We start from the raw sequence: 50,837 nt of genomic DNA, 5'->3' as shown, positions 1-50,837 counted from the left end.
AGCATTGCTGTCTTTTCCTGGGAGTCTTACGAGCCTACCAGGGTATTAAGATCATCCGGAGGCCTTTCTCTCAATCCCACCATCATCACAGGGGTGCTTGGTGGGACTCAGGGGAGGGCCTTCTCTGTGGCTGCTCCCAAAGACTCTGGAACTCCCTCCCACTGGAAGCCAGCCTGTCCCCATCTTTGCTGTCCTTCCACAAGTAGGCAAAGACCTTTCTCTTCAGGCCGGCTTTCCTTTAAATGACGGTTGACCAAGGGGAATTTTTAAAGGGATGATTTTATTCTGTTGTTTCACTTGGATTTTAAATCTTGCTCTTATTATGAGTTTTAGTGTGATATTTGTTTAATGTTTAATGAGAGAGGGAGAGATTTCCACATTTCCATGCTACAGATTTCCTGCCTGCAAAACAAAGCCAAATGCCACAGAACAGCTTTGCAAATTCCCACACAGCTCTCCTCAATTTTACAGAAGGTATTTAAAGCCTGAACATCTTTGAACACCATCTTGTCTCTAATCACTGACCAGACACAGTGGTAGAGGGGAAAGGTGGGAACTCTCCAGGTCAGATTCATCATTCCTAATTTAGCATTACATTCAGGCCAGTGTGGCTTTGCGATGATTGAAGAAAACAAACCACGGTTAAACAAAGTTCGATTTCATGCAACACTAAACCATGGTTTAGAGTGATGTAAATAAACCGTAGGCTTGTGTGTCACCTGAACGTCTTCCTCCAGCACTTACATAAGGACACCAAGACCTTCGATTTTCACTTTTAAACTATAACCAAAGTGACCAGAAACAAACTCTGGAATAGTGAAATAAAAGTTTCTTAACATGCCAGGATCATAAGCCACAGTTCTGTCCTTTCTTGTTACCACGAAACAGAGCTATGTTGAAGAAAAGAACAAACTCTGTTCAGTTTAAAACAGGAAGATGCTCAGATTTTTTTTCTCACAGCTATACATGTCCGAAATATACCACACACCACTTCCCACTAAACTATGGTTTACGGTTATGTGTCCGACGGGATATAGCCTACGTGATCAAGGCGGTTTGAACTCTTCAAGAAATATTTACCCTTCCAGATAACATTTTCAATAGTATCGGTCCTTGTGCTTTCGCTTCCAGCACTGCCGTTAATTTATCTTGCTCCCCTCTTGTGTGACCCGAGACAGCAGCTTGGTTGCTACTTTTCATCTCTTATGAACAATACGACCCAGCAGATGCCCTTTATGGCGTGAATGGCCACCATTGTCTGGCTTGCTTCTGCCGTCGCCACCATCAACAGGCTCCGTGACAGCCTTGAGCACATTCTCTTATAATAGCCAAAGGGGCAGAAATGCTCTTTATCTTCTTAAGAGATACCGAAGATGGTTTTCATATTTCCTCAAGAGGAACAGGCATCATGGATCAGGGCCATCAAGCTCTTCTAGCAACATGATCTTCCACGCTTGCTAAGGACTGTTACTCCGAAATCAAACCAGGTTTCCTATGGTGTGTTCCTCTGATTATCTGCCGATGCCCTTCTCCTGTGAAGACACGTGCGGCGTGTTGTGACCTGGTGTGAACTGAGATTCGTCTGGCGCCGACGCTGATGACATTTCGGCGCCAGGTCAAAACCTTCCTGTTCCAGAAGGCTTTTAATTGAAACAATATTAGCTGCGGGTCCAATGGCAATATATATATATATATTTAATTGCATTTTAATTGTTATGAATTTTTATTGTATTTTAAATGCTGTAAGCCGCCCAGAGACCTTTGGATAGTGTGGGTGGCATATAAATTAAATTAAAATGAATGAATGAATGAATGAATGGATGGATGGATGGATGGATGGATGGATGGATGGATGGATGGATGGATGGATGGATATAGATAGATGGATAGATGGATAGATGGATAGATGGATAGATGGATAGATGGATAGATAGATAGATAGATAGATAGATAGATAGATAGATAGATAGATAGATAGATAGATAGATAGATAGATAGATAGATAGCACTAGACTGTAACTTGGGAGACTCCGGGGCTGACCCCTTGCTCCCTGGAAGGCTAATCTGCTTCACAGGACCATTCTGAGGATGAAGGGCGAAGGAGGGAACCACACATCTTTTGGCTTCAGTTCCCTGGCGGAAAGGACAGGACACGAAAACAACACATCACATTTTTCAAAACCCCGTTTCATGCCTTTACCCGTTTAGACTTATGGAGAAATGTAATTCAATGTACACGTCTTCTTTCAACGACGCTGGGGTTAGGGGCGCCAGACCCCCATGTAGTTCAAAATCTGTATATAACTCTTATGCCCCCCCCCCCAAATGCCCTGCAAAACATAGTTGATTCACATGAACACAGAGAACAAATGAGCTTTATTATAATTGCACAACATGCCCCAGCAGCCACCTTGATGCCAGGCGAGCGGGCCATCTGGGCCACCAACCTCAGACTGCGGGCCACCACACGGCTAACGACAGGGCCCTATCAGGTCAGCCTGTGACCCACTTTTCTCAAGGCCACTTCCTGGAGACAAATAGCAACGTGGTCTTTATTGAATATTTATTGATTGACATGTTTATTTATTGGAATATTTATTTATTGAGGGGGAGGAAAAATAGTGTATAAACCAAACCATGCTGTGATGGGACGCACGGCAATGAAATATAAGATGCCGCCGGGGCAGAGATGTGAGTGAGGTTTTAGGAAGGAGTCACGAGAAGGACCAGGACATCAGAAGGGCAAACAAATGGCATTTCATTCAACCAGGAGGCGATCCACTACTGCCTTTGGCAGAAGGTCACGAGACCAGCTGTTTGACACGGCTTCTATGACAGTGGCTCTCCCAGGCTTTACTTTTGCCCAACTGCCCCAGATTTCTCAATGGCCCCAAGTGTGAGCCACCACCTTCTAAGTTCTGGTGTGTCCTTCAGCTCAGGATTCCTAGCTTGCGAACTCTGCTTCTCCATCCCCTTTTAGTTTTAACTCCCGACCTTGGACTTTTTAAGAGGCAAAATGTGGCGGTACGGTGGTGCATCGAGAAGGAAGCCCTCTCCAAGCTCTCCTCTAAGAGGTGGCCACAGTGACACTCGGGTAACAGCATTCCATTTTCTAGGAGTGTGAACCTACGATTGCCCGCCATCCACTGTGCATCGTGTCACCACAAACGGCCCCCGTGTTGCTTCCCCTGCTTTATTTAGCCTACCTTGTGACTCCACTGCATTGTGGACACACAGGGCTTGAATGTTCATTCAAGGTTTATTTGAGGAGAACCACTTCCTGATGCCCTTTCATGAAATCAGGCTGCCAATCTGGAATGGCTTGACAGGTCTTGGCAGGGAACAAGAGTTGGATCTTGATTAGAGATGGTCACGAACTGGCAGTTTTGGCAGTTTGTGCCGGTCCATCCTTTGGACGAACAGGTGTTTGGTGCTTCCCAGCCCTGCCTCCTCCAGCAGACACCCCGGATTCCCTGCCCTGCCTCCTCCAGCAAACAGCCCAGCTTCCCTGCCCTGCTTCCTCCAGCAGACACCCTGGCTTCCCTGCCCTGCCTCCTCTGACCACTGCCTCCAAGTGGGTACCTGCTGGAGGGGGTGGGGCTGGGTAGTGCTGAAAACCTTTTCATCCAAAGGACAAATTGCCACCAACCATCGATTCCGTAGTTCGTGCCCATCTGTAATCTTGATCCTTTTTCACTCTCCATGTCCTGCAAATGCAATTAATTTCCTTGCAGTCAGGTGCGGAAAGGGTCGCTAAAACATCCCTTAGGCCACCAGGACAAAGCAGAGCAATGGAGTAGCTGAATACAGCTTTACTCGCATCACCATCTGGCCTCCATCTTCCTGCACATATATCAAAAACTCCAGGCTTTATTGTTTCCCCACAGTTCAGGGGCTGATTGACACAGAAGAAGCACCTCCTTGAGATCTGTCGTGGGCTTGCTTCCCCTGAAATAGCTGCAAAATCAGAACCGTACAGTTTCACAAACACCCACTTGTTTTAGACATACACATGTACGTACATGCCTACATGCCCACAAACACCCACAAGAATACAGACAAACACATAACACTCTCCGCATTGTATGTCTCATGGCTGGAATCCAGTACAGTTACATTTTATGAGAGCTTAGAAAAGTTACTTTTCTGGTCTCTAAATGCTAGAATCCCCAAGCCACCATAGCCAGGATCCCTCCTGGGTGGTGGATGCTGGAATCTGTAGCCCATCAAAGTAACTTTTCTAAGCTCTTATAATATGTGACTATACTAGATTCTAGCCATAAGACATACCTTAGACTAGATTTTGTAGTCTAAAAATTAACTTTTCTAAACTCTGCCCTTCACTATACAAACATTCGTATCTTTATGTTTCAAATTACCTTGTGAACCAAGAATATACAGAAGGTTTCTTTTTCAAAAAGCAAAAAAGTATTTATTTAAGGAAACCAAATTTATAAAATTACACACGGCATGCACCCATTTTGGAAATAATCAATACCCTTTTTTAAATCATTGAACAAATTTGCACCTAAGAAGAAATACCATTTTCATTAAACAAGCCAGAGAGACGAGGGCTGGAGTTAGTATTAAGATACCAGCATTCTTGCAGTTAAGATATCCGATCCATTTATTTAAATGCTCATCCTGATCTCTTTTCCTCGGCAAGCCAGACCCATCAGTGACGTCCAGCACGGCTTATTTCCGTGCAAGCATCCTTTCAAGGAAAAAGCTCTGATAGGTTAGGAGGTGAAAATTCCCATCAGCCTCAGCCAGAATGGGGCAAAGTTGAGAATCTGGAGAGTTGGAATCCACAACCGCTGGGGGCACTGAAGACAACGACTCTAAAAGCTAAACATCTGGAACAGCATTCTTTAAGAAGAATGAACAAGTAGCCTGTGGGGTAAACCTACATTTCCCAAAGTGATTTTCACCTCCTTCACTATGAACATAACCCTATCCCTATTTCAGAAGGCGGTCTCTTTGGATGGAGTGCAGCTTACTCCCAGGTAAACCTTCTCTCTTGCAATTCTCTGCTCACTTATCTGGGGAAAAGCCTGACTGAACACGGTATCTCTGGGCAGACCTGTGGAGCAAAGATCTTCTCCTTGGTGAGTTGCAGCACTATCTTTTCAGAAGCGCTTCGTTTTTAGAATAAAATGTGAAATATACAACGTACAATATGTACTACTATAGATTTGAGGCCTTCCGTAACAGACCGTTTGGGCTGTTTTCCTTCACTCCGATGTCTTTGGCTGAACATCTGATTTCGATTCAGGTTTCTCTTTAAAACCCAGTTTTCTCAGTGGCTCCCTGGCCATCAATTCCCTAAAGGAATAAACAGAAGATTTAGAAAGAATAGACCTTCAACGTGATATATTTAGCAAAGTCATTTTCTAATATCTTTTCCTTGCATTTTTCTGTACAGGAACCTAAGCACAGCCAGTCCCAGCTGAGTCTTGAAGTCTTCCATTTGGGACTTGTTTTCTTTTATTAAAGTCTTTTAATAAGACACAATATACAAACTATAAAATAGCTATAAACCAACATGCCCTACATAGTAAGCATATCAAATGGTATTGCTAGTTAACATAAATACATCTTTCCATATAATGCAAGTTGCCTTGGCTCCTTTTCCGCCCAGAGTGGTAGAATATACCAGATGGGCGGGATATAAATCGAACAAATAAATAAAATAAATAAATAAATACAAATATTTTAACTAAATAGATAATCAATCAATCAGCATAAGTGGCTGGGGAGTGGCTAAGGGAATCCATGTTTCAAGAGTACAGTGGTGCCTCGCATAACGAGCGCACCGTACAACGACGAATTCGCATAGCGATCCCTTTTTTGGGATCGCTAATGCGAAGGCATACCGGCAGCCCCAATGGGCAAAACTGGCATTGCGAAGATCGGTAAGCGTTTCGCTTACCGATCTTCGCATTGCGATGTCGGCTGATCGGCGGCTCCAAAATGGCCACCGCACGACCCAAAATGGCCCCGCGCAGCATTTTCGCGTCCTGCCCTCGCTTACCGAGGGCGCGAAAATGGCTGCCGGATGGGGGAAACTTCGCTAAACGGTGAGTACAGAAGCCATTGGAATGCATTAAACTAAGTTAAATGCGTTCCAATGGCATTTTGCGTCCCGTTTAGCGATGTTTCCCCATAGCGACGGTTAATCCGGAACAGATTAAACTCGCTATGCGGGGCACCACTGTATAGAAATTAGCATTAGCTTGGATGGAAAAAATGGACATGGTGGTGCTGCAGGTTAAACTGCAGAAGCCTCTGTGCTGCAAGGTTGGAAGACCAGCCGTCGTAAGATTGAATCCACACGATGGAGTGAGCCCCGTCGATTGTCTCAGCTCCTGCCAACCTAGCAGTTCAAAAGCATGTAAAATGCAAGTAGATAAATAGACACCACCTCTGTGGGAAGGTCACGGCATTCCATGTCTAGTCGTGCTGGCCACGTGACCACGGAAACCATCTATGTACAAAACGCTGGCTGTACAGCTTGGAGACAGGGATGAACACCGCGCCCTAGAGTCGGACACGACCGGACTAAATGTCAAGGGGAACCTTTACCTTTACCTGGATGGAAAAACTCACTGCCCACTCACAACTGAGATTCTAGGACAGATTTGCTTTATATAACCTGGCTTCCTTTCATTCAGTACTATAATAAACCTTTTGGGGTTCATGATAATCACAATAATCGTACTTCTAGAACTGCAGAGCTGGAAGGGATTCTATGGATCATTGAGTCCAGCCCCTCCCTGCCGAGGAGGCACATTGGGGATTCAAACTCCCAACCACTCAGCTATGCAGCATTTTCCTCCAAGGTCAGCCACATCCGGACATCTGTAAGGTGTGTGTAAGTCAGGCGGAACTCCCAGAATGGGAAACTCTAGGTTCTGGAGTCCAAGAAATCCTTCCAGAAAGAGTTCCCAAGTGAGACACACTGATTTTCCAGTGTCAGCCCTGATGGAGACAAACAGGCATGAAGCAATGCCAACTCTGTTTATCGGAAGGCAAACAACTTATATTGGGCGCAGAAAAGAATAATGAACCTATATGATTTTACTGAGAAAAGACAAAAATGGAGGAGCCAATCTAGCTCCAAGGGCTCAGAGCTCAGCACAATCCGCACCAGCATCAGAAAACCCAGAGCGAGCATCTTTCAGCTTAAACAAGGTTTCTCAAAATAGATGCTACTCGCCTGTCCATTCTGCATTCTAAGTATTCCTTGGATTCTTCTCTGCAGACACTACTCTCAAAATTATTCACCCTCAGGCAGTTCATGAATTTTTCTTTAAAAGCTGTACATTCACCTGGAACAGAAAGAAGGCATTTTTCTGAGCAGGGAGAAGAATCCGGCGTGCAAGGAACGACGAGACAGAGTAAACATTGCAATTGATAAGATTTTAATTGCACTGGCAGTTGAACCTCAAGTTCACTATTTGTGAGCCATATTGGGTCCCTAACCGGGGAGAGAGAAATGAAATAAACAGTAACTCAATCATAAATACAGTGGTGCCCTGCATAACGAGCACTTCGTTTAACGACAAATCCGCATAGCGATGTGGGTTTTGTGATTGTTTTTGCAATCACATTGCGATGTTTTTAATGGTAAAACACCGCTTTGCGATGATCGGTAAGCTGTTTCGCTTACCGATTTTCGCATAGTGATGTTTTTAAAACAGCTGATCGGCAGTTCCAAAATGGCCACCGGGTAAAAAAAATGGCTGCCCGCTGTGTTTTCGCGCCCATTCCTTGCTTACCGGGCAGCGAAAATGGCAGCCATATGGAGGATTTTCGCATAATTGTGAGTTTTTTGCCCATAGGAACACATTAAACGTGTTTTAATGCATTCCTATTGGCTTTTTTGTTTCGCATAGCGACGAATCCACATAGTGATGATTTTTCCGGAACGGATTATCGTCGCTATGCGGGGCACCACTGTATCTGGAACAAGATTGCATCAGACAGAAGGGGGAGCTGAGAACAAGGGGTGGTGATGGTTAGTGAACACGGTAAGCATGCATGCAACACAGAGCAATCAGTAGCCAACCTTGAAGCCTACACAGAAAAACTTTTAAAGGTAGGGCAATGTGACAATGGAGCTGCTTAGCAAACAGCCACTTGATTGTGACAAAATCTTAGAAGACCAGACTCATTTTGGACCGTGATGCTCCCCCACCCGGCAGTAAATCATGGGGATGACCTCACTCTGCCTTCCTCATCAGCATCATCAATTCAATGCAGTGACACCATTTTTATCTATGCATTATTTTTTCTTCCTACCCCCTCCAAAGGTCTCAAGACAATGAACACAGCCCTCTGACTCCATAAGTACAGCTTAACCACCATGGTGGGCGGGAGTCCCGCATCATTTAATGTGAAGCAGAAAAGAGATTGCTTCATATCCCCTTCTACCCCAAACTCGGACCGGCTCCCCAATGGGTGATGGGTGGCATGACCAGTGTTACAACCCGTGTAAGAATACACACAGCAGAAACCTGCTGGAGCCGGGAATGCTTACGTAATTTTATTCCACCCCATGCGTATCCAACACGATAATCCGTTCCAGGAAATTCACTGTTAAGCGAAAACGTCATAAAGCGAAATTTAAAAACCCAGTGAAACCCATTGAAAACCATTCAATGCGTTCCAATGGGCTAAAAACTCACCGTCCAGCAAGGATCCTCCATACGGCGGCCATTTTCAGTGCCTGTATAGTGAGGAATCTGTCCCAAAGCACAGCGGGGAGCCATTTTAAGCACTCAGTGGCCATTTTTAAACCCCGACGATTAGCGGTTTTTGATCGTCATAAAGCGAAAATCAGTTACCGAAGCAGGGAACCGATCATCGCTAAGCAAAATTCCCCCATTTAGACCATCATTTTGCGATTGCAATTGTGATCGCAAAAACATTGTCGTAAAGCGGATTTGTCGTAATGCGGGGCAATCGTTAAGCGGGGCACCACTGTACTAGCAAAGGACTGGCTAAAGATTCCCTGAACCTCATGGATGATTAAACCCCGCTCTCCCCAATTCCAGTCAGGGGAACATCTGACCCTCCACATGTGGGGGGCCTTTGGCTCCTACTGTAGAAGCCACACTACCATGCCGATGGCAACGAATTAGGGGAAGTCCAGACCAAACATTATGAGGTTCCCCAAAGCCTGCTCTGTCTACAATAACACACGAGGTCCTTTTTTGGTCATTCTGTAGTGTCTTATTAAAGTCCCTATTGCATGGTATAGTATGCTGAGCTACTCATAAAGGCTTAATTATATGTTTAGCTACAGTTTGAGGAACAGCTTGCACAGAATGGGTTTTTAATTTTTTAATATCGGCTAGATTACTTATGCATTCACTTGATACGACGGGCTTATTTTGAACTGTTTTTCTGTCATGGGAGTGACATATTGCAAAGGATTCACATCGTTCTTTGCTGTGACTTCTGTTGTCTGAAAAATGTTAATTTATATCAACGGGAATGCCACACAAAGAAAACAAGAGGCAATGAGAAGATCCTCACAGAGAACTTCGGGGTAAATAAAACGAGAACTAGTCTCCTCCTGAAACAAGTGATGGGCCCCTCCAGATGTTCTGGGAGTACAACTCCCTAGCCAGCACAGTCAAAGGTCATGGGTGCTGGGATTTGTAGTCCAAAAACATCTGCAGGGCCACATGTTGACCACCTTCGCTTTCCCACCATCTAATCCCCTCTAATCTTTTCCCTTCCTGCTCTGCATGGCCAGTGGTCGCATCCTGCTTCTTTTGACTTCATAACTTTCTACAAAGCTGCAATGAGCAAATTACAGGGTTGTTGTTTCTTTGGAGAAACTTAGAAATTTATTCTATTTATTTATGGATTTCCCATCCCAGGATTCTCCAGGCAGCAGAGATATTGGGCTGTTAAAGGGACTGGAAAGAGACCAGAAGGGTAACCATAGGCAGGAATTGGGAAGGACTGGTCCATGAGCTGCCACAATCCCCCAGCAAATATGGTGCTGACTGGGGGATTATGGGAGTTGTAGTCCCCCGAAAAAGGTAACACTTCCAGGCGCTGTTGAATTGAACATAGTGAATCTATGGCCCTCCAGAATGTGTTTCCCTTCAGCTCGCCTTGAGGGGAAAAGCGGGCTAGCTGCAGAGGCAGGATGGGACCCACCATCAACAACACACAACCGGAATTTCTGCTAAAAACTCGACCATCCCACCCTCTTTGGGCGAGGGGGTGGTGGTACCGCTCTACCCTTTCTACCTCTATGGTGCTGGCAGGACCGGGAGCCCCTCACGCCAGACCGGAAGTAGCCGGCTCGCCCTCTCCATGGTAGCGTGTGACGGTACGCGCATGCGCACTCAGCAAGGTGAAGGGCACGAGCGTCGGAACCCACCCCCCTCCATGCCCGGCCGGTCCTGCTCCTCGGCCGCCCTCCCGCTCCTCACCCAGGTGGTCCAAGGGGAAGGCGCCCTTGTCCGGCGGCCGCGGCTTCAGGGGCTTCGCGCCCATGCCCACAGCTGCGCACATGACGGCGGGGACGACTCAAACCTGGCCCGGCCCGCCGCCTCCTTCCGCTCCGAAGCCTCCTTTCCGGGATCAGGTGTTCGGGGCTCCTCTATCCGCCCTGGATGGAGGAGCTCCGACCCACCTAGGCCAGAGAAGACGAGCGCCGAGCCAATCGAGCAGGGCGGGGATTGACGGCTGGCTCCCCCCCCCCCCCTTCGTCAGGGCTTTAAAAGCAGCCTGGGTGGGCGGGGCTGTAGAATTGGATGATGATGATGATGATGATGATGATTGTTATTATTAATGTAGAATTAGCATTTTCCTACATGCATTATTGTTGTTCAAAAATACCAGGCAGGGTCAATCCAAATTATAAAAACATTGTCTGGTCTCATATAACAGATACTGTACAAGTTTTAACCCAAACACTGAGTATCTATTGATTTATTATCATTATTATCCTCATCATTAAAGTTACTTCTGGACCTTGGAAATTCTTAATTAGTATGAGCAATTATTAATATGAATAAAACTAAGAATAAAATACAGTAGTGTTTTTTTTTTTCTTGTTATGTGGACCTTTGTGGGCAAGGTGACGTCTCTGCTTTTTAAGATGCTGTCAAGGTTTGTCATCGCTTTCCTCCCAAGAAGCAGGCGTCTTTTAATTTCGTGGCTGCTGTCACCCTCTGCAGTGATCCTGGAGCCCAAGAAAGTAAAATCTGTCACTGCCTCCATATCTCCCCTTTCGATTTGCCAGGAGGTGATGTTAAGAGGCTATGGCTAATTAATTGATTATTAATACTTTGTGGTTGTTAATAAAAGCTGAGGATGGAGTAGCAGAGCAGGGCTGTATTGAGTCTTTCCCTTTAGGAAATGCCATGGCAGGGGGTTGCTTGAAAGCCAAGGGACTGCCAGAAACTTTAGACGACCATCAGTTCTAGCACTGGAATGCAAAGACATTTTGCCATCAGGGCTACTCCTTTTCCGTCAAGAAACTTTGGTTTTGAAACCTTTACACGTTTTTCATTCATACTTTTTGTGAGACTCTGTTCACAAAGTTCTTGAATGCAAAACGTTCCATTCGTTGGCGGCGAACTTAGATTTTCCAGCAGGCCGGCGTGCTCTTCAGTCTTTTGCCAATTCGAAATTTAGATTTGGCTGACAGAAGAGACAGGATCTTCTTGGGGGTCTGCATTTCACACACTGGAATTTGTTACCGAGGGGTTGATCTCTGATTGCAGGATACAGTCCTATCTAGTAAGGCTTTCCTGTTTGTATAGATATAGACATAAAATGGTCAACACCAGCAATAATATAAATATAACCAGAGTAAGGGACATAATAACATAGAAAAAGCCAATATGAGTTCTTGTTTAGTTCTTCAGATTTTTCTGTTCTAAGATCCCTTTTTGTGGTTGTATTTAATTATTGCTGGGTTTTGTCATTTTCTCATTTCCTGTATTACTGCACTGTTGGAGATATGTGGGGAGTAGATACATAGAGTTCTTCTCTTCAAGCTGCTCTCTAGGACTGAGATAGCCTGCCTAATCTACTTTATTAAGTTTCTAATGACAAAATAAAAAAATCTATGTGACGATTCTCACTCATCCAGGTGAGGTTATCCAGAAGTTGAGTCATGGCAACTGGACTTCTTTCTTGTTAGGTTGAAACGCTTCGCTCCTCATCCAAGTAGCTTCTTCAGTCTGAGGAGAGCTGGTAGGAGACCCCTGGATATATCCTTTCCATTGGTTTCACTTCCCCTTGGTCTTCATAGGCTCCTTAGAAGGACAAAGACAGATTGTACCTAAGGCATCCACCCCTGAGCAATTGCCCCTCTTGTGCTGGGCCATTCTCCTGTTTAGTGGTTGTTTGGCTTCTCCAATGTAGACCTCCGAACGCTCCTCTTTGCATTGGACCGCATATACTATATCTCTCCTGTTGTGTTTTAGTGTCTGGTCTATTAGGTGGATGAATCTCTGCCTTAGTGTGTTTGTGGGTTTGAAGTACATGAGTATGTGGTGTTTACCAAAAATCCTTTTGAGCTTTTCAGACACACACACGATGTACAGAATGACCAGGTTCTTCCATCGGTTCTGGGTCTCAGTCTGTTCCATTGTCCTCCTGGGTCAGGACATATCGCTCCTGTTGTGTTTTTGTATCTGGTCTTTTGGGTGGATGAGTCTCTGCCTTTGTGTGTTTGTGGGTTTGAAGTGCACAAGTATGTGGTGTTTACCAAAAATCCTTTGGAGCTTTTCAGACACACCGGCCATGTAAGGAACGGCCAGGTTCTTTCGTTTCAGTGGGTCGGGACACTGCCTTGTTAAAGGCCCATTTTGGATCTCCACAGGCCTTAAGGCCTGTCCTCAGATGTCCGTCTTCCTTCTTCTTGGCTTCTATGTGTTGGATGCAAGTGTAGATGGAGAGAGAGCAATCGGATAGCATGCACTCAGGCAATCTCCATCTTGGAAAAAGGCCCTTCTTCAAGGAAGAAGGCATACAAGAGAGAGAGGAGGGGCAGGGATTGATCAATGCACAATAACGTCCCAGTAGTGGGGTAGTTCTGAATGATTGGCAGACTCACCCACTGCATACCAGGACACAATTTATCTGCATATAGACTCACCCACTGCATACCAGGACACCATTTATCTGCATATTCCAACACCCTTTCTCAGATCACTGTGTTCCTGAATCAACCAGATTCAATTTCCCCCACAGATGTTGGGATCTATCCCTAGCCAACAGCTTAATTAGGATACCTGCAGTTGTGTCCTTAGTGGGACATGACCACAGATGGGGAGGAGATATCGGGGTCTCCTGCCAACCCTCCTCAGACTGAAGAAGCTGCTTGGATGAGGAGCGAAACGCTTCGACCTGACAAGAAAAAGGTCCAGTGGCTATGACTCAACTTCCAGATAATGAGACTCAACTGCCGGGAAACGCTGTTGATCTTGCCCTGAAGCCCTGAAGGAAAGGGTGGGATAAGAACAGTGATTAACAGTTGCATAAAAGGGGGAAATTTTTGGCAGCTTGTTCTATGGAAATATGAAAAACCAAATTGCTTCAGTGGAAGAATGTTGTCTCCTCACCTGGGGTGTGACTAAGCTATGGTAATGTTCAATTTTGTTGTGCAAGATCCTTTGGTATACAGTTACCATCACAGGCATTGAATTTGCATGGGAGCAAATAGCTTTTTCAGAGGAGGACAAATTTGGTATTTTTTTAAAAAAAAGAGAGGGGGGAAGAAGGAAAACAACAACATAATCTTCGCTTCTTTAGTCAACACTAGCTCTGTGTGCAACATCAGATGGAGCAATTACATTTTTAGTGATGCTTCACAAAGTGATACAACGTTTCAGTCATGACCTACTCTCAAAGAAAAATATACAACACCTGCAAACAAATCAAAAGAAGGCAAACATAACATGGATTGAACACATTTCTCGTGAGTCAAAACAAATTTTGCATTAATGCACTGATGAAGGGATAACACTGACCCAAACCCTGTTGCTTGGTGTAGTAAATCAGACTAGAGCAGGCCCATTCGAATTAATGGTACTTACAAAGGAGTAAGTTCCATTACAAATATGGTGGCCCTAAAGGTAAAGGTAAAGGTAAAGGTTCCCCTTGACAATTTTTGCCCAGTCGTGTTTGACTCTAGGGGGCAGTGCTCATCCCCGTTTCCAAGCCATAGAGCCAGCGTTTTTGTCCGAAGACAATCTTCCGTGGTCACATGGCCAGTGCGACTTACCGTAGTGCAATTTACGATGCTAAGCAACAGGATTTTGGCCACGGAAAGCTGAAGAGTAAAATTTACAGACCCAGTCTAAACCTAAATACTGAAATGAATCTTAAGTTCAGTCTAAAAGTTAAATTCCTACTTAAACACTACGGTGAAACCCAAGCAGAGTTGACAGGTGAGCAATGTCTCATTCCATGAAATTTCAGAGCAGAAATCTGAGACCTGAGATGGGCTAATCTGACTCACAACTGATAAAAATATGAGGACACAAAGATTTCCCCCCACTACTTCTCAGAGAAGTACGATGTGCCCAACATGCATGCGAAAGCACCTTTGAGTTGAGTCAGAGAGCATGAGTCCCAACTGGGGGTGGGTGAAGCCCTCTCTTGATGTTCACATGAGCTGCGTGTTCTCTCCAGTATCCTGGGCCCAGATTGTGCAGGGCTTTAAGAGATAGTCATTACGGAAACATTGCCTGTTCAAGTAAGCTAGTTGTCATTCGTGCTTCTGGTTGTTTTCCCACTCTATAATTTGGAACTGTTCACTAAGCAGAATAAAGTGGCTTTCTCAGCCAGCGGACACTGAAAGAGCGGAAAATGGTAAGATATTCCATTTCTTATTACAGTCTTTGTGCTTCTAGACACGGAAGAAGCGCCTGAAAGGTTTTCCCAAAGAATGGGTGGATGTGGGTCCTGCACATTTTGTCTTGTGTGCGTTCAGAGTGCTGACTGCACTCTGAAAAACCTCAGCTTTCAAGCCAAAAAAAAAATCAGATCAACCCTTCCTCCTCACTCAAAACATGAGCACACGAGTGGACCTTTTCGTACCTTCGCTTCCACTCCATAGAAACACAAGAGGAGATCTCTGATCTTTGATTCCCTAAGGAGAAAAACCTCTCTGCTTGTGAGCTACACCCATAAAATACCATGAGCTTCCTGTGCCTCAAATATAGATCAACAGGACTGGACTTGTAAAGATGTTATTGTAAATAAGGTTGTGTTGCTGATCTGCTGTTTGTAGATGTTGACACTCTCAAAGCTTGTCTTTCATGTCAGCTCTTTCACACCAGCAGTTATGTATTGTATAAGGAGAGCAGTGTCTAGTTAGATTATACTGCAGTGTTTATGTAGAGGAGAAGTTAAGGTATAAAGAGTGTGCATCAGTGCACCCATGTTTTGAGAGCAAGTGATGGGTAGCCTGGATATCTTTGCTTTGGGGAATGTAGCTTCAAGTATAACAAAATAGAACATTTTTCTTTTTCTTTGAGAATAATCTTACAGCGTTGATGTGCCTACCTGTAGACCGTACTGCACCAGAGTTTTAGAAACCCATTTAAAACCCTAAAATACAAAATACAGAATACAAACTAGCATCAATGAAAAGCTGAGTGAAACTTCCAAATCGTTAAGACCCATTCAAAAATACAAAACAAACTAGGTATCTGTATAAAATTGTATATGTCATTATTATAAAAATAGTTAATTGGGGGGGGGAGAAGAGGCTTTTTTTTTAAAGAGATGTGATGAATCCATGTCAACAAATTGAATAACTCTGAAAATATAAAATATAAACATCCCCAACGAACTTTGATGCAAAAGGTAATTAGGAATCAGGAGAGTGGGATAAACTTATCAGGATATGACATTTTATTTCCCATCTCTTTATTTCTTTTTCTTTTTTTAATTAACTTGGGATAGGGTATGAGATACAAAAGGTAAGAGGGAAAAGGGATTGAGATTCCAGGGAAGAGGAGATACAAAAATATATCAACATCCATTCTATTAACTTTATCATCCAAAATTGCATTTCCGCTTTTCTACTCTTTTCTGCCTTCTAGCCTTAATTTCCCATCTCTTTCAACCAAATATTAACCTTTCTAATGTTCAGAAATGCCTACAAGGCAAATTGGATCATCGAGAAGGATCCAGTCACCAATAAAAAGAACAAATATGAAGGGATTGTGTTTTTTTTTTTTGTTTGTTTTAAAAAGGACATTACACCTTAGCAAGGTGCATCTGCAAGTTTCCAAAATCAAAACTCAGTCATCCCATACTGCTGCTGTGTGATGGGAAACAATGCTTAATATGTTTTCTTTAAACAACCAGAATCTCTTTGGCATTAAAGAGAAGCCATTCGGAGTGCGCACATAACCCACTCCCAATTTTTAACAGGTAGAGTGAGCTTAAATTGAAAGCCGAAATCCCTCAGTGAATGCACAGGCTGGTCAAAGTTACTCTTAGGTTGATTCGCAAGTCTCACATTTAACTTGTCTTGAAAGCCCTGAGATTATACAGACTAATCTGCCTTTAGTCAAGACCCAAACATCTGACAGCGACATCTGATTAATCCCATAGATGTAAAAAAAAAAATACCTTCTTGCTTGTCATGGCTGGAGCAAACAAGTGTCAAAAAGACAAGCAAGCATGATGTTCTTGCACAATCGGTTCACGTTTTCTATGAGACACAAGTCATTCCTGTCCAGAGTATAAATCTTCATTTGTCTCCTTCTGATGGGCAGGAACGAAAACTATAACATATATTTATTTATTTGTTTGTTTGTTTTAAACTTGTACCCCTCCCATTTCACGGATAAGCCACTGCTCCAGGTGGCTTCCAGAAAATAACAAAAAGATATTGTACAACCCTAAGGAAATGGAACATATAAAAACAAGAACCCATTTGGTGAAAGACGCGCCAGCATAAACTCAGTACAAAATTAATATTACAAAGGGGTGAGGGATGGAGAAGCCTGGGTAAAAAGCCAGGGTTTCGCTGGTTCAATGGAAGCTCAGGAGGGCGGGGCCAATCTACACCTCCAGGGTGGGGTTGGCCACTACTGAGAAGGCCCTGCTTCTAGTTAATAATGTCCAGGTCTCTCTTGGAGTGGCCACCCACAGCATCAAGGACTGGGAGGGTGCAGGTGGGATGGGAGAATGACCTGAGAGAGTAGTGAGATCCTAACCTGCAAAGGGCTTTATAAGTTAACATCAATGCCTTGAAGTTGGCCCGGAAGCAGACTGTCCACACCAGCTATCGCAGGTGGGCCAGGACGGGTGAAATATGGCCAAATTTAGATGTACCAGTGACCAACCTGGCTGCCATTTACAGCAGCTTCTGAACCACCGTCAAGGGTAGCCCCACAGAGAGAGCATTGCAGTAGTCAATCCTTGAGATCACCAAGGCGTGAACCAGTGCTATGAGAGTCTTCCTGTCGAGAAGGGGGTGGACATGTTCAATCTGCCTCCGATGGAAAAAGGCAGAGTTGGCCATTCCCTGGGTTGACCTGTTTCTCCATCGAGAGGGCCAGGTCCGAAAGCATGCCCGGTTTACAGAGTGTGCCCCCATCAAGATCAGGCAACAACCCCCACTAACCGATCAGGATGTCCTCATAGCAGCAGGATCTCCACCTGGTCAGGATTCAACTTCAGCGTACTTGCCTTTGTCCAGTCCGTAACTGCGGCCGGACAATGCTCTAGGATCTGTACAGCTTCTTCTACTGAAGAGGGAAAGGAGATGGAGAGGGGCATGTCATTAGCGTACAGTGGTGCCTCGCTTGACGACATTAATTCGTTCCAGCGAAATCGCTGTAAAGCGAAAACATCATCAAACGAAATTAAAAAACCCATTGAAGCGCATTAAAAACCGGTTAATGCGTTCCAATGGGCGAAATACCTAATCACCCAGCGAAGATCCTCCATTCGGCGGCCATTTTCGCGTGCCTGTCTTGCGAAAAATGCCTCCTAAAAACAGCGGGGAGCCATTTCGAGCAGCCGGTGGCCATTTGAAAACCCGACAATCAGCTGTTTTGATCATCGTAATGCGAAGAATTGGTGCCTGAAGCAGGGAACCGATCGTCACAAAGTGGAAAAAAAACCACTAAAACATCATTTTGCGATCGCAATTGCGATCACAAAAACATCATTGTGAAGTGGATTCGTCGTTATACAGGGTAATGGTTAAGCGGGGCATGACTGTACTGATGGCAATGTACTCCAAATCTCTGAAGGACCACCCACAGCAGCCTCATATATGTAGATGTTGAACAGCAAAGGGGAGATGATCGAACCCTGTGGAACATCCATTGTAATATCCATGGGGAATACTGGCTGGTTCCTGACAATACAAGCTGGACCATCTACCACCGGCCATCAAGGAAGAAATGAAGCCAGCAAAATACCTCCTTCCCTGTGAGAGGAAGAGAAATGTTCTGTTGATCTTGATGGCCGGGGTGGTTTTTGAGCAGAACAGGCAAATTGTGCAAAACTAGAATAACAGTTGCTTTGCCGCATGGACTTTTAAGAGTCAAAACCATTGGATGGATTGTTTATGTCCTTCTGAGCCACCACCAGTCCTTCTGTGTTTGCTTTCTCTCTCTCTCTGGGTACATGCATGCTCCCTTGGCTTGTTTCTTTCAATATTTTTTAAATATTTTCAGATTATTGATCATTTCTTGATTTAATTGATTTAAAATACTTTTATCCCATCCTTCTCCTTAAAAAGGACCCAATGAGTGAATCAATTAAAAGAATTTAAAACAATAAAAAAAACAGTGAAACAAATCATGATATTAAAAAACACTATTTAAAAACACTTAAAAACCTACATGCACAATGTCCAAGAAATTGTCACTAAACACAACATTGCCTGCTGGTGGAAGCAGATCCACGGATTCTTCTTACCACGATGCTGGACATGAGCTCAGCAAAATGGTCCCGAGCCCCTTCAAAGATACCCACTCTTTATCTCAAAGAACCAGTGTTTGGACCCAAATAAGTTTCACCCTCCAATTCATGGGTCCCCAACCCCCGGTCCATGGCCTGGTGCTGATCCGTGGGCTTCCCGGAACTGGGCTGCAGAGACAGATCTTCCACCCCCCTCTGCACACACGCATGGCGAGCATGTTGCGCTCACAGAGGGATGTGCAACACGCCCTTCCGCAAACAGATCCCGCACCCCCAACTGCTCCATGGTCCAAAAATGTTGGGGACCGCTGCTCCAATCTACATTATACAATTTGAACAGTTTCATACGAGCTTAAGTTCCATGCAATGCATTGCTGGGACCAGTAGTTCAGTGAGGTCTTGAGTATTCTTTGCTGTAGTTCATGGGAATGAACCTGGTGCTTTCCAGCAGAAAATACTACAGGCAGGATCCACGTTGTTCTTTATGCTCATGCATATAGTCCAACCACCTGTGCACTGCACTTTTCCAGAGCTAGTACAAAGGGAAACTTCATTGTGTGGAGCAGAAACAAATATGGCTAGCTGGAAATTGTGTGGGAGTTCTGTCTTAAAGGGATGTCAGTGTATGTACCTCACCAAGCTACAAATCCTATTATTCCATAGTATTGAGCCATAGTTATGAAAGTCAAGAGAAACAATTACTATTCTGCAGGCTGATACACTGGCTAAAACCCTGTTGCGTAGCTAGGCTAGTACAGCAGGAATAACATAGCTGGTAGGAGGCCAAGAGCCACTAATTAAAGAGTCCTCACTTTGGTTTCTGGTTATGTGAAACTTTATCTCATTGTATGTGAGTCATGCACAATCTAAAATCAAAACAGGGAGTCTTTAATTAGTGGCAACCATCTGCCGCTGCCAGTGATGTCATTGTGTCTACACCAGTGCAGCTACGCAACAAGATACTGGCCACTGACTCTGTCCCAGTTCATTTTGAACTGAAGCAAGAGTGAGCCCATTGCAATGTTTCAATGACCCAGTGCAGTCTTCTTCAGCAAGGGGCTGCTCAAGGTCTCCCATGGCCTGAAATGAATCAACAATAGCAAATTATTCCCACTATGGAGTCATGTTGCGTGGAATCCAAGGCAAGCCAAGCTGAGGGAGAAAACGCCTCATCTATCGCTCTCCATCTTGCCGAGCGTGGAATAGTTGTTACAGTTCCCAGCTCAGCTACTGGATTAAGGGGTTCAGCCACGTGGCACTCCTTCCCAGCAATGGGCCATATTTCAAGAAAAAAAAGCCAACACACCTGTACTAATCAGAACATTTTTTAAAAAACTCCTCTGCATGTGTATTTAACCAGCAAGGCACGTAGGCCACCCGTGAAGTGCATGAAGACGAGACAGAAGTATTTTCTGGACAGGAATTTCTTGTCATTAGCTGCAGCCCTGCGTAACCTTGTAATGGAAAAATCTGTCCTCTACATCTCCCAACCTTTGTTCAAGACCATTTGGGCTCCTGAAGGAAAACATTTGCCCTGTCACTCACGGGCAAAAAGCCAGAACAATGGGTAAGACTAGAAGGGAGCACGCATACCTTTCAGGGTTTAGAAGCAGATATCAAGCAGATCTATCAAGGAAAGCTCTTAGATTGACTCATGATTGATTGGTTTTAAAAGAGCAGGCAAAGACCTAGTTCATTCAGCACCATGAGGCACCTGGTCCATGCGAAAGATACTGCGGAGGGGCCTCAAATGGGTATGAATCATTTAGTTCGATCCCCGCCATCTCCACTTGGAAGGACTGATGACAGAGGGTCAAACGACACATTACATAGAGTCAAACTACACATTACAGGTAGGATGTCGTGAGAAGAGAGAATGTCTAAAGGGCCACAAACATCCCGTTATCAGAGCAAAGTTTTTTCACATCTCCCACAGTTTACAGATGAGCTTGTGTGGTTTTGTGATTGGATATCAATGCCAAAGAGAGGAGACAAGGTCCCCTCCCATTTTCTGGCACCTTGCATAAGCTAATGATGTAAGAAGAGGGTTTGCAGGGCACTGCCAAGCAACGCTTGATAAACATGTACCCCTCTTCATTTTATTAGCTCAGGTTCGAATGGGGAGGCTTCTGATGGAGTCCTTTCTTTCCGATACATTATCGTAGACCCATTCTGACAGCCCTGCAAGAGTGGTCCTTCCCCAGTCCTCCTCAGCTGTAGGGATGCTATTTTTGAATTTTATTTAATTTATTTATTGTACTAGATATTTCAGTTTGTATCCTAGGAGTTCTACCTGAAAGGCAGACACCTCAATGTGGCTCACCTGGGGAAAGGGCCTAAACTGGACACCTAGCTGAACTCAAGACTTCCTGTTCCTGCCCTGGTGCCTGCTGGGAGCCTTCTGCAAGAACAGGAAGCTAGGCAGGGACTGGCTTAGCTACACCTCAGTGCTTCCCGATTTAGGCCTTTCATCCAGGTGAGCTTCATTTGGCAGTCTGTAAGGTGCCTTTGTGTCAAGTGCAATCCCTCAGGGTATAATAAGACATTATAAGAAAAATATCATCATAATGCAGGTTCGTCGTAATGCGGGGCAATCATTAAGCGAGGCACGACTGTAATGTCTTGTAGTGACTTTCAAAAGTTACTTTTAAAGGGAATTTTGAGGGATTGGCAGACGCATCTCAACAGAGGTTTCTCAAATGTTTTATCCTTCTCTTGTCAGTTCTCTCCAGCAAGAGTTTGGTGTCTCCTTTTGGATTTTTAAACATTTTCAAAGTGCAGTATCAGAGTCGGCCAGTAGGATATTTAGGGCTGGAGTCCGTGGGCCCCTGGAGAAGAAGCAAATAGCATTTCCCTACATTTTGTGACACGCTGGTGTGGACAGCAAGATGAGTTAATAATGCAAAACTTGAGAAAGTTCTCCTGTGAACGGAGCCACACCATGAGTGATTCAACTGGTCCTTATGTGCCATCACATTGCTTCAAACATCTGGTGACCCTCTAGGATCATCTCCTGAAGCTCCTATACTTAATTGCCTTGCTCAGGTCTTGCAAACCCAAGGCTGTGGCTTCGTTTATTGAGCCAATCCATCTCATGTGTGGACTTCCTCTTTTCCTACTGGTTCCCACCTACCGAACTTCCTTTTTTCCCTACCGGCTTCCACTTGTCCTCTTTTCTGATGAATGTTTCCTTCCCCTGACACATCTAAAGTACGACCGGTTCAAATTTCATCTTTTTTTTTTTTTTTTTTTTTTTTTTTTGCTTCTGGAGAGTGTTCAGTTTGATTCCCTCTAGCACCTGTTTAATTCTGTGCAACCAAAACTTTTTTAAAAAATTGAAATCCAGGTCTGCTGTTAGGTAGGCACGGACTTCAATGCACCTTCTGGAGAAAAAAAAGAAAATATGAAATTCACAGCCACAGAGATGAATCTCATCTGGTTCATCAAATCTGTGGAACCCTGTGTGCTTTGTAAGGCTCTCTTGCATGTATCCTTCACAGCAGTGATCCCCAACCTTGGGCCTCCAGATGTTCTTGGACTTCAACTCCCAGAAATCCTGGCCAGCAGAGGTGGTAGTGAAGGCTTCTGGGATTTGTAGTCCAAGAACATCTGGAGGCCCAAGGTTGGGGACCACTGCTTCACAGCACATTTTGGGTGAGTGGATTTTTGTAGATTTCATGTCCATCAGAGGGAGCTCTGTCTCTTTCCGGACATGCAGGGGTCAGGCGAATGCCCATCAATTCGGTCCGTCTACTGTCTTTGGAGAATTGCAAACATAGGGCATGGAAAGACCATCTTCCATATTTAAACATGCCTTGACGAAAGCTTCCAAGTCAACTGCTGCCGGAAAAATTAATTACAAATTTAAATAAAAACAGATACGAACGGGAATAACAAAGCTGCAGGGCATGATTGACATTCAGAAGGCACAGCTCCAATGGAGATGTGAGACAGAAAATGTCAAGACATGATTGTTAGCCATTGGACATGTTGGGCGACCCGGAAGATTCCTGGAGATGAATCCGCTCCATTTTGTTGTTTCGTATTTTCACAACTGGAGAAGGAGTGGAGGAATAGAGGAGGATGTACAATTACTGCCCAAACAAGAGAGCATGCCACAAAGTCTTGATGGATTCCTTTTCAATGGACCTGCCAGCCAGGCTTCCTACTTCATTCCATTTACTCCACTCCAGGTTTTCTCTTTCCCTTTCAACATGGTGTTACTTTGATCCTTTTTCGTATTTGTATACTCACTGTTGTGAGCTTTAATATTAATGTTAATTTATTTATGTTTAAATTCATGTTAATTTATTTAAAATATTTTTACCCCACCTTTTTCCTTAAAAGGACCCAAGGCAGCTTACAACATTAAAAGACATTATCTTTTAATGTTGTAGCTGCCTTGGGTCCTTTTAAGAGAAAAGGTGGGGTAAAAATATTTTAAATACATAAAATAAAATAAAACATCTAAAATTCATGTTGTATCCTCATTGGGCTATTATGAGATTTTTCCCCTTCCTCTGGGAACTTCATATGGGTAGGGGGGGTTGTACTTATTTATTACATTTTATGTTCTACATTTCCTCCAATGAGTTCAGAATAGCACGTTCTCTCTGTCTCCTTTATCCTTGCATCAAACCTTCAAGGATTGCTCAGGCTATAAGAGTGTGACAGATCCAAGATCATGCAATATATTCCATGGCCAAGCAGAGATTTGAACTCGTGTCCCCATGAATCCCAGCCCAGCGTTCTAACCACTACAGCACGCTGCTTCCCACAAGCTTGTGGGTAAACTCCCTGTGGTAAGGGGGATGGTGACATTTTGGCTTCATCAAGAGGCAGCTTGGAAATGAAGATGGCATAGCACTAGACATGGGGACGAATATAAAAACGAATCCGGATATTTGTTAAATATCCCTGATTTGTCAGATATTCGTTGCTTCGTATTCTTGGGGTCCAGAGACTCCAACGAATATGAAGCAATGAATATAACCCGTTTATATCTGTCCCTTTGTTCCCTATCGGCTTATGCCCCCGCGGATCAGCTGTTCTTCGGGGGAGTAAGCAAAGAGGAGTTTTCCCTTTGGGTGGCTTGCTCAAGCCTGCTCGAAGGGAAGCCCACCCCACCCCGAGGCTGGGGGATGGTTTGGTTCCCCTTTCCTCCCTTCCTTATGCCTATGCAGCATAAGAAGAGGAGGGAAGGGATCAAAGAAGGATCAAAGGGATCCCCCAGCCGCTGCAGGATCGCTTTGATCCCTGCTTTTCCTCCTCTTGCTAAGAAGAGGGAAAGCAAAAAAAGGGGGGGACCCGATGAATGACAAATTGATTTGTCCTTCGGGTCACTAGGGGGGCAATTTTGGCATTTCGTCCCCATCTCTACTTAGCACACATCAAAGCAGAGTTGGCCAAAGGGCATGCTGGAGTTTTTCACAACCCCGCATGCTGCTTTTAGTAGGTGTGGCTAGGAGGGATCTTTCTTGGCTGGGTCGACCGTCAATCTCTCCAGCACTAACCAATGGTTCCCTCCTGCCTCTCGGTTTGAACAGAGCTACGCCTCTCTGCTAAGAGTTTTCCTCCCTTTTGAGCCTGTCGCTCAAAGCAGTCATTATTTTATCTTGCTGTTATCTGTTCACCATCACCAGTGATGGCTCTGCCGTGACATACCGCTGTGGGCTCAGAAATGTACTACACTACCATCATCCACCAGTCTAGTTCATAGGGCCCGCTGCACCATTAGGGAAACTGAGGTGGCCATTTCAGTCTACAGAACTGCAAGGTTATTTGAAATCATTCTTTTATTTGTTAAAACTGTGCTTCAACAGCCAGAGACAGGGGCTTGTAGGCTTTTTCTGCCTCAGATGCCCAACAAACTCCTGGCTTCAGATCTCATACATCCGCTGTGCCACCTCAGGTAACACAATATGTTGGGCTGGCCTTGTTGTTAGATGACATTTGGCCTCAAATCAAATCCAAAGGATATCAAGCACTGCTCGAGGTGAGAGAAGGTGGCCGTGTTGATCCATTAGATAAAACACCCAAGCGCAGAATGCTTTTTACCAGGGTCAACAGATGTAAGGTTTTGAGTCCTTCAGACCCCTTCATCTGGCTCAATGGTGTGTTGTTGCTGTTGTTTGTTTTGGTTTCTTTTAACCATCTAGCCTTGCTGAAGAGTAGGGCATGTCTCGTTGACCTCTGGATTTTAATTTTTTATTTTTTTGGAATTTAAATCCCTCCGTTTCTGGTGTGCCCTGTGTCCATACACAACCGGTCCTGAAACCTGAAACCTCTTTCTCCTTTCCAATCAGGAACTGCTTAGACCACATTCTCCAAAAGTGTTTAAAGAGGGTGGGGACGCCGGCTCTTTGCACAGTTTTGGGATAACCTCGGAACAGAGATATAAAGCTAAGGACCTGCTAACAGAACGTGCCAAGCTTTTTTTTTTTAACCCTTCTTGTTTTTGCTAGAGAAGCCCTTTTTGATCTTCCATAATGGCAGGGTTCGCTTTATTCCTCTCTCATCCTGTATGTATTTGCTTTCTGTGTCTATTGATGGCTTTTATTTCTTTCTACCTGGCAACTGCCACCAGAAAATCAGCTTTTAAATTGCCGCCTGGGCCGACGCCTCTTCCTCTCATTGGCAACTTGCACTTGCTGGATATTAAAAGGCAAGACAAATCCATCATGAAGGTAAGAGAGAAAAAGTGCTATGTGCAAATTTTGTTCCAGGTCCATTTATGCAATTCAGTGAGGTGGTGGTGGTGATGATGCCCGGGGTCAGTTCTCAGTCTTGTTGGTCCATGGGGTAAGACCAAAAGCTCAAGCCTAAACATGAGGCGTCAGGTTCCCAAAAATGTGCAGGTGAGATGATATATCTGCAGATTTTTAAATTTCAGGGAGCGAATTAGCAGCCATTGGCAATTGTTTTAAACTGACAACCAAAGATTATGGGGGTGACTCCTGATGCTAATGGTATTGTTATTATTCAAAAATACCAAACACAGTCAATCAAAATTGTAAAAAAAAATTGACTGGTATTATATAAACAGATACAAGTTTTAACCAAAAACCTAAGTATCTGTTAAATATCAACACAGTGTGTATCCTAATATTGCTATTTCTTGTAGCTCTGATGGTGTGATTTCTGAGATCTCCAACTATTATTATTATTATTATTATTATTATTATTATTATTATTATTATTATTATTATTATTATTATTATTATTATTATTATTATTATTATTATTATTATTATTATTATTATTATTATTGTTGTTGTTGTTGTTGTTGTTGTTGTTGTTGTTGTTGTTGTTGTTGTTGTTGTTGTTGTTGTTGTTGTTGTTGTTATTATTACTATTGTTATTGTTATTGTTATTGTTATTGTTATTGTTTGTTATTGTTATTGTTGTTATTGTCGTTGTCGTTGTCGTTGTCGTTGTCGTTGTCGTTGTCGTCGTTATTGTGAAATGGACATAAATCTTTAAAACATTGATTTTATATTTTATAAAATTCTGCCGCTTTGTTCCCAATGCCCGGATGACTATGGAAATCACTCAAATGTGTTTCAGCCACAAGCAAGTAATATCTCCTGCCAGGTCTCTACATTTCATTAATTTTCCAAGTCTTGATCTTCAACTCTGGCATTCCCTGGAATTCCAATGTCGATTATCCAGACATCTCTTTGTTCTGTTACATCTGGTCTATAATGCTCAAAATGTCTGTCTGTTTGAACCTGTAAGTCCCGCAACTCCTTAACTTGAGTGTTTGCTGGCACCTTCTCTACCTGATGGTCCCACCAAAGTGGGGTGCTTGTCCTTGCGCAACAAAGATCAAGCTTTCGGTTTCTTTCTTGATCATCCCCAATTTTAGCCACATCCTCATTAAATGCTTTCCATCAATATTTCTCAAATCCCTAAATTGGGTACCGATCAATGGCTTCAGTCTTAGCAACCAATGGATTCTGTTTTGTCTTATCAACTATTGTCAGGGTAATGTCTTGTTTTTCCAACTGTTTAACTTATCTTCAAGTGGTTGTTTCTCATATTCCTCCCTTATTTTCTGTTGCTTTCAAGATTTTTCTATCTTCACCGTTTTAAGTAAATTTCCTCTGCTTTTGTTCCCACTGTGTTTCCCTGAAAATCAGACAGGGTCTTATACTAGTTTTTGCTCCAAAAATGCATTAGGGTTTATATTCAGGGGATGTTTTATTTCTTTCATGTACAACAATCAACGTTTATTCAAATACAGTCATGTCATCATCTTCTGTTTACTGCACAAGGGTGGAGGGTGGGGTTTCACTTAACTATGGCTTATTTTTGGGGTAGCTTATATTATGAGCATCCTGAAAAATCCTACTAGGGTTTATTTTCACATTAAGTCTTATTTTTGGGAAAACAAGGTATAATTATTTTCTTCCTCTACTACCTGTTATATTTGTAAGAGTGCACGACCTCCAATTTTCCACATTAAATAAAATCTGTCCACATTATCATGATCATGATCATGGTGGTTGTTATATGCAAAGCTTTTAGAAACATAAGCTTTTTGGACAACAATGCTCAGAATCCCCAAGTCGGATACAGATCAACGCTGGCTAAGTGAATTCTGGGACTTTTAAATCCCAAAGATGAACTTTCCCCAGCTTTATTAATTTAAAATAAACAAAGGCACAAATAATAAAGCTTGAAAGTAAAACAAATAAACCTAAATAAACCTTGGACTTCTGGAGCACACTTCCTTTTAACCTTAATGGGTAGAATAACGTTCCCGTTTTCCTTAGAAATTGGCAGGACTGTTCTTTCTTTATATGCATATTCCCCGACGTTTTAAATTGAGTTTTGCCTTGACTAGAATGGCTCTAGAGAAAATATGGTCCGGATTGCAACCAGGAGCTTTAAATGAGGTCCCTCTGGGCAAACACCCAGTCATCTCATCCCACATCAGAACAAAGACGGGACATGGCCGCTGAAGCCGTTTTTGAGCGAAGCATTCTGCCGTTACATATTAATTTCACAGCTTTCAACTTCCGACAGCTGGTGGGACTGGAATGTTGCAAATATATATGCAGATATGGCATATTCTACAGGGATTTAATATCCAATGAGCCACACAGAGACATGTTCCTTTTTTCAAACGGTTACTGTCACATGCCATGCCTTTCACGCTAATCGGCCTGAGGGAAATCGGCGCTTGACTAAAGTTTTGTGCAAACCGGTTTATTGAACGTTTACGATCAATGTTAAAAACTCAGTTATCATTTTCAGCGTCCTGTTTTGTTCTTCATAGTCCAAAAACTGTGTGGGGGGTTGTATGTGTAAAATCCTGTGGCATAAATATTGTCTTCCATGCCTCTGAAGGAAGTTGGCTGTACCCAGGACAGCTCATGCCAACCCATAAGGTGCCCATCTTAAAGGGGCTACAGGTTTCTTGCTGTTTATGCCACAACAGGCTGGCGTAGCTACGTCCTTGGAAGTTAGCTGTGCAGGGTGTGTTTGTGTGTTGGTATATGTGACATAGTGCACACACCTTCCATTTTCTGGAGAGCAGCAGAAAAACAACGCCCAGCAAATAACACATAAAATAGAATAAGATAAGAATAAGAATCCGTGGAGATAATATTCAATGCAATGCATGAGCTTCAGTCACTTGGATGGAGCAAATTTCCGTGTTTTCTTTGGGAAGGATGAGAGACCCGTCAGTTGCAGGAAACGGGACTTCTTAGCTCAGGCTATGAAAACCGATTTAAGAAACACCTCAATTGGTAGATGAGGTCCACCTTCGATTCGATTAGGCATCCTTCAGTCTCGAGAGACTATGGTAACGTGCTCTGTATAGAGGACTTGGAGAGTGTCCTCTCCAGAGCACGAAGCCTGGGTAAAATAATACAGAGGATAGGCTGTTACCCAAGCAGCAGATCCCCCCTCTCCACATTGCTGAAATGGTCCAATGGAAAGGCAAGAGCCAATACAACTGGTTCCAGCGACGTCGCAGGAGTTGCCAGAATGACACGAACTGCCTCCGGGACTCCAGCTTCGGATTTTGCCTCGAGATTAACTCCTGAAGCCTTTTCCACAAGTGGATATAGCCACAAGGCAGTGGAGGTTTGAAATCGGAGTTTTCCTTCTCCTTGATCCACCATCTTAAGCTTAAAGGCACAGGTGCATATGGAATGCTTTAACACTGAGAAACAGAATAGGAGGATAAGCGATGAGGGTGCTAGACCCAGTCAGACAGGACTGGCAAAGGAGAACTATGTAGCCTACATAATTAAATTGTAAACCACGCAGTGCTTTAAGCACTGCGGGTTGGTCTAGAAGGAGCCAACTTTGCTTTGTTACTTTCTGATCAGTACGATCGACAGATAAATGACATAGATGAGCAGGTAGCTGAAGGTTTGCAGGGGTCTATCAGCCTCGTGGTGTTTTGCCAAGGGGCGAAAAAACAGGTCTGGAAATGGGGAATGGCTTGAAAATTGCATATCTGGATGATCAAAGTTGCTCTTGGGATGACTTCAAGATCCTCCATTCTGTATGGCCGAAGGGAATTCTGAGAGCTATAATCAGAACAATGAACACATCCAAGGTGTCTGAGATCTGTTGAAAGAAAATGTATTGATTATGGTGTGATCTTATAATCAAATGTGGGTTTTGAGTGTTTGTACTTTTTGCTACGTTAGGTGTTGATTGTTTCTACTTTCTTCTCATTCTGGAGAAGATTCTGGAGTTGGAAAGCTAGCCACTAGTCTATCCAAATTGCTCAGTTCCTGTCTTAAATCAACGGGAGCTCAATACGTCAACATAGAGGTGTCATTAATTCAGAGAATCTACTCTGGTGTAGATGAACACTGGATTAAGGCCCAATTCCAGCTGTTACAATGGGTGTTATGTCAACAGACTGCCGATCATGAAAATTCCTTGTTTAACTGACATGCTTACTGTTGCAGTGGGAAGCTCAGAAGACCTTCCTTCACCATAAAAAAAATCAAGGCTAACAGTGTTTGTTAAGAAAACAGTTAAATCTAGCTATGCAGCTCTGGACCTGTTACTCCCCACCTGTCTCAGAGGGAGGAGAGAAGCAGGTGTTTAAAAAAAAACACACACAAGGTAGCGTTGATCAAAAATGTGCAGTTGAGAAAAATAAAACACTATTCTCTCCACTCATCCACCGCATTTCTTTAAAAAGTTAGGAAGTATATGGTCGGTATCCTATTGAACCTCCAAGAAACACAGAGTCCTGTGAGTGTCATAATGTGCGATCATACCACCTGGGCAAAGTTGTATGGTTCTGGAAGTAGTAGGTAGGAAAACGTTGCTAACATAAAACCAGTTGCTTGTGCTCATGGCATGATTCTAAATTATTATCTACTGGGGTGGGTTTTTGTGCATCTGGAGCTCTGGAGAATACTGGCTTGTGTGTGAAAGAAATAAAGACACAGAGAGGGAATCTGGTTGCTTGGAAGAAGAGAATAAGCGTGTGATCAGATGTAGCTTACATTTTGGGCCACTTACGGCAGGGTCTGTTTTCCACCAGCCAAACGACGCACAGAAGATCGTGAGCTAACCCACCCCTGCTCTGTGCCCAATCCGTACCTTTTTGGTCCAGCGGGAGGGCTACTTTGTTTTTTTTGAAGGGGGCCTGAAGTGTTTGGGATCCGGGTTGCTTCGTGTGCAAGAAAGGGTTGTTTTAAGTGTGGTGGTGTTCGGGGAAGCGACTCTTTCCGGTGTGATCCAGCGCAACCTTCTATCGCCGTCTGATCGCAGCCAAAGTAAGAAACAAGCAAACGAGCAAAGAAAAAGAGAAGGATTAGAAGAGAAGGATTGCGCTCTACGTGGGGCTGCCTTTTGTCAGCTTCGCGCTGTAATGTGCAGAGTTATCTGATTGAAGAAACACACACACACTCGTCTTCTGTACAAAAAGACACGTGTATTAACAAATGTACAAACTGGCAGAACTTCGGCGTAGCAGGCAAAATATAGACAAAGTGGCATAGAGGATAGTAGCATAGGAAAGAAGGAGAAGATACATTAATGTCCACACTGTTTCCTTATATACAGTTACACTGTTCCTTCTATCCAATCACTGGAAGTGTTGCATCATCTTCCTCCACATAGGTGTCACCTCTTCTCCAGGCATTGCATCATCTTTTCCTTTGTCACAGTGACTCAGCAGTCACACAGCTGTTCATTATGGCAGCTCATTAATGTTACATTCTATACCTGTTCAAGCCTATAAAATTACAATATCTTGACACCTTTGAGACTGACATGGAAACTTCAGATGGTACAAAATGCGCTGGCCAGACTTCTTACAGGGGTGAAAAGGCACCAACATATTTCCCCCATGTTGACTGCCTTGCATTGGCTGCCCATTCATTTCTTTGTTGATTTCAAAGCTCTTACAATGACATATAAAGCCCTGAATGGATTAGGACCTCGATATCTGGCAGAGTGCCTCCTCCCAACCAGTTCTGACAGAGTCACTCGTTCCAGCCTGTCCGGGTGGCTGAGAGGCCTAATGCCGAGGGAGGTCCAGAAGGAGAGAACGAGGAACAGGGCCTTCTCGGCAGTGGCCCCTTGCCTTTGGAACAACTTGGCAGTGGAGATCCGCCTGGCTCCCTCTCCGGGTGTTTTCAGGAATAAACTTAAAACCTGGCTATTTGGGCAGGCTTTCCCTCCTGCCGTATCTTATTCTCTTATACTTTCTGTAATACAGTGGTGCCTCACATAGCGAGGTTAATCCGTTCCAGATTAACCCTCGCTATGGGAAACATCCCTCAACGGAACGAAAAAACCCATTGAAACGCATTAAACTTGGTTTAATGTGTTCCAATGGGCCCTAAACTTACCGTTGAGCGAAGCTTCTCCATAGGGGTGGCCATTTTCGCGCCCTCGGTAAGCGAGGGCACAGCGGGAAAAGTTGCGGCGGCCATTTTGGAACCGCCGATCAGCTGTTCTCCCCCGCTTCGTTGTGCAAAAATCGCTAAGCGAACCACTTAGCGATCATGGCACAGCGAAAAAACGTCATAGGGGCCATCGCTGAGCGAACGCTCCAGCAATGGCCCGGACCCCCTCGCTATGCGAATTCATCGCTCAACGGAGCAACCGCTAAGCGAGGCACCACTGTATATGTTTTTGGTTTTATTGTTTTTAAATTTGTAATCCTCCCAGAGTAGATCTTTGGTCTAGATGGGTGGGATAGAAATCCAATCAATCAATCAGTCAGTCAGTCAGTCAAGTCAGTCAGTCAATCAAATCACCTGACTGGCTGCTGGTCTTGGGAAGAGAAAAGGCACCCGGGTGGATAAAAAGATGTATAAAGTTGCCAGTTGAGACTGGACAATGAAAGAGCTCTTAGCTTTGGGGCAGAGAAAGAGTTTTTCTGTGGTTGTGTATAGGGGGGGGAGTCATGTTACCTGGGTATGAATGTGGATGAATGACGGAAGAGAAAGACTCTCTCTAGCTGTGTGGGAAGGAAAGAATGCCAAGAAAGGGGTCCCAGGGTGAGATCACAGAACGAGAAAGGAAGGGTGCTAATTGCATCTGAAAGAATCACGTCGTCGGAGCGATTTCCCTTAAAGCCACCTTTCTGCCCATGGAGGAATCATTCCAGCCGAGCACCAAAACACTGTAGCTCTCCTGGAGCTGGAGCAAAATAAAAAATATTTTAAAAATCCAACTTGGGCACGATTCAGGGCCAGGCTGGTTCGCGATCTCACCAGGAAACGGCTCCCGCGAGACCGGACCACAAGCAATCCAAAATGAGAGCTATCCCCCCCACTTGGCCAGACCCTAAGGAGTTTCTAACCTGTGGGACCCTCTTCTACTTGAGAATCATAAAATAGCGTGCACGAGCCTCCGTTTACCTGTTCAGGGCTGCTACCCTTACAGAACCTTAGGAACTGGGAGTGGAGAGCAAGAGGCAGGATTTAGTTATTCATCTACCTGGATTCCACCCACCCCCCACTCCCCTTCATCGCAACAGGTTAGAAACATTGTGCAATGAAAATCCTGCAAAAGAAAAAGAGGGGGGGGAGAAAAATCCTGCTTTTTATAACCACTCCAGAACAACTAAGGAACAGCAGAGGGCAGACCTATCCTGGGTTTTATTTATTTACTTCAATAACAGGTTTGGTGCTGGAATGGCAAAACATATATTACTGCTCAAGAAGTTCACCTGAGACCTTCCGCTAGGTTAATGAGCCATTAAACATGACTTGCCTTTGTTTGGAGATCCCTCCCAGCTAAGGAGACTGCTGGTCAACAGGGTCTCCCAGGGTCTCCCTTCGTGCAAAGTCCTTCAGAGTTTGCATCAAGCTGTATTGCTTCTATTATTTTTTTCCCCTTAACACTTGATCATCCCTTTGCCCAAAAGGCTGAAATTGGGTTTCTTAACTGGGAAAGCTACTGGACAGTTTCTGTCATAGGGAGAAGGGGGGGGAGGCTAAGTCAAGGTCATGGATCCAAAGAACGCCAGCCTCTGCACAGGCGTCATTCATTCATTCATTCATTCATTCATTCATTCATTCATTCATTCATTCATTCATTCATTCATTCATTCATTCATTATCCCGCCTTTCTCCTTAAGAAGGACACAAGGTGGCTTACATCATTAAAAGACAATATGGAAAGCTGAAAACAGTAAGTGTAGAAATGCTTAAAAGGATCGGGAAAATACCACACTAACAGATAGTAAACAAAAATAAGACCTAACCCGAAAATAGGCCCTAGTATAATTTTTCAGGCTGCTCATAATATAAGCCCTAACCCAAAAATAAGCCCCAGTTAAGTGAAACCCTGCCCTCCACCCTTGTGCAGCCACCAAAACATGACATGACTGTATTGGAATACATGTACTGTAGATTGTTGTACATGAAAGAAATAAAACACCCCCTGAAAATAAGCATCAAAAACAAAGCAATAAGGCATAACAATCAATTTAAAAATCCCACTCATTAAGGGAAGCCTGCCTCAAGAGAAAGGTCTTTGTCTCCTGTGGGAGGGAGTTCCAGAGTCTGGGAGTCACCACAGAGAAGGCCCTTCTTCTAGTGGCTGGCCCTCTCAGAGGGCAACTATCTTGGCTATTCACTGTTGCCAAAATTTTGTGTACAGACTTCTGGCATTTCTGGAAACATCTCTTAGCCAAAAACCAATGAATGTGCGTTATTTGTTATGCCTCGTCCAGAACTTTAAACTATCACTGTATAGGATGGGCATTCCCAGAATCCCCCAAACAATACCCTGGGGATGACGGGAGTTGGCGTCCAAGGAGAAAAAGGAGCATTGCCCAAGCTCTTGTTTTGTGTGGCAGTTGTCGTGTTTTGAGAAACATGGACTCCTATCTGCTTTGCAGCTCGCCAAGAAATATGGACCGGTGTTCACCCTCCATTTCGGGTTCCAGAAAGTCGTGGTGCTGACTGGCTACGAAGCCGTGAAGGAGGCCCTTGTGACTTTCACCGACGAATTCGTGGACCGACCCCCGATCCCGATATTTGAAGAGATTCAGCATGGAAATGGTAAGCGGAATGAGCAGAGTTGGCTCAACGTCTGCTTCTAACCCTTCTAACCATGTCAAAGGACCTCTACAAATTGTCTCCCGCCATTTCAAGTGTTTCAAGACCGGCTCAAACCAAGTTGTTTACACTGGGCCCTAAGAATTTGTACTAACACCACTGCTAGTGATCCTCGGGGGTGAATCCCAGTCCGAGTGTCATCAAGACGGTACAACCTAAGCACTCGCAGGAGGTGTCACAGGCTTTGGAGAACCCTAAGTTTGATTTTGTTTCTGTGGGGTGTTCAGTGGGTGTAGAAGACTGATGGTCTTTTGGATGCGTGAAGAGGAATGGAGTGGGCTAGAAAAGGATGTGGCTGGCTGGCACATTGGGTAGGAGCCTTCCACACGACAACATTTTGTTGCCATGTCATCGGACAGGTACCATATTTTTTGCTCCATAAGATGCACCTTTCCATAAGACGCACCAATTTTTTAGGAGAAGAAAACAGGAAAATATAATCTGTTTTCTTCGCTCCATAAGACGCACAGACTTTCCACCCCCCTGTTTTGTGGGAAAAAAGTGCGTCTTATGGTGCGAAAAATACAGTACCTAGATATATATAAAAAAGAAGTATTACATGCCCATCTCTTCCTCACCTGTGCTTCTTGTACATTGACATGGGATGTGTGGATGTCATCGAGATATATCAATAAATAAGTGTTTGTTCTTCCTTGGCCCGAGTGAGGCTGAGATGTGTATCTGTTGGAAACAGGCCTTTTCTTTTCGACCGGGGAGCTTTGGAGGACGACCCGGAGATTCACCATATACAGCATGCGCACCCTTGGCGTGGGGAGGAAGCTGATGGAGGACTGGATTGTGGAAGAACTCCATTTCCTTGCCGAGAACATTAAATCTTTCCAAGGTGAGGAAAGCTGGGAAGCCTTGAAGGTTAAGGAGATCCCTCCACCTTAAAAGCCCCTTCCTCGACCCCAAAAACTTAAAACTCTGAGCGTTTGTGAGTGCTAAAGTACTGTACACATAAGTAGCTCCACACACATGAACAGTAAGGCAATAAATCATGCCCCGTCTTCTCTGCAGGCCATGGGGTCTTTCAAATGATCTAAATACATTGGCAAAGAAATACCTTCTGTTAAAATTGATTTTGGCTGATAATAATGCTAAATAATGTGCTGTTGAGTCAATTCTAACTTATGATTTTCCAGGAAGTGAGTGTTCGGAAGTAGTTTCCCCTTGCCTTCTTCTAAGGCCACCCAGAAATGGGACCACCTTTTGAGAAGAATGTGTCACAGAGAATCTCATTCAAGCACCATCGTTTTCCTGGCAAACCATCCAGCTTCAGTTCGAACGGTGTATTGAGGACCTTTATCAGTAACTACTTTTATAGGAAAGCTGTGCTGTGAGATGAATTACCCATAAATCTCGTTTCGTACAATTATTGGGCCTTCCGTGCATCTTTGAAGTTGGCAGCAAATAGGGTTATTGGCACTGCCCAATTTTGATCCTAAACCCTCCAGTTGCTGATACTTGGTTTTGTAAGAAATAATATTTGGCTGAGGTATTGGATAAGGGTTCTCTTACCTTGATCTCTGCTTAATTTCTGAAGGTGAGCCCTTCCACCTGAGAACTTTCAATGCTGCTCCGACCAATATTACATTTGTGCTGCTGTTTGGGGCAAGATTTGACTACAAGGATCCGACCTTCCTGACACTGCTGAGACTCATAGATGAGGTTATGTGTCTCCTCGGATCTCCGTACTTGCACGTAAGCCGTCTTTGCTCGCATGTCTATTACTTCTTACACTGATGTAAGGGAACCATTTGTCCTCCTCTACAGAACCCTGGGCAGGACAGCCCTCTCTTTCAAGGGCAGCCAAAGGACATTCCTCTATTTTGAAGATGTGCCCGGCATATTGAGCTGCCCAACTGGATGATGAAGTTGCTCGAGAAGTTCTTTATGTTGGTTTTGAAGTTGCCAACACCAAACACCTGCATTGAAGGCAGAGTAGGCGCACTGATGTACCTCCTCAGAGATGTATTTCCAGACATGTACAGTGGTGCCTCGCTTAACGGGTGCCCCGTTTAACGACGGATCCGCATAGCGATGAAGATTTTGCGATCGCAAAAGCGATCGCATTGCAGTGATTTAAATAGGGAAAAATTGCTTTGCGATGATCGGTACACTGTTTCGCTTACCAATTATCGCATAGCAATGATTTTCCAACAGCTGATTGGCGGTTCCAAAATGGCCACCGGGTAAAAAAATGGCTGCCCACTGTGTTTTCGCACCAATTCCTCACTTACCGGGCAGCGAAAATGGCCGCCGTATGGAGGATTTTCCCTTAAAGGTGAGTTTTTTGCCCATAGGAACGCATTAAATGGGTTTTAATGCATTCCTATGGGTTTTTTATTTTCGCATAGCGACAAAATCGCTTTGCAGCGATTTTTGCTGCACGGATTATCGTCGCTATGCGGGGCACCACTGTATTTTATTTCTGGTTAACTCAAAGTCAGGGACATATAACCATTCCAATGTTGATGAAATTTGTCTCATCTAATCCGTCACCACTGGATGTGCTTATGAGAGTTTAACACCAACGACATCTGGAGGGGCTCAAATTGCACTTGATCTAAAAAACAATATTTCAAATCAATATATGCAAATATGATGCAAATTTCCATCTTCTTTCATTGTCCTCTTCTGCAGCTTTTGTGAGTGTTGCATTTCAAGGCCACTAAGTTTTTTACTCCTCCTCTTTTTTTTATTGTTCCTAGCTGTTCAACTTTTACCCGTTCCTTGGTTTTTTTCTCAACGCTCACAAAATATTACTCCAAAAAGTCGAAGAGGTCCGTGTCATTATTCGGGAGAACATGAAGAAAAGCAGAGAGGCTACGAACGGCCATGGCCTCAGAAGCTACACAGAGGCCCTGATTGCGAAACAGCAAGAGGTATTGTGTGGATTACCTCAGGTTGTGAGTTTTAAAATATCAGAGAAAACACACTGGGCCAGCCCACAAAAATATCCCATCTGGTATTTTGTTACCCGTGGCAGCTAGATAGCAATGGTTATTTCTATTGTTATTGTTTTTATTTACACTTCTCCCTTCAAGAACGCTGAGGTTCTGAGTGCGAGACACCTGTATAGTTCAAAATCCATTTATAACTCTTATTCCCCCCCCAAAAAATGTAACTACCAAGCATAAACAGTTGATTAAAACACACACACCTCCCCAAATTGTGTCAGCCTCCTGGCACACCCCATCAACCTCCCTGGTTGCCACACGGAGCCGCCAAGATAGGCGAGCGGGTCATCTGGGCCACCAGCCTCAGACTGTGGGCCACCACACTGCTAACGGCAGGGCCCTAGGTCAGCCCACGCACGACCCACCTTTCTCAAGACCACTTCCTGGAGAAAAAATAGTGTTTATCGAATTTTCATGTATGTATTTATTGAAATCTTTATTTCTTTATTGAAAACAAGACATGTCTAACCCAAACCAGGCAGTTCAGAACCATGGAAGTTCAAGGGACAAGTGTCTTATGTATAAGGCAGCTAAACTTTTCAAAGCATGGTATGGCAATAAAACAGTAAGACGATCCCGACTCATAGGCTTACCATCCGAAAGACGATATAAAAGGAAGGTGGTCGAAGGAGAGAAGAGGAAAGTGTTGGAAGGAAGACCCACTGGTTTCCTCCAACATCCGATACATGAACATTTCAGTTTGATTACGTAGTTGATAGCCACATCTTTGTCTAATCCAAAATCAGGGCACTTTTGAACATAATATTAAGCCAGGATTTAACCATAATGGTACACCTGAATGTTAGATGATATTTGACCAAAACACATTCTCGGAGCAATCAAGTGGGTATGGGGTGCATGGTAGAATTTAGAGAATAGTATTGTTGTTGTTTAGTCGTTAAGTCGTGTCCGACTCTTCGTGAACCCATGGACCAGAGCACGCCAGGCCCTCCTGTCTTCCACTGCCTCCCAGAGTTGGGTCAGATTCATGTTGGTCGCTTCGATGACCCCGTCCAACCACCTCGTCCTCTGTCGTCCCCTTCTCCTCTTGCCCTCACACTTTCTCAAAATCAGGGTCTTTTCCAGGGAGTCTTCTCTTTTCATGAGACGGCCAAAGTATTGGAGCCTCAGTTTCAGGAGTGTTCTTAACTCTTAGCTATTATCACGGGCTACATCCTCCCCTTAGGATATGAACAAGAAAGAGACCCTTTTTCATGACGACAACTTGATCGCATCCATACTGGACCTCGTCATGGCTGGAACAGAGACCACAGCAACAACCTTGCAATGGGCGATTCTGCTGGTGATGAAGTACCCAGTGATTCAAAGTAAGTGGCCTCTGTTGACTTTGATGTAGTCTATCTCCTGTAGAGCAAAAGTAGGCAGAAGGGGGAACACAGGGGTGGCGAATTGTCTGGATGATCAGCAAAAGTTTCTCATTGCTCTAGTTTCAAAAAAGCAACTGTTAGAAACAACCTTTTCCAACCTTGTGCATCGTAAACAACGTGTTTTATTTGGCTGACACTTTCTTAGACAGCTGCCCGTCCCACGCTTCTGATGTTGGATACACCAAATAAAACTCCTTTTTTAGAGGGGCTTCAGAGCCTGTTGTTTTTGCCAGGTCACATCCAGGGGATGGAAGGAAACAGGCCGACGGAAAGGAACTCCATGCATCTAGCTCTCTGTCCTTTCTTCTAGAGAAGGTTCAAGAGGAAATCAGGCAAGTGGTCAAACCCGGCAGCTGGCCCACGTATGAAGACCGGAAGAGCATGCACTTTACCAATGCGGTGATCCATGAGGTGCAGAGGTTTATCACATTGCTGCCACATGTTCCTCGCTGTACATCAGTTGACATGCAGTTCAGAGGCTACTTTCTCCCAAAGGTACCCATCTCCAGATATATATACTGCACACCTGCATTCTTGCTTTAGATTTTATTTTCCTAAAATAAACACATATTTAGACGCCGGTTGAGATGTTCTTCTAGAGCTACAGCAAATTACAGAAGGACCCTTGTATACACAGTAGATTGATTCAAAGCCCTCCTGTGGATAATAGTGAATAATATATGTAGCATGATAAAAGAAGAAAATCAAGAAACAAGAATTTTCACCATGTATTACCAGAATTGGCCACTTGAGGGAGCAAAAGATCATGTATTCCAACAACAAGAATACATAGCATGGTGTCTGGTTTCCTCTAGTGGCCAGTTATGGTAAATACATCCTGAAAATATGTATTTCTAGTGTTTTTTCCTTTTAATATTTTTTAATATTTTCAGATTGCTGATAAATGAAACCACAGATACTCTGATACCATGTATATGGGGGGTCCTACTGTATTTCTAAAAACAACTTTTTAATGTCGGGTTTGATCTGGGACAATATAAGCAACAACCCTGTCATTTTTGAGTCAGGGTCAAAATGAACGACCACAGGAAGGTCTATCATTCGAAGCTGGTCATATATTTTCCTGCTAGGAATGTAAGTCCTTCAGAGTTTTGTGCCCAAGCAATTTTGCCAATGAAACCTGTGCTTATCTCCTGATGAACCAAATAGAAGACAAAGTGAGCAAATCTGCACCTTGCAGAGCTACAGAAAGTTTGTGCCACGATAAACAGACATCTCTTGTTCTTTAAGCCAGTTCCATTTCTAATTCTATACTGTAGCACACACAGTCATACTGTGTTTTTTTGGCTGTCATACTAACCTACAACTGAGGACTTAAAAGACTGAGAAGCCTGTTTTGCTGTCTGTAGACCTTGTTGGTTCCCTTTGACATTTGCTGGGGACAGGAATCTGCTAGAGTCTTCTTGTCAGTAATCCCTGTCTTACGATTAGTCTGCATATATGTGTGGAGGTGATGGCATTCCAGTGGAACTATTTAAAATCTTAAAAGATGACGCTGTTAAGGTGCTACATTCAATATGCCAGCAAGTTTGTAAAACTCAACGGTGGCCAGAGGACTGGAAAAGATCAGTCTACATCCCAATCCCAAAGAAGGGCAGTGCCAAAGAATGCTCCAACTACCGTACAATTGCACTCATTTCACACACTAGCAAGGTTATGCTCAAAATCCTACAAGGTAGGCTTCAACAGTATGTGGACCGAGAACTCCCAGAAGTACAAGCTGGATATCGAAGGGGCAGAGGAACTAGAGACCAAATTGCTAACATGCGCTGGATTATGGAGAAAGCCAGAGAGTACCAGAAAAATATCTACTTCTGCTTCATTGACTATGCAAAAGCCTTTGACTGTGTGGACCACACCAAACTATGGCAAGTCCTTAAAGAAATGGGAGTGCCTGACCACCTTATCTGTCTCCTAAGAAATCTATGCTGTACGTGGGACAGGAAGCAACAGTTAGAACTGGATATGGAACAACTGATTGGTTCAGAATTGGGAAAGGAGTACGACAAGGCTGTATATTGTCTCTCTGCTTATTTAACTTATATGCAGAATACATCATGCAAAAGGCCAGACTGGAGGAATCCCAAACTGGAATTAAGATTGCCAGAAGAAATATCAACAACCTCAGATATGCAGATGATACCACTCTGATGGCAGAAAGTGAAGAGGAATTAAGGAACCTTGTAATGAGGGTGAAAGAGGAGAGCACAAAAATGGTCTGAAGCTCAACATCAAAAAAACTAAGATCATGACCACTGGTCCCATCACCTCCTGGCAAATAGAAGGGGAAGATATGGAGGTAGTGACAGATTTTACTTTCTTGGGCTCCATGATCACTGCAGATGGTGACAGCAGCCCCAAAATTAAAAGACACCTTCTTCTTGGGAGGAAAGCAATGACAAACCTTGACAGCATCTTAAAAAGCAGAGACATCACCTTGCCAACAAAAGTCTGAATAGTCAAAGCTATGGTTTTTCCTGTAGTGATGTACGGAAGTGAGAGCTGGACCATAAAGAAAGCTGACCGCTGAAGAATTGGTGCTTTTGAATTGTGGTGCTGGAGGAGACTCTTGAGAGTCCCCTGGACTGCAAGGAGAACAAACCGATCCATTCTAAAGGAAATCAAGCCTGAGTGCTCACTGGAAGGACAGATCCTGAAGCTGAGGCTCCAATACTTTGGCCATCTGATGAGAAGAGAAGACTCCCTGGAAAAGACCCTGATGTTGGGAAAGTGTGAAGGCAAGAGAAGAAGAGGACGACAGAGGACGAGATGGTTGGACAGTGTCATCGAAGCAACCAACATGAACCTGACACAACTCCGGGAGGCAGTGGAAGACAGGAGGGCCTGGCATGCTCTGGTCCATGGGGTAACAAAGAGATGGACACGACTAAACGACTACACAACAACAATGTGTGAATAAATCTTAGGGGCAAACTAGACATTTGGCTTTCCACAAGAGCATTTCCTCACAGCTTCATGCCTCAGCAATCCGATTTACAATTTAAGCCTGTGTTTTCCCTTGCAGCGATGAATCCCAAAACAAAGCACATTAAATGCAAGGTACGAAGGTGAGGAAAATCAGGGGCTATGACAAAATGACATCTTCCACCACTTGGGAGAATACCTCTGCAAAGGATGTGATCAAGATTGACCCTTTGATCACAGAAATGCCACAAACCAAGCGGCGCACTCTTGAAAAACCGAATCCTGGGGGGAAAAGTGGGTCCCCGGAACTCCTTCCCACTTGGAAGTGTGGGTGCAAATGGAACGTAGCATTTTCTTTTGCTCTTAGCAGTGACAAGAAAGGTTTTCCATAGCAAGGAGGGAAAAGCTCGGCTTGTTTAATGTTGTGTGGCAGACTGCTATTTATTTATTTATTTATTTATTGATTGATTGATTGATTGATTGATTGATTGATTGATTGATTGATTGATTGATTGATTGATTGTATTTATACCCCTCCTATCTAGTCATTTCGACCACTCTAGGCGGCAATACAGAAAGGAGAAGTGCCTGCAAAAGAGACAGAAAGATTTCCGTTTTGATGCTTTTATCCTTCCTTAATGTGTGATCTGTTTCTAAACCCCATCTCTGTTTCCCTCCACCACCACCACCAGGGAACGATGGTGATTCCTTCCCTCACTTCGGTGCTCCTCGATCCACATCACTGGGAGACGCCCCACGAGTTCAACCCTAACCATTTTCTTGACGCAGATGGGAAGTTTGTCAAGAAGGAAGCTTTTGTGCCTTACTCCCTAGGTACCTGTCTTGGCTTGCTTCTTTTCAAGGGAGGGGGGACTTTTGGTAAAGGATCAAGGCCAGAATCCCAGCAGGTTGGGCTGATAAGAATATTCCCGAAATCGGTGCTGTTTCTGCCAGGACAGATGCAAGCTTAATGTCGGGAATTTCTTGCTTCGGGGTGTGGAACTGCAGTCTTTTGCCAATGAGGGGGGTGGGAGGGAATGGATGATTATTCCTGTCTAGCCCTATGCAGAGCAACACTTCATACATATTGAAACTGTATTTTAAAGTACATGTTTATATCTATTTCATTGTACCTTACTTTTGATAGCCGTGGGGGCCAGAGGGTGCTAAATATTTTAACTTTTTAATGTTGTTCTGCTATCAAGTTGCTTTTGATTGATGACAACCCTGACCGTTTTTGTGCAAGAGAACTTTTTCAAGGAACGGTTTTGCAAGTTCTGTTTCCCCTGTACGTTTCCTTGGACGAATGGAGATTCGAGCCCAGATCTCCTGAGTCCTAGTCTGATACTCTGTCCACTACACCACGTTGGCTCGCACGTATTTTAATAAAGATATTTCTAACTTCTTCCAACGGTCTCATAAGGCGGGTCAGGATCTTGAAACCTATGCTCCAGGTGGGGATGAGGCTGTGACTAAGCTTTGCCTAAGGCCATGGTGGACAAACTCTGTTCCCAGAATCCTTCACCATTCACCCTGTCAGCTAGGCCTTCCAGGGGTTAAAGCTGAAGACATCTGGAAGGCCAAAGTTTCCCCAACTTTGTGATAAGGCCACTTGGGTGATTGGAAGGGTTGTCAAGAGAGGATTCATCACAGAAATTTCTTTATTCATCTTTTAGCCTCAATACCACATTAGCAACCCCCAGACCTAAGTTCAACTGTGTATGGAGTTCCAAAATATACATTACAGATAGCCTGTGATTAGAAGCCCTTGAGGGCTGAACACTTGTGACTGTCACAGCAGCAGCTTTCTCACACCTCCTGTAGCCTGTAAATTAGCTTGCCATGTTTTGTTCTTGAGAGGTAAACCCACCTCCTAGCATGACGCAGAGTACCTTGACGGCTCAGAAGTAAACAGGGTTAATCCCCTTGCTCATTGCTTTCACAGGGCGCCGGAATTGCATGGGGGAGAGCCTGGCGAAAGCAGAGCTTTTCTTATTCTTCACGGGCTTGTTGCAGAAATTCACTTTCCAGCCCTCACCAGGCGTAACAGAAGCAGATTTGGACTTGAACGTTCCGGAGACGACCTTCACTTTAAGACCACAGCCTCAGCTGGCCTGTGCCGTTCCCCGCGACTAAAGAGGACGTCGTGTCGGAGAAGTCACACGTGCTGCAGCGAAAGAGGTTACACGCTCTGATGACACGCTTTACGACTGGGACCCAGCTGCATCGTGAGCCCAAAGCGGCACACGGGTGTACCCGTGAAAGAACGAGAGATATAAACCCGATCTTTCTAGGTTTGGCTCTGAAATGTTTAGTGCGATCATGTTTGATGCCGTTAGGTGTACACGGAAATCTTAAAGGCACATGGTGGAGGGTGTCGTGGTAGGCACGGCGTAGAGATTTTGGCCGTCTCTAATCAAGAACTTATAAGTAAATATATCAATTATGGAATAGGACGAGAGATTTGCTCCTCAAAACCAAATGAGAGGGAGACTTCACAAGTGGCCGGGTGAAATGGAGTTTAGTATAAGTGTAAAGAAATCTTACCCACTTGGGGGGGGGGGGACTAATTTCACATAAAAAAATGGATGGGGTTTCAGTGGCTAGCGACTGACAGTGCTGGATGCCAGAATGTTGATTTCCACACTAGGGGTCTGCTGGAAAGGGGTGAGAAATAAAACTGAAAAGATATGGGTTGTTTACACCAATGATGAAACACGACAAGAGCTTTTGTACCAAGCGGTGGTATGACCTTGTGTCAATACAATCTATGCTCCTGATCATCCCACTTCCAAAGGGATATTGCAAAGGTGTAGAATAAGCATAGAGCAGGGTGACCCAAATGATCAATGGACTTGGGAAACCTGCCAATGAGGGAAAAAATATTTGGGTTACTTAGTTTAAAAGGAGGCAGTAGAGCCCCAATTTTAATGCAAGTACTGTCTATTTTTCCATGTATAAGATGATACATTTGTCTAAAACCTTTAGACTAAAAATTGAGGGTCATCTTATACATGGAAGTAAGAGGGAAGGGATCAAAGGGCTGCAGGATTGCAGCCCTTTGATCCTGCAGCCCTTTTATGGCGGCTTTACCCCTGCATTTCCTAAGCCCCACCTTAGGAAGTGGAGGGATAAAGCAGCGATGAAAGAGCTGCAGGATCAAAGCGCTGCGATCCTGCAACCCTTTCATTGCTGCTTTCCCCCTCCACTTCTGCAGCCCTTGGATCCTTCTTTCCCGGGGCTCAGGAAGTTGGGGGGGGGGGGGAAGCAGCAATCAAATTTTCTTATTTGGGGTTGGAAAAGTGGGGGTTGTCTTGGTACATTGGGTCGTCTTATACACGGAAAAATATGGTATCTTATGTTGTTCATCATCGCTGCTGCCACCCAGTGGAGAGATCATTAATAACCATGCTATCTTCTCTTCCTTGGTTCTGTTCGGTGTCTCTGCTGCCCCCCTGTGGCCAGTCTGTGCCATTGCAAAGCATTTCCCTCCGCAGTGCTCACTCTTAGTGCCTTGTACGTTGCTACTTATCACTGATGAAAGGCCGATGGGGTGTGTGGGGTTTTTACATTTTAGTTTTGAAAATTTTTGAGGGTGTTTGGTTTTTTTTTGATTGGTGTATATTTGCTTGTTTGGAAAATATATGATGCATGTATGCCTCCCTGCTGATTTATGTCTCACGAAATCTCAGAGTTTTCTGCCGAATCTGAATACACCATCCATGAATCTCCAGTACACAGCTGTGCTTATTCGCTCTCCTTAACATCCTCTTCACATGCCGACAGAACATGTCCGTAACATGATGCACAACCCAGAACCTGTCTTCAAAGACCTTAATATCAGTTTCTGGCCTCTTGATAGGTTTTATTTTCTTGTGTTCCCGGATGCTATGATGATGCAACATCAGGATGGAAAGAGAACGTGGTATTAATCTCATTTACTGCTGATGGGGGGGGGAAACAGATCTGTTTGAAATGTGGTGCTGGATCTTTTCATTTAACTTTTGCATTTCTACTTAATATTTAATACTAAAATAGTAATAAAATAGGAATAAGAATAAGAATACCCTTCTCCTTCCCCCTTCCCCTTTACTAGAATCCTTTAAAAAATTTAAATTTAGTTTTCAGTAATTTTAATTTTGTTATCACTCTTGCTATCTAAATTTAGTGTGTTTAGTATGATTATATAAATATGATTTATTCAAAAAAGAGAAAGAAAAAAGCAAAGAACAAGAGTAAAGTAAATAGTATTATTCTGTAAGGTTGATTAGAAAACAAAAAAAATCAAAAATTAAAAGAGGGGAAAGAGGGAAGGAGAGAAACATATATATGTATATATATATATATACACACACACACATACATATATATATATAAGAAAGATTTTATTAGGAGAAAGATAAAGGAAAAAATAATAAGAAGAAAAAACTGGTCCATCTTCTTCTGGTTCAGCCTTCTAGTTCTTTGCTTGTAGTTGGAGTTAACTCCTGACTTTCTCCTTCGTAAATGTTCCAGGATTTCAGCAATTGTAAACCTTCCTCGCAGGAGTGGATTTTAAACAAAATCTTGTCTTTCCAGATTTTAAAAAAAAATTGGATAGCCCCAATGATATCTGATGTTATTTTTCTTCAAAATTGCTGTAACTCTCTCTCTCTCTCTCTCGGAAAGAAAAATGTTGAAACAGAGGCTGTCCTCCTTTTGGCAGATCCTGAGAAGGAAAGATTGTCCAGAAGAGACAATAATGCTGGGAAAAGTTGAAGGCAGCAGGAAAAGAGGAAGACCAAATATGAGATGGATGGATTCCGGTGGTTCCCAAACAAGGATTCCCCCCCTTCCCTGATTTGGAAGACAATTCTCAGGGTCCTGCAGTCAACATGGGCCCTGGCCATGTTGGCTGGAGGATTCTGGGAGCTGAGTGGGGGATTCTGGGAATGCAATCCAAAATAAATGTATTCTATTTATTTATACCCATGGAGAAGCCACCGTTTGTTGCTGCTGTTCGCTGCCAGGTTGCCTCCAAATTAGGATGGCCTTGTGAAAGAGCCACCTCCAAAATGTCTTGCCCTCAACAGCGCTGCTCAAGGTTTTGCAAACCCAAGCTTGTGGCTTCCTTTAGGGAGTCCATCCATCTTGTATTGGGTCTTCCTCTTTTCCTGCGTCCTCAGTCTTTCCCAGCATTGCTGACCTTTTCCTGCTGCTTTTGACTTTTCCTAGCCCTGTTGTCATTTCCGGTGAATCTTGTCTTTTGTGATGTGCCCAAATCAGGACAACCTCCATTTTTGTCATTTTTTGCCTCCAGAGAGTGTTCAGGCTTGATTCGAGCTAGGACCCACTTGCTTGTCTGTTTGGACCGAAATTAGCTTACATATTTGAAAAACAAGCTAAAACAACCCTGTTTTCCGAGGTCTGCTTGGAAGGACATCTTTGCACCAACTCCTAATTTTACGTATCCCCAACTGCTCACGGGGGGCTCTGGATCTTGGAGTTGCGTTCAGATGTTGCTTCTCATCCTGACCCGGGGTTTGAACCCAGGCACCTTCTACACATGCCTAGCTTTGCACCGATGTCTGTTCACCCACAGCTGTTCTATAGTTGTATCACCCAAATGCTCCTCTCCAGCGGCCTCTTCTAATACAGTTCTGGTAGGCAGAAATCCAACTCCTGTAGCTTCTCTCAACAGAAGAGAAACTCAGGACAGTATAAAACTTCACCGCTTGAACATTGACTGGGAAGTTGCTAAAAGATGAGAAAGACCCATGTCACTAATAGCTGGCGAGAGATACTTTTTGTAGATGAGGTCTTGAGAACATGACGAGAACCTTAAAAGGCAAGCTTTTCAGCCCTCTTAGAATTTCATCAGGCTTTTGAAGAAACTTTTAATGGTCTAATACAAGTTTTACACAACTATGTTTTCGGATTTTGTTCACAGAGTATAAAAAACTTGGGGGCCTGTTGGCAGAGGGGACTGCTGCAGGATTGGCCCCTATTTTGCTCCCAGTCTAAAACTGTTTCCTTGCACATTGAGGGCTGACTCAATGTGCAACAGCGTTGAGTTGTCTCGAAAGAGAGCAGTTGTGTGTCATTCCTGATTTTAAATTGACTCTTACTATCGTTATTAGGGCACACATGCAGATCGGAAGGCATAAAAGGTGTGCAGTTTAAATCCCACAAAGCAAAGGCATGCAAATCGTTCTGTTCTTGTTTTCCATGCATGAGCTGCAGGCATTGCGGTGGAGCGATAGAGCGCTACAGCGAAGCCCAGGGGAGGGGGCAAACTGAGACAGAGAAAAAAAAAGAAGGATGCGTCGACACAACGCCTCATCAAGTAGTGAAATCGGTAATGCCACAAGTGGTAGCGATGGCTGGCAAAGTGGACAGCCTTAGAAGAGGGAGTTTAGCTACAAATCCTGTGTCCTCTCCAGTATCAGATACCGTGTGCTGGGGAAACCAAATGACAGCAGGGTGTTACCCACCTGTCCTGGTTGTCCATAGACACCCACAGCTTGGAAAAGCTACTCTTCAAATCACAACGCCCTGGCCATGCGCTGGTGGGGGGGGGGGAGCTTTAGCAGAACACAATGAGCTGGCTTATTTCTAGAATAATCCTTGAAAAGTCCTCTACTGATCTTTAAAATAGTAATAATAATCTGTGTTTCATTTGCCTGTGCAGATATCTGTTATCTTCCATTTGCTCCCTAGGTTTTTCATCCCCTGCAATGTGCATTCAATTGGTGGCCTTGGCAAGGGCACTGTAGGGGATTACTCCCCTTCCCAAGGAGTCTAGCGGGCCAGAAGGTGCTTGGCGTTACATGACCCCAAGGAAGGAACCTAATGTGGGTATTGCTTCCTGAAAAGTCTGAGGTTCTTTACAGATCATTCACAGATCTGTCCCAGTTGGTAGCTCTTAGGGTGGAAAGTGTTCGCCCGCTATCCTGGACCGTTCCATGCCATCTTCCCTAAGAAAGAGGTTGTCCATTGATTGTGGAACAGTAGATACTCACGGCTAGCCACAGACGAGTCGGCAGCATCTGCCAACTGGATAGGAGGTTTGAAAAGAAGCCCCCTTCTTTGCCCGAGAGCGTCACAACTTCCTGAGCGCGCAGGAGTGCAAATTAACAGCTGGCACTTACTGAAAGAGGTTTCCCCCAGTGTTCCCCTCTACCAACGGAAGGGTAGGGTGGGGGAAAACAGGCAGATTCCCCCCACCCTGCAGGAGGTAGCCTTTTCAGAGCAGAAGAGGCTTCTGGGATTCTGGGGTTCTCCAGACACACACAAGGGGGTGTCCGTCAAGGCTCTCCGGTAGGGTGACGGGAGGGTGGGGGACATTAGATACAAAAAATTGAGGACCATTGGATTTAAAGGCTCTTCCTCATGGTTCCCAGGCTCTTTTGTAGAACTTGGAAAGTTACTTTTGAGAAGAATGAATATGATAAGATGGTATGGAGCCATTCGTAGTTGAGTGTTTGATAGGATGATGTTCGGGGACTCAGAGCAGCCTCTTCCTCCTGCTCCTCAGCCATGGACAGCTTTACCATGACATTAGCGTCCCTCTGATCCCAACTGAATGGAAGGTTTAGGAGGCAGCTCAGGCACAGACGAACCCATGGACCTCCAGAGACCATAAGTAGGTTTCCTCACTCTTTCTGGTTATGGCACGGCAGACACCGTAAGATTAAGAAGTGAGTTTCACGTGCTGTGAGTTTCTTTCTCTTTTTTTTTTTAGTTTATATTTTTATTATTTTTAAAACAAATACAAAAATACAAACAATGGTGGTTACTATATACTATACCCTGAGTGCTCACTGGAAGGACAGATCCTGAAGCTGGGGCTCCAATACTTTGGCCATCTCATGAGAAGAGAAGACTCCCTGGAAAAGACTCTGATGTTGGGAAAGCGTGATGGCAAGAGGAGAAGGGGACAACAGAGGACGAGATGGTTGGACAGTGTCATCGAAGCGGCCAGCATGAATTTGACCCAACTCCGGGAGGCAGTGGAAGACAGGAGGGCCTGGCGTGCTCTGGTCCATGGGGTCACGAAGAGTCGGACACGACTTAACAACAACAAAACTATACTCTAAATTCTACCGTGCACCCCATACGCACAGGACCCCACTGAACAATATTTTTATTACAAACTTCCATTCCAGAATTGTATAGATTGTTGTTTAGACGCTTTCCCCTTTCCTTTCACTAATACAAATTCAACAAATCTACCCCAAATAGCATTAACAATATTGGAACGTAATTCCCCTCTTTTCATCTTGAGTTCAATAGTCAATTTATCATTTAATGCAATGTCCCATCCTTCACCATACCAATCTTCTCATGCTGTTGTGTTTCACAGATCCTAAGCTACCTTTCCCCACCGCTGTCTTCCCGAACCGAGCACCAACTATTTAGGACTCCTTGTTAAGGGGCCATCAGATCTGTCCAACCAATGACACCTCTGTGAATTAAGCCCCCCCCCCAGAAAGTCCATGCCTAGCATCCTCTAGTTATCTTGAGAGATTCTGGGCTTCCAACCTTAACCTTAACTGTATAACTGCTGAGCCCTATGGATCATGAAGTCCATTAAAGTAACTTTTCCAAGTTCTGTTTCTAATTCTCTTTCCATTACTATGAGAGCAGTTTGTACCAGATCAGAACAGACTTTTACAGTAGCAGTTTTTAAAATCACACTTTTACCATCACATGGGACTCTTTTCCTCTGTTTGTACATTGTGCCTCTGTGTGTATCCAGCAACTGCTTGTGCTGAAATCACTTTTTAAAGGTGGCACCAAACCCAGAAAGAAACAGAGACAAAATAAAAGACAAAAACAGTCAAGCTGGATTTTTGCCTTTGTGTAGATTTTTGTTGCTCCTGCTAAGAATGAGGAGGCAGGGTGAGAAATGGGGAGCGGGAAAATAAGGAGCCTAAGATGAGGAATGCGACAGTCAAACCCTTTTTTCTACCATGGTGGGGACTCTGCCCAGGGAGGGGGTGTCCAGCCGATTCAGGATTTGAGGAAAGCTCCCATGGATATCAGCGGAGGCT

General features: G+C 44.1%; 2 protein-coding genes across 2 annotated transcripts; one reads left to right on the top strand and one right to left on the bottom strand.

Annotated features, from left to right (window-relative positions):
- Nucleotides 1-4,405: 4,405 nt before the first annotated feature.
- On the bottom strand, nucleotides 4,406-10,632 carry COX19 (cytochrome c oxidase assembly factor COX19). The gene is made up of 3 exons (XM_020808731.3): nucleotides 10,458-10,632; nucleotides 7,220-7,331; nucleotides 4,406-5,325 (listed from the first exon to the last, which is right to left on the bottom strand). Exons 1-3 carry the CDS (start codon nucleotides 10,537-10,539, stop codon nucleotides 5,235-5,237), a joined length of 285 nt encoding a protein of 94 aa, XP_020664390.3. The 5' UTR covers nucleotides 10,540-10,632; the 3' UTR covers nucleotides 4,406-5,234.
- A 14,146-nt stretch (nucleotides 10,633-24,778) lies between these two features.
- Nucleotides 24,779-49,567, top strand: LOC110087209 (cytochrome P450 2W1). The gene is made up of 9 exons (XM_072982580.2): nucleotides 24,779-25,625; nucleotides 34,286-34,448; nucleotides 35,200-35,349; nucleotides 36,052-36,209; nucleotides 37,220-37,393; nucleotides 38,655-38,796; nucleotides 39,167-39,351; nucleotides 42,495-42,636; nucleotides 43,748-49,567. Exons 1-9 carry the CDS (start codon nucleotides 25,428-25,430, stop codon nucleotides 43,936-43,938), a joined length of 1,503 nt encoding a protein of 500 aa, XP_072838681.2. The 5' UTR covers nucleotides 24,779-25,427; the 3' UTR covers nucleotides 43,939-49,567.
- Nucleotides 49,568-50,837: the final 1,270 nt, after the last annotated feature.

The sequence above is a fragment of the Pogona vitticeps genome, chromosome 13 (genome assembly GCF_051106095.1).
Source record: "Pogona vitticeps strain Pit_001003342236 chromosome 13, PviZW2.1, whole genome shotgun sequence".
NCBI lineage: Eukaryota > Metazoa > Chordata > Lepidosauria > Squamata > Agamidae > Pogona > Pogona vitticeps.
This window is presented reverse-complemented; position numbering and strand designations above follow the sequence as displayed.

Excerpts from the sequence above, each read along its gene's own strand:
- COX19 (XM_020808731.3), bottom strand. The coding sequence starts at position 10,539 with ATGTGCGCAGCTGTGGGCATGGGCGCGAAGCCCCTGAAGCCGCGGCCG. Across the intron at positions 7,332-10,457 it reads CTTCCCCTTGGACCACCTGG|GTGAATGTACAGCTTTTAAA; the intron begins GTGAGGAGCGGG and ends TTTCTGTTCCAG. Across the intron at positions 5,326-7,219 it reads TTAGAATGCAGAATGGACAG|GGAATTGATGGCCAGGGAGC; the intron begins GCGAGTAGCATC and ends TTATTCCTTTAG.
- LOC110087209 (XM_072982580.2), top strand. The coding sequence starts at position 25,428 with ATGGCAGGGTTCGCTTTATTCCTCTCTCATCCTGTATGTATTTGCTTT. Across the intron at positions 25,626-34,285 it reads AAGACAAATCCATCATGAAG|CTCGCCAAGAAATATGGACC; the intron begins GTAAGAGAGAAA and ends TCTGCTTTGCAG. Across the intron at positions 42,637-43,747 it reads TTTTGTGCCTTACTCCCTAG|GGCGCCGGAATTGCATGGGG; the intron begins GTACCTGTCTTG and ends TTGCTTTCACAG.